The sequence below is a fragment of the Quercus suber genome, unplaced genomic scaffold, assembly GCF_002906115.3.
Source record: "Quercus suber isolate HL8 unplaced genomic scaffold, Cork oak 2.0 scaffold_443, whole genome shotgun sequence".
Taxonomy (NCBI): Eukaryota; Viridiplantae; Streptophyta; class Magnoliopsida; order Fagales; family Fagaceae; genus Quercus; species Quercus suber.
In genome coordinates this window covers 126,463-198,551 of record NW_027069894.1, presented here as the reverse complement: position 1 = coordinate 198,551, position 72,089 = coordinate 126,463, and the positions used below count along the sequence as shown (strand labels likewise).

Genomic DNA, 72,089 nt, shown 5'->3' with positions numbered 1-72,089 from the left:
CATAAAGCCTACAAAGTGCATAAAAACAAACCCTGACAGCTTACAAAAGAAATATGGTTACAAAGCATAAACAGAAACCTTAAAAACTTACAAAGGTATCAAGTACAAACTATAAAGTACTTCCCTTATCATATTAGTCTCCCTATTATGAATCATGAGAGTTGTGATGAACTTGGAACATATATACTTGTAACCTGAGATACTTGCATAAAACATATTAGACCCTCTAGGTAAAACAAGTAATAAACAAACAAGTATAATGTAACAAGTAAAATTGTGATCAAGAACATGATGTGAAACATGTGAGCAACTTGATCAAACACCAAACATCTAGACAGTTTTCTTATTAACACAATGTCTTCTTCCCCTTGGTATATGCATCTCCCCTATGGAATATATCTCCATTTACAAGTGTGCACAAGAAATAGAATTTCTCCCCCTAAGAATGTGTACAAGGGTCATATAGAAATGACAAAAACTCTCCGATATACTCTCTAGAGTATACTCTCCCCCTTTTTGTCAGGAATAGACAAAAGGTCAAGGAAAAACGAGGACAAGAGATGAAATAATGAACAATGATAATGATGCATGAGGGGTGTGAGATGAATGAGAAAATGAAACTCAATCTTAAGACATGACATGCTACGATGAAGAAATAATGTATGAACCAATGCATGACAGGGGTAGCAGGGTGTGTGCAAGAGGTGGCTATGTGCAATGCATAACCAATACATGAAAAATGCACATGTGGGGCAAGGTGTGATAAAGACACAACTAATGAACCAAACATGTTTCTAATGAGGAAACATAAGAAAATCCAAAGTTTGATACTCATCGAAGTCCAAACAAGTGAGAAAATGCTTAAGAGGCATTTTATCAAACACCTAGCATGCACACTATGAACAACAATGCACGAACATTATGAAATCCACCCTTAATACATGATCTTTTTGCCATAATTGGAAAACATCCAAAGAAAATCAACAAAAATAACCAAACCCATACAAAAATTTAACAAAAAAATAAGTTTTCTCAATCCCTATAATGAAAATCCCAACCAAGAATACAAAACTCACCAAAACATAATCTAAGGATCCAAAACAATAGAAAGAGTTTAAAATTACCTTAGAGGTGTTAATGGAATGAAAAACCATTCAAATTGATTGAGTTTTGATATAAAAATATTGAAAGAGGGGTTTAAGAGAGGATGTGAGAGGTTTAAAAAAAGTTTCCCACAAAAAAAAAAAACTCTTTAAAAAGCTAATTCTGGGCATTTGGCGACTAGGCAAGTTGCGAATGAGTCGCCAGTGAGCCGCGAAACCATTCTGCATGAACTTGCGACTGGGCTCGCGACTGAGCAAGTTGCTAAAATGAGTCGCCAAAACTTACAGCTTTGTTTGGTTGGTTACAAGTTGCCAAAACGAGTGGCCAAAAATTCTGACATTTGTTTTTCAACCCAGAACATGTTTGAACACTGAAAAACAATGTAAGCACAAAGCATGAACACAAAGAGTGATAAAAATCACTTCCAAAAACATATAAAATGATCAAAAAAATTTTTGGATTGATCCATATAAAGATGAGTACACACACATTGCATTTAAACAAGTATAATTGAACAAATGAATAATACATTCATTGAACATTAGGCATGTGTGTTATGTGTGTGTATCAAGTGTGGAATAGTCTTTAGTCTAGAATGAAGTTTCAATAATCAATTCTATCAAGTCATAAACAACTAGTGCTTAAACAAATGGTTTATCTTAATTATAGAAATGAACATATATGACCTCCCACAAGACAATGATTACATATCTTTGAAGCTTTTCATTTGGCTTTTTTACAATTCATAACATTTGATCATTTTGAATCAATACATCTCATTTTGAGATCGATGCCTGAAATTTTTGATATTTCAATTTGAAGAACAAGCCTTTAACTTTTGGGCATCATACATTTTCATAAAAGTCACTTTCCCTTTTTCTTAGTCAAATACTAGTATGTGCGACAGGATTTTGTAGCTTAATATCTCTTTTCATTTGGAAATTTATATTTGGTGAACTCTTTAAGCAAAAACAACAAAATAAAGAGTGAGAAGATATATAGACACAAGTCTATGCATGTTTCAAAACCAACAAGACTATTGACTAATTATTTATGACAAGTTTGAAAATCAATTTACAACAATCACACAAAGATATCAAGATTTTTTCCACAAAGATATAAGTGCATACAGAACAAGCTAAGCTCATAAATGCATAAAGCCATTTGTACGAAGGTACAAGGCAAAACTCACATGTGATATGTGCTCAAATACATATGATCAAACTTTTTAAATTTTTCACTTTTTATGTGATTTTAGATTTTTTACTCACAGAAAACTAAAACATAAAAGTAAGATTAAAACAAAAGCAATGCATACAAATAAATGCACAAATGCACAAATGCATGAAGATATGAAACATCTAATGCATGAAGAGTCCTACAAAGATCGAAAGAATTAGATCAATGACCAAAAGAGCAAAATCTCAACCATAGGAACTCTTCCTTATCCAAATGGAACGATTGTTTGGAATGAGTGTCTCAAGAGAAGTGAGACGAGGGTTAGAAGAATGAGAACCAGAGATGCACATAGTCAAGGAGTTAAGAGCATTAAACACTTTCTTTAACAACATGCTATTATCACTCAAATCTGGTTTACCATTTTTAGCACAACTTCCAAGAAGGTCAAGTTTCTCTTTTCTTTTGATTCTTTTAAAAGCATGAAACTTAGAGTATTGAGGTCTTAGATGACCAAAGGCACCACAATGGTGACAAATAATGTGTTTAGGTCTACTAGACTTTTTGGGAAGGGATCTAGCAACATGGTTTTGTTCACTCTTCAACTTATGACATTGAAGTCTTATATGACCAATCACACCACAATGGTGGCAAGTTGGAATAATCTTAGATCCATCCGAACCCTTAAGTTGAGACCTAAATGGAGGCTTTGACTTAACAGCATTTCTCTCCACCTTTTGATTTCTTTTATGTGGAGGAATGTACACCGATTTGTCTTTTGAGGTAGAACACACAATAGGCACAAAATCAGGTACCATAACATGATTGCAACAAATATTTTTATCCTTTTTAACAATAGATTTAGCAATCAAACACTTGGCATATCTTGAGAGATTCATTTTCACATTTTAGCTCATCAACAAGTTTGTTAGACAAAACAAGTTTAGCATCCAAGTTCATATTCAAACATTTAAACTCTTTCAGCTTTTCAAGAGAATTTTCAGCAAGTTTCTTATATTTTTCAACCAATTTGTTGGATTCATTGAGCTTAGCAATCAAATCATCATTTTCACAAAATAACTTGATCAAATCCTTTCGAAACTTCTTAACATTTTTCTTCAAGAGTTTGATGTTAGGAATATCAACAACACCGAAGGATTTATGTAGCATAGCATCACAATCATGAGGATTACCACTCATAGAGACATTTTCACAAACACGTGGCATGCTACATTTATCAACATCCAAAACATGCATAGAGGCATACAAAGCACAATTTATGGCAAACAATACAAGGGGTCAAGGATCACACTTAGGTGTTTAAATCACAAGAAGTGTACCCGCTCTGATACCAATTGAATGTTCAAAATGCGTGTAAAACACCCTTGAACGTTTAGACCCCAAAGTACAAAATATCAATTCAAACTTATTATCAAACAATTAACTTGCAGAATCATAAACATAAGCCAAACATAGAATCAATAAACAATTTAAGCCAATTATAATCACATCCACAATAGAAAATAAATGACAAAGATAAAGGAAGAGAAATGCAAACACAAGGACAATACTCGATGTGTTATCGAAGAGGAAATTGAAGCCCTCAGGGTAAAACTTCTCCACCGCCCTCCAAGCGGTCAATAATCCACTAGAAAATGTAGTTGGGATACATGAACAGCAATAGACCCTCCAAGCCTAATCTACCCAGGTACCTAAGCCCTCCAAGCTTTTTGCTCCAACGAGGTTGCACCGAACCTTTTTCTTTTCTAGCTTACCGGATTCCGCTATAAGCCATAGCATCAATCAATAACCATTGGTCCTTTCTAAACTACTTCCCTTAACACCAAATGTACCTTCTCACAGATGTGGGTGTGATGAGAAAAGGATTTGGTCAAGAACCTCTCAAGGATGTATTAATGGAAAGGAAGAGAGTAGATGAATTTATAAAGTGTCTTAGTGAAGATTGTGGATGAGGCAATCTTGTTTTACTCTAAGGTTTCTCTTATAAAATTCTCTTTGGAAGCTCTTTACATTTCGTGGGTATAAAGGTCTATATATAGTGGTGTGTGTTTGGAATACGAAGAGTCAGTTTTTCCCAAACAAGGCTGGTTGGCGGCTTGGCCTCGCGACTGGTCCAAGTTGCGAGTTCAAGTCGCGAGATAACAGCCTAGCCAGTCTGGGACTTTTGTCTTGTAGTGTGACAGCTGGCGTGACCCTTCACCTCCTCGCATGCTTCTCATGTGCACAGCAGTTGGTGGCTTACAAGCCGCGAGTCAGTCACGAGTTCTAGCCGCAAGTCTCTGCTTCTTGGCACAAAGTTGAGCAATTCTTCACACTCTCTTCACACACTATCCTTACATGAATCTCACCTAAATACAAGGTTACTAAGTGCTAAATTACAAGCAAATTGGCATGGAATAAAGCCAACAAGATGGTTGATAAATTTCAACCTTACAATTTGGTCTATTTTGATTCACTTCAAAGAATAAGAAATTTGAAACTTAAAAATTTTAGTTGTAATTAATTAAATATACCAGAAGAAATTAGAAAAATATAGTGCATAATAACAATATTTAGAAGAATATAGAAAATAAGAATAAGAATAAAATTAATCAAAAACATCAAAATAGAGAGATAAAAATTACTTTTAGAAACTATTTAATTTCTGTGCAGAACAAATTATCTACAAAAGAATTTATAGAATATATATATATATATTTTGAGGATCAAATTTATAGAATACATTATACATTATACTATCTCAAAATAATTATATATTCTCACACATCGTGTGAGTCTACAATTAGTGAATATTAATGAACAATACATATCTAATTTAATGCCAACATTTTTAGTTTTGTTTAATTATTGTTCCGTTTGTGCTCACACCTAAAGAGGGTGGAAAATGTTTTTCCTTTTTTAGTGTCGTCAACCCGGCCCTTAATTTCTTTGTCACAATGTCACCACCGTTCACCACTTCTTTGTTACTACCATTGCACCATTGTTATTACTAGTGCCACACCACCTTTAGTGATCCCGTTGTAGTCAGCACTACTGCCTCTGGCACCACCTTCATGGCATTATCATTACCACCACCACCTTAGACACTATTGCAAATACATGAAATATTAATGATTTTTCATTTTTCATTTGAGTCAAATTAATGAAGAAAAATATTTTTTAGATCATTTTCAAAATTGCAAACACACCCAAGCTTGGATATTGACTAAAATTTCTCAAGTTAGTTACCGATATAAGGTTTTTATTTATTATTTTTTATTTATTTTATATTTATTATTATTTTATATAACTTATAAGAAAATTTTATTTACTGTCAAATAAGTAATTTATTCTACTTGTAAAACAATTTAATGTTTTATTGCTTATCTAGCAATAAATGGAATAACTCTATTCAAAGAAAAACAAGAAACTGTATAATTTCCTATAAAAAATATATAATTTAACAAAATAATTTATTTATAGATACATAAAAATTTAATTGGGTTTTGGAGGCCATAAGTATAAATATTTAATAAAATTATATATATATATATATAATCAATTTCTGTGTAAGAAATTTTAAAATATTCTGGCAGGTCATGGCCCCCTGGCCCTAAAGTGTCTTCATTTGCTTACTACATAAGAGGAGGAAAAAAAAACATTTTGAAGATCATGAGGTTGATTTTTCCAAAAGTAATTTGTTCGTTTTTTAACCATTGAAGGACACACAATTAATTATATATGCCGCTTATACTCCCTTATATATGTAATGCCTCAGTTTAATTTGTTTGTCTAACTTGAATATCTAACATTCTAAGAAAACTATAAACAAAATATAATTTAATACAGTGTTTCTAGATATAAAAAATAAAAAATAAAAAAATTTCAAGCTTTTAATATTTTGTTTGTATATTTAGATTCCTGTAAATTCAGATTGTTTAACCTAATTTATTAATCAAGTTGTTACTTAGGTTTATTATGCAAATCTATGTTAAATAATAACAATCATATTAGAATAGCGGAAAAGTAAAGAAGATAAGCGATATGATGATTTAGGAAAGTCAATGAAACCGTCCAATTTCAAGGTAAAAAACTAGGATTTAACTTAAACAACTCATAAGGCAATAAATTCACTAAATAGAACGGAAGTGTTTACAATAGATTTTTCACCTAAATCTAATGCTACCTCTTGTAGTACTTACTCATATGATCACACACAGCTCTAAATCCACGGACTATTCTATTTGAATTTGTTGCACACAAGCACTATAATTTGTGACTTCGAGATCCCACTCAAAGGTTTAGATTATCAGCAGTAGTTGATCTTGTATGCTGCAACTTATCTCTACCGGTTCAAGTAGTATCAATCTATTCTTATATAGATGTTTGTTGAGTTAAAAAGTTACAGAACCTCTCAGATCTCATAGGAGTGACTCATAAGTCTTTGAAAACGGGTATTAGGCTATACCTAGCAATTTTGGACTAAAACCCTAAATGTTTTGTAAGCTTTCAAGCTTTATTTAAAATCTACAAAAATCATAGTTCGATCAGTAAAAGGGTCGAGCAAGGCTGATTCTGAATTCTTCTTTCTGCAACTTAATTGTTCTTAAATCATGACTTGAATCAACTTGAACAATGTCTAAAATTGTTCTAAGACATAAATATCTTATACTAAATATGTTTTTGTACTCGGTTTGCTAACATACATACAATTAGAACCTAAACATTTAATCTTAAATATTTAGAACCAAACATATTTCATTCAAAATATTTAAACTCAAATAAATAAATAAAGTGACTCGGAGGTAATTATAAATTGTATAAAAGAGGAATGATCTTCTTTTGTTTCTTTTAGACATTTGATCGACGAAGCAAAATTTTTAGCAAAAGCCTTTTTTTTTGTTATTAGATTTTCTTTCGGTGTGAATAGAGTATATTCCTCCACAGTTCATTACTGCAATTCTAGTCGATTTGAATTTTAATTAATGAATTTACAACCTTCTCCTAATCAAAGAAAAAAGAAAAACGTCAACTCAAAAACAAAAGAAAAAGTACTATTGACTTTGTCAGTTAGAAAAGTTAGCAAATAAAATAAAAGAAACAGAGTAAGCAAACACATACAAATTGAAATTCATAGATATTTAGGCATTGTATTTTAGTGATATTGTAGAACTTTCATCTTACGTGAGAATCATAGTTTAAATTTCCATTTTCCTACTTATTTAGACAATTTGATATTCATAATTAATTAATAATACTTGATTGGTACAATTTAGAAGTAAAATAAAATAATACGCGTTTGAACAATGTTAGGGATACAGTTTTTTCTACACTTAATTCCACACTCTGCTTAAGAGTTAATTTGTGGTTGGTGTGTAATTTAATACAACATGATCAAGTATCCCTCGTGAACCCATGTGAAAGTGTTAAAAGAGTAGTACTATGAGCACAACAATTTCACAACAAAACTTAAATGGTAAGTTATTACTAGGTCTCATTTCCATCTACTACTAAGATAACATTTTTGCCTGCTATTAAAACTTTGTCATTTATTGCACCTATAAATTTAGTGGATGCTGTAACTACGGGTTTGCATATAAGCAGAGTGTCAATTTATACATGAATTAGTGTGTATCCAAAGGGGGACTGTGTTTGGGCACAAAGGCTGCAATCATCACGCATGGACCGTGGACCCAAGGATGGCTCCACATTGAAGCTAGGGTGGTCACAAGACCACCCTGACTTGGAAAAAATTATAATTATTATGTATAAATAATTTACGATTTTTTTATGCTTAAAATAAATTTGAGACTACTCCTAAAGCTTTTTAGGCCCAACATAAATTAAACTTGGTTGTAAACTAAATTTAAAACTCCACTTAATTTTTTTTTTGAATTGAATGTGAATTTTGACAAATTCACCATTGGATTACATTTTCTTCTTATATCCTCCATGCTTGCAAAATTTTAATAAGATCAAAGATCAATAACAATGTCATTAATCAAGTGTTTAAATTTCTAGTTTTTGTAATCTAAAATTATATATAAAAATAAGTTAATGGATCAAATAGTAAATAACATTTGATTGGCATGAAATTTGATAAGTGTTTTAAAAACATAAAAAACATACAATTTAATGATTATATTTTCAAAATATGTAGTCATATTAATTTTTTTAATGGGAGTTGTAACTTAAAGCTACAACTAAGTTTGTAGCTAAATTTTGTAATTAAATTTTGATTCCCTTAACAATATATTAGGCCTTTACAAACAATAAATAAAAGTTCGAGAAAATTATTATTGAACTAGAATTCTGAAAGAGATATAGTTTGCAGAATTGATAATTAGACTATCATGTGACAATTTCAAAATAAAAAAACTTATAGAAGGAAATTATAAGATATTATGTATTTGTGTGTATGTATTTATTTATTTTTATTCAATATATAAAGTTCTGTTTTTACTAGATTTTGAATAATTTAAGTTCCATTATGACTACACTAGAAAAAATTCCAAGAGCAGCCACTGCGTGCACCAAGCGAGGAAATCACCTTTCACTCTTTCAATATCGTGGCTTGTCTTCTTCTGCTTCTGTTTCAATCAACGACATTTAGAGACTACGTCGTTATATATTTTCGGATATTATACGAGTTTTCAAAGTGTGTGAAATTGAATAATTATTATGTATAAATAATTTACGATTTTTTTATGCTTAAAATAAATTTGAGACTACTCCTAAAGCTTTTTAGGCCCAACATAAATTAAACTTGGTTGTAAACTAAATTTAAAACTCCACTTAATTTTTTTTGAATTGAATGTGAATTTTGACAAATCCTCCATTGGATTACATTTTCTTCTTATATCCTTCATACTTGCAAAATTTTAACAAGATCAAAGATCAATAACAATGTCATTAATCAAGTGTTTAAATTTCTAGTTTTTGTAATCTAAAATTATATATAAAAATAAGTTAATGGATTAAATAGTAAATAACATTTGATTGGCATGAAATTTGATATGTGTTTTAAAAACATAAAAAACATACAATTTAATGATTATATTTTCAAAATATATAGTCATGTTAATTTGTTTAATGGGAGTTGTAACTTAAAGCTACAACTAAGTTTGTAGCTAAACTTTGTAATTAAATTTTGATTCCCTTAACAATATATTAGGCCTTTACAAACAAAAAATAAAAGTTCGAGAAAATTATTATTGAACTAGAACTCTAAAAGAGATATAGTTTGCAGAATTGATAATTAGACTATCATGTGACAATTTCAAAATAAAAAAACTTATAGAAGGAAATTGTAAGATATTATGTATTTGCGTGTATGTATTTATTTATTTTTATTCAATATATAAAGTTCTGTTTTTACTAGATTTTGAATAATTTAAGTTCCATTATGACTACACTAGAAAAAATTCCAAGAGCAGCCACTGCGTGCACCAAGCGAGGAAATCACCTTTCACTCTTTCAATATCGTGGCTTGTCTTCTTCTGCTTCTGTTTCAATCAACGACATTTAGAGACTACGTCGTTATATATTTTCGGATATTATACGAGTTTTCAAAGTGTGTGAAATTGAAACCCCTTGTCAAGGGACAAATATTGAAGCATGCAAAGTTTAATACATGCGTGTACAACGTGGAAGAAAGGAAATGGTCATAAATTCTTAAACTAATTATTTTTTTCCCTGAATTTTAAACAAATATATTTGGTAACATTATATGTGGTCCCCTTTGTTTTAACCCCGTCGGAATTAATTTACATTTATAATTTTTTTAAAAGACTTGTAGTTTAACAACAATATTATCCATTTCTTTTGGTTAGGAGAGCCCGCGTGGTCATCCGACTTTTAATTTTGTTTTCCGAACTTAGAAAACTGCTTTTTAAAAATTGCATTTTAATTTTGAAACCAGTTCCAAAACATAATTTTGACAGGAGATTTGTTTATGGCTCCTCTTTCTAAAAAATAAATTTTTAAGAAGAGAATACCCAAAAATGTTGTTTTGGTGATATTTTCAGTTTTGAGAAAACGAGTACTTCTTGTGTTTGATTAAAATAGCACAAATTGTGGGTCTCACAATATCCCAATTTATTTACAAGACTGTTACGAATTTAGTCTGAATTTTCGGAAACCGCCTAAAACTTGTTTCCTGGTTTCGTTTTGGACAGTGAAAATTGGATTCAGGTTTTAGAAAACAAATAACTGAAAACTCAGGCCAAACAACTATCATACTAGTCGGGACCACGAGTTTTTGAAGCAAAAAAAAGGAACATGTACCAAAGAGGTTAATATCTCTTTCTCACCATTTTTTNGTGTGCTTCTCTGTGATGGGTTTTTAAGAGGAAATCTTAAAATTGTAATAGATACATTATTTAAGTGTACTACATTAGATTCTTCAATAAATTTAAATACATAACTACATCGATTTTAATTATATTGAAAACAATAATATTGATTCGATTTATTTGTAAATATACCAATTAAGTATTTGTTTTTTTTTTTTTTTTGAGAACAAACACACATGCACACACAAGGGAGAGAGAAAGAGGTTCTAACAGCAATTAAGTATTTGAATGAATTTTAGAAATTTAGTGTATTCACCAAATGAGCTGTACCAAAGTTACTTGTATTTTAAAAACTTCACCAGTCAATAATCTTACCAGTGTTTAATGGTAGTCGAAAGTTTAGACTCTAAACAAAAACAAAAAAAAAAAACAAAAAAAAACAAAAAACAAAAAACAAAAAAAACCCAAAAAACAAAAAAACAAAAAAAAAGTATTTAAAAAAAATTATTAATGATTATTGTTCCATTTACAAGATCATTTCGGTGGAAATAAAGTTTGGTTCAGGAATTTCTAGTACTACAATGCTAAACTCTCCTAACTAGTTTACTGGGTCTTTTATTTAAAAACTAAGATAATGCTCCATATTATTTTTTTTATAGAGTACAGTTTTAAGCAATAACTATAGAGTTGCATCTTTTCTCACAACTTTTGATATGATGAATAGTTAATAATAGATAATAAAAAATTGTTAGGTATCATTAGAAAATAAAATAAAGAAGATGCTAGAGATATAAATTATTATACAATATTTTTTACAAACTATTGATGTGGTTATTTGTTATCGGTAAGTGAAAAAAAAATAATATGTTATTGGTGGACTCAAATGAAAACTATTAGGAATCGGTCATATCAGCAATTTGTAATAATGTTGTAAAATAATTAGTGATGATATCGATACTCATAAAATAAATAAAATTGTTGGGGAAAAATCTATAAAATAAATAAAATTGTTAGCTAAAAGCCCCACACTTTTCTATAAAAACCTATGTGGATATAACAAGTTTCCAGTTAATTTAACTGGAATAAATGGCAGTGGTTTCCTCAATATTAATTTTCCTCCTCTCTGCCATTTTGATTCTCATTCAGGGGTCTGCGCAGCCAGCCTTCCTATATAATTTTTGTTTGAGCGATGATGGTAACTTCACCAGCAACAGTACCTACGAGAAAAACCTCAATCAAGTCCTCTACTCCCTCTACTCCAACACCACAATTGATTATGGTTTCTACTATTCCTCTTATGGCCAAGACTCAGAAACAGCTTGTAGAGGAGATGTTAAGCCAGATGATAGTCGCTGGTGCCTCAAGAACTCTTCCAGTCTTCTCACACAGCTGTGTCCCTATGTATGTTACGTTACTCAAAACAGTTCAATTTTTGGAATCGTGGAAACTAGTCCTTCTATCTCTCTGTTGAACCCGAAGAACGTATCTGCCAATTATGTGCCTCAATTCGATGATGATATCAGTTACTTGTTGAGTAACCTAAGCAATGAAGCTGCAGCAGGTGGTTCTCTGCGTAAGTATGCAGTAGGAAGTGCAATCGCACATTCGCACCAGACTTTACGACATTATATGCACTTGCGCAGTGCACACCTGATTTGTCTCAGAAAGACTGCAATAAATGCTTGCATAACGCTATTTTAGATGCTATTTTAGATAGGTGGGAGAGTACTTCTACCTAGCTGTGATATCAGGTTTGAGATCTCTTCGTTCATTGACTCTACCACAGCTCCACCATTAATGGTTTGTTGTGCTTAGGTTTGTAAATTAATGCTAATTAATTCAGGAACTTATCCCTCAGAATGTTCTAATGCGAATATATTTTCGGTTTATTTTTGCAGGGAATGGGAGCAACACTCCACGGAATGTCATCATTATAGTTGTAGCATCTGTTGCCTTTGTTGTACTAATCGTGCCCATCTGTATCTCCGTCTGTTTAAGAGTGAGGAGGCCAAAGGAGAAACCAGAAAGTAAGTGAAAATTTGGTTTTGTAATAGGTTATTCAAAAAGTTAGCTAGGCGTTGTGTATATCGATCGGCTAGGAAATAACAAATTAAATATGCGTACCTAATTGATCGATGGAAATATTTCCATGGGTCCTAGGAATAATTTTGGGATTACAATTCATTGATACTACTTGGACAACTTCCCACAATTTCCCAAAAAAAGAAAAGAAAAAGGAATGAGGAACATAATCCTAAATTGAAGGTACTGAGCTCCCATCTAGTAACGCTGAATCAAAATTTTCTGTCAAGAATTGACTTCCATTAAAAAAATTGGAAAAAAAAAAAAAAAAAAAACCATTTCTATCATTAGTATGGTACGCGTATGTATTTTAAATAGTCCTTAAATAATGAACTTGATTGATTAATGTAAGTATTGACTTGTTCCTTGTGTAAAGATGTTGATGATGAAATTCGAAGAGTGGAATCCTTGTAATTCGACTTTAGCACTATTAGTGTTGCAACAGATGATTTTCTGAAGCAAATAAGCTTGGAAAAGGTGGATTCGGGCTGTTTACAAGGTAATTATATAGTATAATATCATGGACAAAAAAATGTACCATTACTGGTTAAAAATATCTAATTCCCATATGATTGCAAGAATTTATTCTTATATATATCATCAGGGTATGCTCTATAATGGACAAGTTATCGTGGTAAAAAGGCTATAAACAAATTCTGGACAAAGAGATCTAGAATTTAAAATTGAGGTTCTATTGGTTGTCAAACTTCAGCACCGTAATTTAGTTAGACTCTGGGTTTTGCATGGAGCGGAATGAAAGGCTTTTGATATATGAGTTTGTGCCAAATACAAGCCTTGATCACTTCCTATTAGGTATGTTTGCACTTCTCTTTATCAAGTTGTGTTCATAAATTTTCTTTTAGGATACATGTCTTGTTTGAAAATACATCTGACATATTTTATTTAACTAAATCTATGTTTGATGTGTTACACAGATCCCATCAAGCGTGTACATTTGAATTGGGAAAAGTGATACAAAATCATAGGAGGTATTGCTCGAGGGCTTCTATACCTTCATGAAGATTCTCGGCTACGAATTATTCATCTTGATCTTAAAACTAGCAACATACTTTTAGACAAAGAACTGAATCCCAATATTTCAGACTTTGGCATAGCAAAATTGTTTTTACTAGATCAAACTCAAGAGAACACAAGTAGAATTGTGAGGACGTAGTAAGTATCTTGAGAGCGGAGAGCTAATTTCTATTTTCTTTCTTGGAAATAACATCAACTAATATTATTAATGCTGATCATGTAGTGGATATATGGTTCTAGAATATGCAATGCATAGACAATTTTCAATAAAGTTTAATGTTTTTAGTTTTGATGTGTTAGTATTGAAAATATTGAGTGGACTAAAGAACAATTGTTTTCAAAATGGAGAAAATGTGGAGGACCTTATAAGTTAATCGATTTTAGTACACTTCCCTTTATTTGAGTGTAGTATTAGTACATACACATGAAATTAGAAAAATAAAAGTTGCAATTAAGTGCATTTCCCCTCTTATATATGATGTATTTGAATTGTTTAATTTCCTTAAATTTCAAAACTAAGCAATGTTCCTCCCTTACCCATTTTTTTGTTAGAAACTCCATCAAATTTAATGGAAAAGTCAAATTTTTTTCAAGTAAATGATGGAAGTTTGATTTTTTTTTTTTTTTGGTTAACATTGACAGACTTCCTAATACAATTAATGGATACAACTCTTATAACCAATTTTTCAGTTAGAATATATATTATTATTATTTTTTTCCTCGTAGTTTGGGGGACATTGCAACTACACTACAGTTAAGGGTAAATTGCTCATAGAATAGTTTTCTTTGATTTTACGTCTTCCTATTAATTATATGCAGGCATGGAAAAATTGGAGGACGGAACTGCTTCACATATTATAGACCCCACATTAAGACATTGCCCAATAATTGATATAATGTTTGCTTCCGCATTTGCTCATAGAATAGTTTTCACTGATATAATGTCTGCCCATTGAATTGTATCTTGCAGGCGTGGAAAAATTGGAGGGAGGGCACTGTTTCACATATTAATATTATTGATCCCACATTAAAACATAGCTCAATAACTGAAATAATGAGATGTATCCACATTAGTTTACTATATATGTGTTCAAGAGAGAGCAACTGATAGGCCAACCATGGCTATGACTGTTCTTATGCTTAATAGCTACTCTATCACTCTTCCAGTACCATCACAATTAACCTGCATTCTTTATGCACAGTAACTTTGAATCAGACATCTCAAGGTCCAATCATTCCAAAGGAAGCTATGTCCAACACTCAGCAAATGAGGCTTCAATTACTGAGTTATACCTCGTTAGTGTTTTATAGAAACTAAAATTAAGAAGCCACATTTACACCAATTGGTTAACCAGCAACATGTTGAATGATTTGTTGTATCTAAAGAAAATAAAATTCTTGGTACCACGACTCGAGCCTTTATTTGGTAGCACAATCCAATACAGTTTCAATAATTAAGCTCAGTAGAATTTGATCTTGTTTAATTTTGCTTTTTGGTTGTTTCAGTTTAATTAGTACTGTTTAATAGAATTTGGTTAAATTCGTTGTCTCTATAGGCAATTAGAATTTTTTTTTTTTTGGTTGAATGAAATTTTCTTTTACTTTAATTGAGAGAAAAGTTTAACTGTACATGCCTTGTACATTGGTTTAATTTAAAACCGCAAATTTTCACATAATATTTCAAAATTATCTCGGTATCAATTTCTTAATAATAGTATAATCCAGATGGGAACGGCCGAAAATAATTTGTCAATTCTGTGGTTGAAAAAAAGGCTTTGCATCTAGCATTACTCAAATTCAAAAGATTCTATCAAATTTGGTAGAATTAAATCTTGCGGTACCATAAAATCATCTATTATGAAATAAATCAATTTTCTGGTAAATTTTTATGTAAAAAAAAAATCTAATAAATTCCTAGCCACTAAAGGATATTTCATTTTAATTTTTTTATTTATAGTTTTGAAAATTTATATTTTAAATGGGCAAGACTTATGTATAATACTTATGTGCTATTCTTTAGGTTTCTCTCTTAAAATTCTGTTATGTATCATTTTTTTTATGAAATAAAAGTATTTTTTTAGTTATGTAGCCACATGATAGAATTTTAAAAAAGAAACCTAAGAAATAAAACTTAAGGTAATGTGTAATTGTACACAAGTTTAGCCCACTTTGAATCCTAAAATTTTTCGGTGTAACAAATTGAACCTTATAGTTTTGAACAAATTACTTCTATTAGTTTTGAAAGAAATTAAATATTTAGATTTCAGAAATAATAAATTAACCATTAATATATATATATATATAAATCAAATACAGTATTATTTCACTTAAATAGGCAGAGGTATAATTTGTTTATTGATAAAACCTCATGGTTAAAGGGTTTAATTTGTTACATAAACTCAAATTATAAGGTTTTAACTTTAAGTTACAATTTTTACTCTTCAAATTATTTGCTTATTTAAATTTTTAGGAAACTACGGTTCCAATTAACTTAACAAGTTTAAACTTTTTCTACATTAAAAATCAGTTGGTATGTTGGCCTTATAATAAAGAGTATTCATAAAGTGAACGTCATAAGTTAAAATATTATCATATCTATAAAAGAAAAAAAATTTTAAACCAACATAATTACAAACTCCAAATGTTTTTTTTTTTATAATCTTTTTCAATAAACTCTAAATGTTGAAATATCAAATGTTGGAATAACAAGATCCAATAGTTAATGGGTGGTCATTAACTTAAAAAAGCAATCACTTTTTTGATATATGAGATGTACTATATATATATCCCCTTTCAAATAAATATAGAAACCAAATGAGCTGATCTAATTTCATCCTTGATCAGAGACAATTTAGAATTTAGCAAGTGTTTTTTGAGTTGAAAGTTTTGCTGAACTAGTAATATGTACAATGCTGCAGCCAATGCTACTGCTATTGATGATGTTTGTAGCGCTGATTGCTTTCCCTTTGTTTCTTAGGTTTAAATTTATCAAAAGAATAAATATAGATCTCATGTAAACAGGATTCGCACGTGAAGTAGAGGAAGCTATGCACTGAATAATTTCATCCAAGTTACTTAATTATGTTGCCATTTAATAATAACGCTAGCATGCACGACCAGCGCTCTTAAGTAAGGAAGTCAATGTTCAACAAAAGGAGATCTATTGTCCACAAAGCTTATGGCTTTTATAAATAGTTTTGTTAACAGTTGCTCTTAAGATATTTGTAATGAATATTTTTAGGGAGTATTTAAAGAACTTTTATGAAATATACAAAAAATTGTCAAAAAATCAGTTATTCATTTTTCTTTTTTTTTAAGGTTTTGAAAAATATTTCCTAAACGAATATTCTTATTAGAGCATTTGTTAACAAAATCTTTTATAAGTTGTTCATTTTTTCTAGTCACGTGGCCCAGAATTTCCCGTAAACATGTTATGTCTTATGGATAATCAACCAAAACATAACCATATGATATTCATCAAAAAAATAAACATAAGCATATGTTCATGAAGAAAGCCTTCTTCCATAGTTCGTAGGGCCTATCTTATTGTTATCTGTATCTTGAGCTCAAGTAGTGTACAGTTTTTACTTATTATATATAGTGAACTAATACAAAATAATTCCTCCCATAAAAATAATAATAATAAAAAATTGTACCCAACAGCCATGGCAATTATAGAAGGAAGGCGATGGATTGAAGTTGATGGATCAGAATATTTGAGTCTCAGGAAATAATGAAATAATTGAGATGTTTTATTTATTTTATTATTTGAAAGGGCGTGATTAGATAATGACTCATTAAATTGGACACATGACATTATATTCTGGAGTAGAGAATTATTGGTTATTGTTGATGTGGTCCTTCATGAGGATTGCATAACTTCTCCTCCTTCCCCGCCTCCCTCAAATATAAGATAGTTAAAAAGTTCTCCCATAGTTTAAAAGTTCTCCCGTTGTTTAAAATCAAGCAGTAGTTTTACCTTTAATATTTCACAATAAACCTAGGCGTGTAGCTCTTTCTATCACTCAAAATTTTTTTATTTTATAGAATCCTTTCTATCACTCACTAGTATTAGTTTATTATTAATCAATTTTAAAATTTTAAATTGAAAAAAAAGAGCGTTTGATTTTCAGATTAGAGAAGAGAGAGGAAGGGGAGAAATAGTTATCGGGTTTGATTTTCATAGTTGGGTTTTGGGCAAAGGAGAAGGGTAGAGAAGAGATCAATGCCTTTATTAATGACATCACGCGCTTGTGAAATGCTTCGCCATGCATAAGAACATCGAGGATGGACATTACCTTCAAGTATATTCCCAAACAGAAAATACTTAGTACTAAAAACCTTGAATAGTAGTGTATCCTATTGATGAAGCAACCTCCACACCTGTTTAGCAAGTAAGCATTATTAAATTTTTGTATCTCTCTAAAACCCATACCACCCATGGATTTTGAAGAACAAAGCGTCCTCCATTTAACCCAGTGAATTTTCTTAGCATTACTTTGGCCCCACCAGAACTTTCGGATCATGGCTTAATATCTTTGCATAGACCAACCGAGAGCTTGAATACACTCATAGAATATGTGAGAATAGCTTGAACCACCGCCTTGATCATCACCTCCTTCCCAGCTTGAGACAAAAGCTTTTCCTTCCACCCTTGCATTTTGGCCCAAATTCTTTCCTTAAGTTGGGTAAAACATGCTTTCTTTCCTCACCCCACAAACGAAGGGAGCCCCAAATACTTCTCATAATGTTGTATTGTCGGAACCTGTAGATATAACTTAATAGCTTATTGCATCTGCTCATAGTATTACCACTAAAAAATAAGGTAGTCTTATTTTTGTTGATCATTTGCCCCGAGGAGCTTCATAATAAGACAGAAGTTCTTGTATTTTCTCACACTCCACCAAAGTTGACCTGCAAAACAACAAGCAATCTCTGCAAAGAAAATGTGAGTAATCTTAGGCCCCTTTTTACATAAGGAAAAATCTTGAATTTCCCCCTTCAATGCTGCTCCCCTAATGATGGCATTCAACCCCTCAGCACAAAATAGAAACAAATAGGGTGAAAGGGGATCTCCTTGTCTCAAACCTCTAGAAGGCTTAATCAAACCTTTAGGCTCACCATTCACCAAAATGGAATAGGACATAGTTGTGATACTCCATGATCAAAGCCACCCAAGACTCTTGGAAACCTATCCATAAGAGAATTTGTTCAAGAAACCTCCATTCCACCTTGTCATAGGCCTTACTCATATCTAATTTAAGAGCCATAAAACCTGTTTTCCCCGTATAAGTAGTTTTCATATGATGAAGGGACTCAGAGGCTATAAGAATATTATCAGCAATTAATCTACCAGCAGTAAAAACATTTGGGCTTCTGAAATAATAGAATTCAAAAAAGGCTTCAGATGATTTGCAATCACCTTACTGATAATTTTATAAATCACATTGCACAAGCTTATAGGTTTGAAATCAATCACTCGCTCAGGATTTTGAACCTTAGGAATTAAAGTAATAAATGTATGATTAATGGATTTTAACAAAAACCTAATTTAAACTAGACAAGATGCCTGAGAAATATCCATACCAACCTCACTCCAATATTTTGGTAGAACAACAGGGGCATTACATTTGGACCTGGAGCTTTTAAGGGAGCCATTTCTTTAATTGCAAATTCAACTTCTTCCACTATATACGGTTTAGCTAATTCAACCCTTATGTCTTCGGTCACCACACTTTGGACACCATCCAATACAGGTCTAAATCATGGGGTTAGAGGAAGTAAATAATTCAGCATAGAGGAAGTAAGCAAACCGAAATTTGTCCTCATCTCATGCCAAGTACCCCATGCATCCCTCAATCCCTTATGAAATTCTTTGCTTTCTTTGAGTTGCCAAACCGTGAAAAAACTTTGTGTTTTGATCTCCACATTGCACCACTGAAGCCGAGCCCTCTAATGCCACATTTTCTCTTCTTTTGAACACAAATCAGTCAACTCTAGTTTCAACCTCTTCACCTCATCCACCCTCCCAGATCTGACTGCCTCCTTCTCAACCCTCCAAAGCAACTCCTTAGTCTTCTTTATTTTTTGTAAAACATTCCCAAACGGTCCCTTTCCATGCCTTTAACATCTTCTTACACTTAGCCACTTTCTTGGTAGCCACAGCCATTGGTGAGCCCTCAACATTACAAGCCCATGCCTGGATAAAACCCCATTGCGTTTGGATCAGTCAGCCACATTGCCTCGGAACGAACGGCTTCCTCCTCCTCCTTTGATTTTCACCATTGGAATCTAAAGAAAGAAGAATTGGGCGGTGATCGAAGTGAAAAATTTAGATGCCGAACTCTACTGTAAGAAACCGAGAAAACCACTCATAGTTTGCCACCCCCCGATCCAACCTCTCCCAAATTAGCTCCCCTCGCCGATGACCATGCCATGTAAAATTTGGACCTGAGTACCCCAAGTCCATAAGCCACAATGATCTAAAACATCCCTGAAAGATTGATAAGACTGTGCGCCCTTGGTTGACTGCTCCTCTTTTCCTACACATGAAGTAATTCATTAAAATCACCCATACAACGCCACGATAACTTTGGTTTCAAGCTTAACATCCTCAACATATTCCATCCTTCGTTTCTGATACTTGTATCTGGCTCACATAAAACCTGTAAATCTTCATGCATCTGTAGACCCACCATGAACAATAAATCAATATGATAATTAGAAAAACTATCAACCCATCATTAACATTATTTTTCCATAGCATCGCCAAACCTCCCCCCCCCCCCCCCTTATTCTCATTGGACACAGTAAACAGACCATCATATTTAATCTTATCACGAACCCACTCCATCCTTTTCTCGTCAACTAGGCTCAAACAAGAAAACTATCCAAGGATCTTTTGCTTGGATTAATTCACCAAGCTCTGATCAACTGCACAGTGGTCCAAACCCCCAGCAGTTCCAAGCTAAGAGATCTAATCATTTTATTATTATAATATATAAGTTGAAAAAAAAATCTTAATTAAAAAAAAACAACAATAAAAAAATCTTAAACCCTAATGTTTAATAACAAAAACAAAGGCACGTATAAAAATAGGAAATAGTACCGCTTTTTTTAATTATAATAGAATGATAATTAATGATTAATAATTAGTACATATACGTTTTATTTTTTTAGAAGTAGTACACAACTACATGTTTTAGATTTTTTTTTTTTTTAAATAGGTATAATTTTTTTTTTATCTTCTTCTCCTATAATTATATTACTATATGTAAATAGAAAATAGCCCAAAAAAAAAAAAAAGAATATAATACTACATGTAAAAGAAAATAGCAACCTAACAACAACGAAGCACACTTGATCAAAAAGGTATTTTATAAAATCTATTCAACTAACATTAGACATTTTGTTTATATCAACTTCTTCAATGTGAATATATATATATATATATATAAAATAAATAATCTATAATGTATACCTACAATACAATTCTTTTTCTCTATTCTTCTGCCTACAACCTCTATTTGTCTCTTCTTCTACTTACAACCTTGCAAGTATGTATTTACATATTTTAACTTTTACATTTACATTGCAATACAATATTTGAGTGTGGACCCTAGAAGGTCGAGGTACTGACGTAGTTCAATTATAGCTTAAATTCTATGATTTTTTTATAAAACATTTTAGATAATGCAATTCATCTTTGATTTGGTGTCCTTAATTGATTATGTTGATTATTTCCTCACTTTTGGCAACATCTTTTATATTTACATTCTAGTCTAGAAACTCTAAATACTCATATTTTGTAATTTATGGAATTTGTTTTTGGTATATATGCAAGAAATTTATATATGGTTAGCACTTCTACTACTCTACATGTTAGCAAGTATAATGGAAAGATTTTTAAGTGTCCTAAATAAAACTTGCCATAATATAAAACTTACAATTTTACTACGAAGAGCTTTTAGAAATTAAAACTTGCCATAATTTTTAAAATATTTTTACTATTTTATTTGTTATTAAATTTAATTATATTATAAAAAAATAATTTTTTTTAATTTTTTTTTTATACAAGATAGAATTCTATTCTAGCCTAATCTAAGTGTATATGTGTGTGAAACTCCCTCCTGGAGACTTTAACCCCGGCCCTTGCCCTCCACATCTCATCAGCACTTATACTTGTAGAGTGATTATCGTACCAAGGGTGTGCGGTGATATTATTTTTTAATTTTATTAAGTCATGCATTTCATGAGTATAATACTTATATCAAATAAAAGGAACAGAATAATCACTATTGTCAGTTTTTTTTTTCTTAGGTAATGTAGTAATGTATAAGGCTATAAGCACCGTTGTGTAGCTTGCAAAATATAAGGAAGCCATGGCTCAGTAAAGCTCAATAGCCAATAGAGCTAAAATTAAAAATGAAAGCGTAATTGAATTTTTTTTTTCCTTGCCACACGGCTCATTTTTTTTTCTCGTCAAATAAGTGAGGCACTGAAATTGATTCATATTGCATTGTCATGTGTTCAAGAAGATCCAAATCATAGACCTATAATGTCAAACGTGTTAGGACATATGTGTTTTCACTTGTTAAGAACATATATCACTTATTTATGTAAATTAGCTAATCCTTTGACAAAAATTACTCTACTTGTAATTGGATAGTTCTAGGTGTTTTTAATACTTCAAAAAACAAGGTTTCAAGGTCAAGTGTTGAAGTCATCAAGTCTGTCTAAGAAAAAGCAAGCTGAAGTGCAATTTCATTAAAGCTCGACACCTGCTCGATAGCTACCTCGACACCTGCTATCTGTCGAGATTTAAAAATTAAGATTTTCTGATCTGATTTTCTTGGGATCCGTGAATATGTTTTTGGGCCTTCTTTTCTCCAAACCCTAAACATATAAAATGATTGTTTTAAGAGCCGTCAAGTGTGACACAAGTTGCAAATTCATTGAGCAATCTCTGTTCAAGCAAATTGTGATCAAAAGACGAAATTCTTGACCTAGTTCATCTTCTTTGAAAAAGTTGCTGTGTATTTGCACCATAGGGTTTTGTGACCAAGCATCTTCCTGATCTTCATCGTGTAGGATGAACTAAAGAACTTTGCAGCCAACCTTTCTTCCTTAAGTTGGTGTTCTGAAGTCGCGTACTAGGATCCGCACATTAGTTAGTCACGTACTTGGGAGCCGTGCATCAAATGTGGGAACTATCGCTACAGATCAAGTCCAATTGGGTATTGGGGTAAGGGTTCAACTATAGGTTGGTAAGGTACTTAGGATTCCTTTACTTGTAACCGCTTGATATCAAATAGTGGAGTTTCGGGAGTGGTGACCTAAAAATCACCCGGTGGGGTTTTTGCCGCGAGATTTTTCTCCATTCGTAAACAAATCACCGTGTCATTTATTTTCCGCTGCATATTAGTTATTTGGTAATTTGTTTGTGCTTCCAGGCAATTGCATGATAAATTGATTAATTAATAACTTGGCTAATTAATTAATTGGTTTAATCACAAGAGGTCATTCAGATTGTGGCCTATCAAAGCGGTCATTTCCATGCTTGCAAGCAAATCAATAAGCCTTCCTCAACCGTCAGCACCTCCATTTTCTATAGGTAGATTTATCATTTCTGATCAATCTTAAACAATTGGGACCGGAACAGGATTTGTCATATCTAATTAATTGGAGCATGCTATTCAATAAATGTTTAGTTGAATGTTGTATTGAATACATAACTTACTTGGACTAAGCAGCCAGAATGCATAACCAAGTAGCTTTTGAATTTTGTGTTGAATGTTGTTCTAAGTCATTGTGATATTGAAATGTAATGGTTAACAAATTATGCTATATGTATTTGTGAGAATTGTGTGGTTAACTTATTAAATTTAACATATTCTAACAGCTTAAACTCTTGGAATAATAGATAATGGCAGAATGTTCTGAGTTTGATCCTTATCTATATTTATTTTTGTTTTTCATAAGTTGTTTAAATCTCAAACCTGGTCTTCAGCTACAGCGAGCCTCTGGCACTAATGAATGTAAGAGTGGTGGCCCTGGTGGGGTTATTCCTATCCTAAAATCTTCTCTTTTGTCAAGGTCGCATCAAAATCTAGCAAGAGTTGGGCTGCGCTTGGGCATCTAGTATCTTGGTTTTGATCATAATTTATTTCTCTTCCACACAACTCATATTGTCCATTTTTTCTGCTAAATAAATTGGCTTAGAACTGAACAAATTCTCAAATAAGAATTTTATCAAACAACTAAAGTGCAACAATAATGTCGTTACAAAGGAAGCCCTTGCATCGTACAGAATTTAATCTTACCTTAGGGCTAAACCAGCCAAAACAATAGTCCTAGAGTAACCCATGACAACATGAACATGGTGCAAGCAATGCTCATTAGGCTTTCCTACCACATAACGCTGTGAAAGTCTGGAAAATGAACATTTTAACTACTCTTCAAGCTTAGAAATTTTATAAACAAAAGTCCAACTTGAGAAAATGAGACTGTCTAATGAAAGGTCAAAATTTGGCAATATTCATAAGACTCCCTTAAAAACGAATTAGTCATAAACAGTTATGCCACCAATTTAGTGATGCAAATGCTCACCCTCTAAAAAAACGTAAGAAGAAGAACCAAGCCTTTAATACTTCCTTCTCAAAAAAATAAATAAAAAATAAAAAATAAATAAAAAAAATAAAAAACCCTTTAATACTTCAACAAAATGAACCTTTGAATGACCGAAAACTTAGATATAATAATAATAGTAATAATAATAATAATCCGAGGATGAGAATGTGATGGGAAAGGTGGGCGATCAAATCAAATCATGATCATGAAGAGGAGATGGTGGCCGCGTTGTATGAAGAAATGTATGAAAAGAGAAGTAAAAATAAATAATTAAAAAAATAAAAAAAAAAATAAAAAAAGGGAAGAATTTAGGTTGGATTGATCAAGCTTAGGAATTGTCATTGGGTAATTTGGGAGTGTACTCACGAATTATCCAATAATTTTTTCAGACTTCGAATCGGTTTAGATTTTATGAAGAAATTTCATCTAGTGGCAATAATTTCTCGTTAGAGTCGTCCAAACGAATGCGCGGTCAAATTGAGATACTTTTCAATCCTTGACGGTACAGAATTCAACATCAGTTGGCGCCAAACTAATCTCTATACTCTATACCTCATTCGAATCTGTGCAACTTTTGAATTTCTCAAATTCTGCAGTCATGAAAAGGTGTCATGCATTACGTATACTCCGTATTAACATTTTTTTTTTTTTTTTTTTGGGTTGTTGTTGTTGCTGCTGCTGCTGCTAAATCTAAATTAATTCTATATTGGAAAGATTATTTTCTAGAACTAAAAGAAAATGCCAAAAGACTAATAAATCCAATAACGTTTTATGACTTCTTCACTTGATAATTTTTTTTTTGGGGGGGGGGGGGGGGGGGGGAGGGGGGGGGGGGGGTTGTGTGGTAAATTACAACAACTTACCCTGAGGATTGGGATAATATCAAGCACATTCAAAAGTTTTAAAAAATGACCAATTTAGTCCTTAAACACTAACGTCTATTTGTTTAATCGCTTAAACAAATTTTTTATTTCATTTATATTATCTATTTCTTTCACTCTATTCCTTGCCTAGAACATAAACCCTCTCTCACTCACTCTCAAGCTCAAACCAGTATATCCAAAGGACTTACACAACCATGTAGATGTAGTTAAGAACCATTCAAAAAGAATCTTACTAAACCATTGTATCAATTTTCCAAAACCATAAACAGTCTTATTTGGGGAAAAAAAAATTAAATCATTTAAAAACAAAAATCTCACTACATCAAATGATCAAACCAAGATCAACCAAATAAGATCCAGCATCACACTACACAATCAAGCATATATCAACTCAACCAATCAACCACCAAACATCATGGGGATATTGGGCTTTTGCCCTTATTTTGCAAAAATAACAGCAATATATCATTGTTTTGAAACTATTTAGGTCCGTGTCTTTGTTTTTAAAACTTGATATTCTCAAAATCGAGTTATATGTAAATTTTAAATTGAAACTCGACTTTAGCAATGTCGAATTCACTTAATTTTTATTTTTATTTTTAAATTAAGTGGCAAAATATGCGTACAACTCAACGTTGCTAATGTAGAGTTCCACTTGTAACTCGATTTTTTTTTTTTTAAATCGAGTACTAAAATAGGGACATATACCTAAATAGTTTCAAAACAAGGACATCGTACTAGATTTTTTATAAAATAAGGGCAAAAGCCCAATATCCCCCAAACATCATACCTTAAAAAGACCTAAATAAAAATAAATAAATAATCAAAACAAAACCCATGTAGAGAAGGAAAATTCCCGACCTATCACAAGCTGACACGTCACACTACCAAGTCCACAAAATGCAGCCAATTACAAAGCGCCACATGTTGCTGCTAGGTTTTACTATTACTGTTCAGAAGCTAACAGAAATTTGTCAAGTGTCATGCAAGAACCAATCATGCATCAACTCGTGCAAGCGATGACATAAGCAACCTCGCACGTGCAAGCGATGACATAAGCAGCCAGCACATGTAAGCGATGACACAATCAGGCTAGCACGTGTAAGCGATAACATAAGCAGACCAATCAGACTGTGACATGTGTCACCAATCAGACTCCGCCACGTGTCGCTTATTCACCCAAAAACTCCTATAAATAGAAGCCTTCCTGAAACATTTAGGAGGAGACCAAGCCATTTGAAGCACCCAGAAGTCCAGAAGCTCTGCCGGAACCAAGCTCTAAAGCCTCCAAGAACTTCAAGAACTTCAACTTCGAATACGAAGAACATTCGAAGAGAAATCATCCAAATCATCCGCCTAGATCCAAAAGTTTGTGGGAATCAAGCCTAAAGTGTCCGAAAACATCAACAAATCACAAATCAGTGAAGCTATACGGATCCAAGCTCCTAAAGCCCCGAAGAACTTCCACCATAAACCTTCGAAGACGAAGAACACACGAAGAACACATGAAGAACATGAAGAACGCGAAGAACAAAGGATTTCTAACAAGCTCATAGCTGGAGATTCATTGTAATTCCGTTTCAGCAATCTTCGATCCATCCCTCATGGTTTTTTTTTTTTTAATTTTTTTTTTAATTTTTATTTTGTTTTTTTTTTTTTACAAAAAGGGGGGCTCAGTGTGTAATTCCGTTACAGCAATCTTCAATCCATCCCTCAACCGAATTGAAGGATATTTGGTTGAGGGATGGATTAGCCATGTAGACTTCATATAGGAGTTTTGAAGGATATTTGTTGCTTAGCCATGCAGACTTCATTACTTGCAAAAGTGGTTGAAGATTTTATTTGCAAAAGTGGTTGAAGATTTTATTTTGCTCCACAACCAAGAATCAACTTATGTTCATCATTATTTCAAGGATAGCTAAGCAACATCAACTCCTTGCAGTCTTTATCTTCGACTACAACGATCTTCGATCACCCTACTGAGTAGTTGACTACCTTCAAGTAATGTCTTACTGACCAAAGGGCCTTAAAGCATATTGACAACCATTGCAAAATTTTTCAAGCCAGACTAACAATCCTTCTTCTTCTCATGTGACTGAACTTAGTGACAAGTACCAAGCTACCTACGTACCCCGGAGATGGATCAAGTCATCACGTAGTTCTATATATATATATATATATTTTTTTTTTTTTATTTTTTTTTGATGATTTTTTTTGATATTTTTCTTTTTGGATGATTTCTTTGTTTTTTTTTTTTTCTTTTTCTTTGTTTCTTTTTTTTTCTTTTTTTTTCATAACTTGATAATTTTTTTTTTAGTGCGTGACTGAACTCAGCAAAAGATGCTAAGTTGCCTACGTACCCTCGAGAGGGATCAAGTCATTACGTAGTTCAAATGGTTTTTTTTTTTTAATTTTTTTTTTGTTTTTTGTTTTTTTTTTTACAAAAAGGGGGACTCAGTGTGTAATAGTGGGTATCACCACTAATCGAACCCGAGACCTCTCAAGGGCGACTTGGGCATCCAACCACTACGCCACACTAGCAATTGGTGACATAGAGTGGGATTAATTCCTCTTTATTGGTATGCTTTCAAAGGTAATGGGAAGACATCATGTACCCTTGCAGTATTACAGTGGGCAGTTTAAACTCTTACCAAGGAGCAATCCTCGACTTTCAAGCATAGAAGCGTTTGAGGAACTTCCCATTGATGGGGCCGATCCTTACACCATCATTATCAATCAATTTATAAGCTCCATTGGTGTAGACTTCTTGCACAACATAAGGGCCATCCCATTTTGAAGTGAACTTATTGCCTGTACGATGAGTTGTGATGATAGATCTTCGAACAGCGAGGACTAAGTCACCAACTTGGAATGATCTTGGTTTAACTTTTTTATTGAAAGCGCTTGAAAGACGAGCTTGATAACACTCAAGGCGTTGTTGGGCCTCGAGCCTTTTCTCATCAAGTGCCTCTAATTCTTGCAATCTGAGCTTGGCATTTTCTTCTCCAGTCAATCCTTCTTGAATGGCAATCCGTAATGATGGGATTTGACGTTCCAATGGAAGGACAGCTTCCACTCCATAGACAAGAGAATATGGCGTTGCTTGAGTAGGCGTTCGAAATGTTGTTCGATATACCCATAATGCTTCTCCGATTCGTTCATGCCAATCTCGCTTCATCTTAGAGACCACCTTTTTCAACAAACTGCCAAGCATCTTGTTAAATGCTTCAACTAGTCCATTTGCCGTGGCATTGTACATGGAGGAGTTGTATTGTTTAAACTCAAACTTCTCGCATAGTTCCGTCATCAACCTATTGTAGAACGGTTTCCCATTATCAGTTATGATATAACGAGGGACACCATATCGATAGATTAAATGAGTTCGAATGAAATTAACTACTGTCTCTTTTTTCACTTCCCTGAGGGGTACAACTTCCGCCCACTTCGAGAAGTAATCAGTTGCAACCAAGATGTACAAATGGCCACCAGATGACTTTGGTAATAGTCCTATCGCATCAAGCCCCCATGCATCAAAAGGCCAAGAAGCTACAGTTGGGTGCAGAGGTTCTGGCGGCTAGTAGATAAAGTTTGCGTGATACTGATAAGCTTCGCATTTCTTAGCGCACTCCATGGAATCTTGCACCATTGTAGGCCAATAGTAACCCATTCGTTTGTTCTTGTAATGTAACTTAGGACCCAACTGATGTGCGCCACATATTCCAGAATGAGCCTCCTCTAAGGCTTGTTTAGCCTCCTCTTCTCCTAAGCAACGGAGAAACAATCCATCAAATGAACGGCGGAAGAAAGTGTCTTTATAGTAAATGAATCGAGCAGCCCTCCGCCGAACTTCAGTCTTGTGGTGTTTATCATCTGGGAGTCTTTCATGTTGAAGGTATTCAATGATCGCTTGTCGCCAATCTTTTTTTTCAACAAGGCATACCGAAATGACGTTGGCTTGCTCTTCTTCTTCTTCTTCAATCACGAGAGGTACCACCCACCTCTGGGAAATAGCAACTTTGGTGGTCTCTTCTTGGGATAATGCCAAGGCGGTAGCCAAATTAGCTAAAGCATCAGCCTGTCTATTCTCTTTTCTTGGTATATGCTCCAATGTGATGGCCTCAAAATTTGTTAACAACTTCTTCGCATATTGGCAATAGGGGATGAGGTCTTCCTTCTTGACATCATATTGATCCAAGATTTGGTTGATAACTAATTTGGAGTCCCCAAAGATCTCAAGTTGCGATATGCTCATTTCAATGGCCATTTGTAGACCAATAATCAATGCTTGATATTCAGCTACGTTGTTAGAGCAAAGTTCGCTTAATGAGAACGAGAACAGAAGTATTTGCCGTTGTGGAGAAACAAACACTACACTTGCCCCTGCTCCTTCTCGACGTCCAGCCTCATCAAAAAAACATCATCCATGGTGGCATTACTTCAATGTAAAAAACGTCTTCATCCGGGAAATCATCAGAGAACTCCCAATCAGATGGAACTGGGTGATCAGCCAAGAAATTTGCCAATGCCTGTCCTTTGACAGCTTTTTGTGGGACATATGCGATGTCATATTGTTGTAGCAAAACCACCCATCTAGCAATACGACCCGAAAATTTCGTGATCAAAAGAGTTCACACGTGCCTCCACGCGCCGCTAGAAAATCCGACGGTAACAGCCCCTGTTTCACGCGCTCCCACGTGCCTCCCTCAGTCCTCACACACTCACATGCGCCGGGCTTCTCTCCTACGCGCCACGCGCTGTCACGGGCTTCTCCCCTGGCACGCGCCTCAGTTGCATGACGTCATGGATGACGTCATCTCACCCGGTTTGACCGACCCATAAATATGACCCGTTTGACCAGACCGACCCGAAGATCTGACCCGGTTCGTACTGTCGAAGAAAAAAAAAAAAAAAAAAGGCTTTGACCAAGTTAAATCTTTGACTTTGACCAAAAATTCAAAATTTTCAAGACGGACCTGTCCCACTCAGTTTTTCGAGTACATTCCGATTTTGGGATCCGTTTCTTCATTCGAAGCTTAGAAATTGTGCAAACGACCAATTTCTAAAAAGTTGACTTTTGCGTAAATGTTAACCAAAAGTCAAAATTTTTAAGATGGACCTATCTTGCTCAATTTTTCGTGTACATTCCAATTTTCGAGTTCGTTCCATCATTTGAGACTCAAAAATTGCACAAATAACTCAATTCCAAGCTAGTTGATTTTTGTGTTGAATTCGACCCAAAGTTAAGATTTTCAAGCCAAACTTGTCTTGCTTAGTTTTTTGCGACTTGGAAGTCACCAATCTAACCCACCTCTCCAAAGTACTGACAATGTCCAAAACTTAAACTCCCAAGATCAAGATTTGAGATTCATCCATTTAGTTTGGATCCCCTCAAGGTTATTCTCCAGACTTCATCAAGGCTTCTCTTTCAAAGTACAGATGAACTCTCACAAGTGTGTCTTGAATTTGAAATTACATCAGGTCACCCATCCAACCTACCATTCCCCTTTCGATGCCAAACATTCCAACCTACCATTCCCCTTTCGGTGCCAAACATTCCCACCTACCATTCTTCATCTCTCTCACCTACCATTTTCGTTCCCTACCGGTCTCCATCCTACCATTCTCATCCACCGGTCGCACCAAAAATTCACATCCGCCATTCTCAACTATCCATCCACCATTCTTCGTCTCTTCGCTATAAATAGAAAGGTCGGATTCATCAAGAACTCATCCAGAAAAACACACTGAGTCATAAATGAAGATTTGCTTCTTTCAAATTTTCTAGTCCTCATTCTCACAGCCATTTCTCACTATGGCTTCATCATTCTCAACACTTAGCAACCAATATCGTTTCATAATCAGGTTGAAATCAACCCTCTCATGGTTCGGTAAAAGCCTTCTTCACAGCATCATTGTAGTTTTGAGATCCAAAAAAATTTTGTTTCTCCACCTAATAACCACCTTTGTCCATAAAGTTATTCATAACAGGGCCTGCATCGACCTTCCATGCTTCCGTGGATTTGGTTGGCCAGGAAATCCAAGTCCAGCAGAGACATCGGTTCCTAATCTCAGGTCTCCCGTAGTCTCTTTCCAATTTTTTGGCCATCCAACAGAAGCAGCGGTTCGAAACAAACAGCAACTTGGCTGGTTTTTAGGACCAGAATCACAAGTTAGCTCCATCTTTCATTTTTCTGTAACTTTCCAACAAGTAGCAGCAAGTGAAGATGGTAAAAAATGTTGGGGTATCCTACAAATTGTCTTTCATCCAACACTTGAAACGACCTCCAGGGCACCAGCTCATCAGAGTTCAGCCTTCGGGGTTGGTAAATGGTTGCCAAAGCCATATTCCATGTTCCCATCGGCGTGGGATCCAGAGGTCATCGTTGCTGGTACCTCAAAACACACTTTCTGGAATTACTCCAACTTATATTCAACTTGAAGTATTTCAGAATGAAATTTTCTGAAATTACTTCAACTTAACGTCTGTCAGTATGGTCCCATTACACACGCACTTTCAATGACTTACTGTTAGACCCCATGCAAACATACAGTCTTCCCATTTTCAAAGGTGTATATGCTAGAAACACCTACATCAGAGGGTCCCCGACATACAGGACTAGTACCATGGTGGCGTATGTTTCACCCATTCGCTTTGCTTCATCCCCCTATTCTTCACCACCAACACCATCATCTCCAGAATCCATAAGCTTCTGAAATTACCTCAACTTAACCTGAGTAAACCGATGACACAAGCGCACTCAACCACTTTCCCACATGGCCTCGCCGTAATCCGATGTATACTCTTTTGATATGACTTCACCAGCGGTTCTTAAAAACACGAGGCTATCCCCATGACTCTGTATGTTGTACCCAGCCACCATCCTCACGTCTTCCCCATCTTCTGCACCATGTGATCGCCGCCAACGATCCAGAAACACTCTTCTGAAGTTACTTCAACTTAACCTCTGCTGAGAAAGCTTGGTCATGTAAGTACATTCAAATACTCGCAGACCTCTTTTCAGCCTCATCAAAACCTTTCATATGGGTGGGTCTACTCCTCGAAAATTATCTCATCCTGCTGAAAGCTCTGCCACCTTCAATTACTTCATTTGAAAAGGCAAGAGTAAAAGTCTGTTTTCGAAACTCATTCTCACACCACACTCCGAAATTGTGTGTATGAACGAGTCTTGAGGGGGCATTTGTAGAGAAGAAAAATTTCTGACCTATCACAAGCTGACACGTCACACTACCAAGTCCACAAAATGCAGCCAATTACAAAGTACCATATGTTGCTACTAGGTTTTACTATTACTGTTTCGAAGCCAATAGAAATTTGCCAAGTGTCATGCAAGAACCAATCATGCATCAGCTCGTGCAAGCGATGACATAAGCAACCTCGCACGTGTAAGCGATGACATAAGCAACCTCGCACGTGTAAGTGATGACATAAGCATCTAGCATGTGTAAGCGATGATACAATCAGGCCAGCACGTGTAAGCGATGACATAAGCAGACCAATCAGACTGTGACATGTGTCACCAATCAGACTCCGCCACGTGTCGCTCATTCACCCCAAAACTCCTATAAATAGAAGCCTTCCTGAAACATTTAGGAGGACACCAAGCCATTTGAAGCACTTAGAAGTCCAGAAGCTCTGCCAGAACCAAGCTCTAAAGCCTCCAAGAACTTTAAGAACTTCAACTTCGAATACGAAGAACACTCGAAGAGAAATCATCCAAATCATCCGCCTAGATCCAAAAGTTTCCGGGAATCAAGCCTAAAGTGTCCGAAAACATCAACAAATCACAAGTCAGTGAAGCTCTACGGATCCAAGCTCCTAAAGCCCTGAAGAACTTCCACCATAAACCTTCGAAGACGAAGAACACACGAAGAACGCGAAGAACAAAGGATTTCTAACAAGCTCATAGCTGGAGATTCATTGTAATTCCGTTTCAGCAATCTACAATCGATCCCTCAACCAAATTGAAAGATATTTTGTGTTCAAGTCACAATCACATTACCACAAATCCAAATCAATAAGTCTTGCAAGGAGATCGAATCAGAGGATCACTCTTTTGTAATTGCAGAGAATTGTACCATATATACACGTGCTAGGTTTTACTATTACTGTTCAGAAGCCAACATAAATTTGCCAAGTGTCATGCAAGAATCAATCATGCATCAGCTTGTGCAAGCGATGACATAAGCAACCTCGCACGTGTAAGCGATGATATAAGCAGCCAGCACGTGTAAGCGATGACACAATTAGGCCAGCACGTGTAAGTGATGACACAATTAGGCCAGCATGTGTAAGCGATGACATAAGCAGACCAATCAGACTGTGACATATGTTACCAATCAGACTCCGCCACGTGTCGCTCATTCACCCCAAAACTCCTATAAGTAGAAGCCTTCTTGAAACATTTAGGAGGACACCAAGCCATTTGAAGCACTCAGAAGTCCAGAAGCTCTGCCAGAACCAAGCTCTAAAGCCTCCAAGAACTTCAAGAACTTCAACTTCGAATACGAAGAACATTCGAAGAGAAATCATCCAAATCATCTGCCTAGATCCAAAAGTTTGCGGGAATCAAGCCTAAAGTGTCCGAAAACATCAACAAATCACAAATTAGTGAAGCTCTACGGATCCAAGCACCTAAAGCCCTGAAGAACTTCCACCATAAACCTTCGAACATGAAGAACACACGAAGAACACGAAGAACGCGAAGAACAAAGGATTTCTAACAAGCACATAGCCGGAGATTCATTGTAATTCCGTTTCAGCAATCTTCAATCCATCCCTCAACCAAATTGAAGGATATTTTGTGTTCAAGTCATAACCACATTACCACAAATCCAAATCAATAAGTCTTGCAAGGAGATCAAATCAGAGGATCACTCTTTTGTAATTGCAGAGAATTGTACCACATATACACGTGCTAGGTTTTACTATTACTGTTCAGAAGCCAACAGAAATTTGCCAAGTGTCATGCAAGAACCAATCATGCATCAGTTCGTGCAAGCGATGACATAAGCAATCTCGCACATGCAAGCGATGACATAAGCAACCTCGCACGTGTAAGTGATGACATAAGCAACCAGCACATGTAAGCGATGACACAATCAGGCGAGCATGTGTAAGCGATGACATAAGCAGACCAATCAGACTGTGACATGTGTCACTAATCAGACTCCGCCACGTGTCGCTCATTCACCCCAAAACTCCTATAAATAGAAGCCGTCCTAAAACATTTAGGAGGACACCAAGCCATTTGAACCACTCAGAAGTCTAGAAGCTCTGCCAGAACCAAGCTCTAAAGCCTCCAAGAACTTCAACTTCGAATACGAAGAACATTTGAAGAGAAATCATCCGCCTAGATCCAAAAGTTTGCGGGAATCAAGCCTAAAGTGTCTGAAAACATCAACAAATCACAAATCAATGAAGCTCTACGGATCCAAGCTCCTAAAGCCCCGAAGAACTTCCACCATAAACCTTCGAAGACGAAGAACACACGAAGAACACGAAGAACGCGAAGAACAAAGGATTTCTAACAAGCTCATAGCCGGAGATTCATTGTAATTCCGTTTCAGCAATCTTCAATCCATCCCTCAACCAAATTGAAGGATATTTTATGTTCAAGTCACAATCACATTACCACAAATCCAAATCAATAAGTCTTGCAAGGAGATCGAATCAGAGGATCACTCTTTTGTAATTGCAGAGAATTGTACCACATATATTCAATACAAATTCGCATTTGTGCAACTATTTTACTTGTTTGATTTATTTCAAACTAGAAATTTAGTCGTCTACATATTTTGGCACGCCCGGTGGGACCTCTCTGCCTCTCATCTCTTTCTCCTTCAAAAGAAATTCAACATCATTTTGCTACCAACTTTAATGGCCTCTAGCAAGAATATTCGAAAATCAGTGGCCTCTAGTGCTGATGATTATGTCGGCCCAATCACTCGCAGTTGATCCAAAACTCTTGATCAACTTTAACCTCAACCAACCAAAGAGGGCGAGCTTTCTACTGTCATCTCTCTAGACTTTCTTGCAAAGAGAAAAGCTACCAATAAGGATTCATCTGTCTCGAAAGATTTGGAGAATAGTAATGAATTGTCCCCAACAAGGACCTTTTCTATTAACTCTTCACTTGTGATGAGAAACTTAAGGAATGAAGTACCTTTGACTCATCCTATTTCATCATTTTCTCCATCATATCTAGAGGTCATGCCAGTAATGATGACTATCACCTTTACCATGGAAGAAAAGATGGCTGAAATGGAACAAAAGATCATCCTCCTCACAAAATCACTTAAAGAAAAGGACGTTAAAATTGCAACCCTAATGAACAAGCTGGAGGTAGAAGACTCAAGTGAATCAAGTCATGGCCTTGAGCGCCCACCTGGCTTTACCTTGAAAGGAGAAAATGCTAAGGGTGATAAGGGAAGAGGAGGTGAAGGCACTTCTCAACACGGACATTCTACCTCAATGGCTTCAATATCTATCCAACAATTGCAGGATATGATAACGAATACTATTTGAGCACAATATGGAGGCTCTTCTACAAGTTCTCTCATATATTCGAAACCCTATATAAAGCGCGTCGATAATATGAGGATGCCAAATGGGTATCAACCCCCCAAGTTCTTACAATTTGATGGCAAAGGAAACCCTAAGCAACATGTGGCTCACTTTGTAGAAACATGTGAGAATGCAGGGACTCAAGGAGGCCTCTTGGTAAAGCAGTTTGTTCGTTCACTAAAAGGAAATGCCTTTAATTGGTATACAGACTTAGAACCTGAGTCAATCGATAGCTAGGAACAACTTGAAAGAGAGTTTCTCAACCAATTCTATAGCACACGGCGCACGTGAGCATGATGGAACTTACCAATACCAAACAGTGGAAAGATGAGCCTGTCATTGATTATATCAATCGATGGCGTTCTTTGAGTCTAGATTACAAGGATAGACTTTCTAAAATATCTGTTGTAGAGATGTGCATCCAAGGCATGCATTGGGGACTTCTTTATATCCTTCAAGGGATAAAGCCCCGAACATTTGAGGAGTTAGCAACTCGTGCGCATGACATGGAATTGAGTATCTCTAACTATGGAAATAAAAAACCTCTCGTACCTAAGGAAAGGAAAGAGAAATGGGAAATAAGGAAAAATGACAGGAATTCGAAAAGTAATGTCAAAGACTCAATGAATGTCAACCTTGCCCTAATCAAAATTTCAACGAGAAATGTGAAGGCCAACGAAAAGAGGCCCGAGGTAGGCCAATAACGTGAGACGTGACGCTCATCACTCAAGGAATGGGAACAAAAAGTGTATCCTTTTCTAGATGCCGATATGCCCGGAATGCTAAAACAACTGCTCAAGTTGAAATTAATTGAATTGCTAGAATGCAAACGATTGGAGGAGATGGGAAAAGTTGATAACCCGAACTATTGTAACTATCATCGCATCATAAGCCATCCAAACCAAAAATGCTTTATTCTTAAAGAACTCATCATGAAGCTCGCCAAGGAAAGGAAAATCGACTTGGATTTTAATGATGTTGCTCAGTCAAACCTTGCAACCTTTGCTTGTGGGTTACCTAGTTGCATGTCTCCAACTACTAAGCAGGGGGCAAATACCACTCTCATTCAGTTTGGTTCTCTAGAACCTATTCAAGTTCAGCTCTCACAAAAGGCACCTGATTGTGATTCAAATGATGATAAAAGGTCGACAATGGATGAGGAAGAAGGTTGGACGGTGGTTACTCGCAGGAGATGGAAGAAGAAATGTACATTCCCTCTTCATTTGATCACCCAAGAGTCTAGAAGAGCACAAAACCAGATCCAGCCTTAGTCAAGAAGGAGTGATAAAAGGCAAGAAAAACTGGGAACAAAAATGTTTGAGGATTCAACACGAACCCAAAAACTTCGAAATCTCATCACATTTTAAGAATTCTTCCCCAGAAAATTCTTTTAAAATGCCTCAGCTAAGGCTGTTCACACAGTCTCTCATTGCGAAATTCAGGATGAAAAGGAGGATGTTGGCCATGGTGGTCCAAACAAGACTTTGCCATCTGTAGAGGAACTCCAATCTCGAGTTGATGAAGTTGAGCCCTTGCAATCCTCCATCTCACCAAGAAAGGCACTCACTCAAGCTCTTGAAAAGGCAGAGATATACACTCCTTCTACCAACACGCTTCAACAAACTCAAGAATGTTACGCGTGCTCTCTAGACTTAACTTTCACTGATGAGGATCTGTTGTTAGGCTCTAAGCCCCACAATCGTCCACTTTATGTCTCTAGCTATACTCGTGAACAAAAGATCGATCGTATTCTCATTGACGGAGGTTCAGCTGTTAATATACTACCAAAAATGACAATGAGACGACTTGGTCTGACTATGGAGGAATTATCGCACAGTCGTTTGGTCATTCAAGGTTTTAACCAAGGAGGACAACGTGCAATCGGCATGATACACTTAGAATTAATCATTGGAGAATTGACAAGTAACGTTTTGTTCCATGTCATCGATGCCAAGACAACCTACAACATGTTGTTAGGACGTCCATGGATCCATGGAAATGGAATAGTATCATCAACTTTGCATCAATGTTTCAAGTATCTTCAAGGTGGAATAAAAAAGGTCAATGCTGACTTAAAGTCTTTTGCTGAGACTGAAGCTCATTTTGCTGACGCAAAATTTTATGTAGAAGATAACATTACTGGTGAAGTTCTCCCAGTTGAGATCCTGTCTACGGAAAGTAAGCAGAGTGAAAAGAAGCATGTTAAATTCATCACTGAAAAGAATAATCCTTCCTCAAAGAAAGGTCCAGAATGCGGGAATGATCATTCTAGTGAATCTACCAATAATTCAATAAAAGCTGAAATTTCAACACCTTCCAATAATCCTCCATTCCTCCGTTATGTACTATTATCACACCGCAAGAATGGGCAGTCACCATTTGTGGAATGCCTTTGATCTACAAAAGACATGGAAAAGCCTTCTACAAAACTCATGATGGAAGATGTAGCCATATTGAAAAAAAATCATGTCATGCCTTTAACTTCATCCACAAATCCTTTGCCCTCGAAACCACTAAATGGATTCGTGAGGTCTTCACAAAGTTTGACGGAGCATGGTATTCTACCAAGTGAGCGGACGAAAGAATGGTTCGACCCAAAGGCATATAGGTTGTTAGCCAGAGTAGGCTACAATTTCTCAAAACAAGGAGACTTAAGGAAACTAATTCCAGAAGCTACCAGAGAAAAGATGCATGGCCTTAGCAAAACACAAAGGAAAATGCGGCTTGAAGGGCATAAGATTCCTATCCCAAAGACCGGATTAGGTTATACTCCAGAACAACCAGCTCAGATATGGATCAAGAGGAGAACCAATGCTTCAAGTTCCCAATACATAACAGCGGAGGTCGACGGAAGTTCGAGTCAAAGAAAAGATCACTCTCCATCACGAGTCTCAGTGTTCCAACCTACCATTCCCCTTTCGGTGCCAAACATTCCCACCTACCATTCTTCATCTCTCTCACCTACCATTTTCGTTCCCTACCAGTCTCCAACCTACCATTCTCATCCACCGGTCTCACCAAAAATTCACATTCGCCATTCTCAACTATCCATCCACCATTCTGCGTCTCTTCACTATAAATAGAAGGGCTGGATTCATTAAGAACTCATCCAGAAAAACACACTGAGTCATAAATGAAGATTTACTTCTTTCAAATTTTCAAGTCTTCCTTCTCACAGCCATTTCTCACAATGGCTTCATCATTCTCAACACTTAGCAACCAATATTGCTTCATAATCAGTTTGAAATCAACCTTCTCATGGTTCGGTAAAAGCCTTCTTCACAGCATCATTGTAGTTTTGAGATCCAAACAAATTTTATTTCTCCACTTAATAACCACCTTTGTCCATAAAGTTATTCATAACAGGGCCTGCATCGACCTTCCATGCTTCCGTGGATTTGGTTGGCCAGGAAATCCAAGTCCAGCAGAGACACCGGTTCCTAATCCCAAGTCTCCCGTAGTCTCTTTCCAATTGTTTGGCCTTCCAACAGAAGCAGCGGTTCGGAACAAACAGCAACTTGGCTGGTTTTTAGGACCAGAATCACAAGTTAGCTCCATCTTTCATTTTTATGTGTTTTTCCAACAAGTAGCAGTAAGTGAAGATGGTAAAAAGTGTTGGGGTATCCTACAAATTGTCTTTCATCCAACACTTGAAACGACCTCCAGGGCACCAGCTCATCAGAGTTCAGCCTTCGGGGCTGGTAAATGGTTGCCAAAGCCATATTCCATGTTCCCATCGGCGTGGGATCCAGAGGTCATCGTTGCTGGTACCTCAAAACACACTTTCTGGAATTTGCTCCAACTTAAATTCAACTTGAAGTATTTCAGAATGAACTTTTCTGAAATTGCTTCAACTTAACGTCTGTCAGTATGGTCCCATTACACACGCACATTCAATGACTTACTGTCAGACCCCATGCAAACATACAGTTATCCCATTTTCAAAGGTGTATCTCCTAGAAACACCTACATCAGAGGCTCCCCGACATACAGGACCAGTACCATGGTGGCGTATGTTTGACCCATTCGCTTTGCTTCGTCCTCGTCTTCTTCACCACCAACACCATCATCTCCAGAATCCATAAGCTTCTGAAATTACCTCAACTTAACCTAAGTAAAATGATGACACAAGCGCATTCAACCACTTTCTCACATGGCCTCGCAGTAATCCGAAGTATACTCTTTTGATATGACTTCACCAGCGGTTCTTAAAAACATGAGGCTAGCCCCATGACTCTGTATGTTGTACCCAGCCACCATCCTCGCGTCTTCCCCATCTTCTGCACCATGTGATCGCCGCCAACGATCCAGAAACACTCTTCTGAAATTACTTCAACTTAACCTCTGCTGAGAAAGCTCGGTCATGTAAGTACATTCAAATACTCGCAGACCTCTTTTCAGCCTCATCAAAACCTTTCATATGGGTAGGTCTACTCCTCGAAAATTATCTTATCATGTTGAAAGCTCCGCCACCTTCAATTACTTCATTTGAAGAGCCAAGAGTAAAAACCTGTTTTTGAAACTCATTCTCACACCACACTCCAAAACTGTGTGTGTGAACGAGTCTCAAGGGGGCATTTGTAGAGAAGGAAAATTCTCGACCTATCATAAGCTGACACGTCACACTACCAAGTCCACAAAATGCAGCCAATTACAAAGCGCCACATGTTGCTGCTAGGTTTTACTATTACTGTTCAGAAACCAACAGAAATTTGCCAAGTGTCATACAAAAACCAATCATGCATCAGCTCATGCAAGCGATGACATAAGCAACCTCACACATGCAAATGATGATATAAGCAACCTTGCACATGTAAGCGATGACATAAGCAGCCAGCACGTGTAAGCGATGACACAATCAGACCAGCACGTGTAAGCGATGACATAAGCAGACCAATTAGACTGTGACATGTGTCACCAATCAGACTCCGCCACGTGTCGCTCATTCACCTCAAAACTCCTATAAATAGAAGCCTTCCTGAAACATTTAGGAGGACACCAAGCCATTTGTAGCACTCAGAAGTCTAGAAGCTCTACCAGAACCAAGCTCTAAAGCCTCCAAGAACTTCAAGAACTTTAACTTTGAATACGAAGAACATTTGAAGAGAAATCATCCAAATCATCTGCCTAGATCCAAAAGTTTGTGGGAATCAAGCCTAAAGTGTCCGAAAACATCAACAAATCACAAATCAGTGAAGTTCTACAGATCCAAGCTCCTAAAGCCCTGAAGAACTTCCACCATAAACCTTCGAAGACGAAGAACACACGAAGAACACAAAGAACGCGAGGAACAAAAGATTTCTAACAAGCTCATAGCCGGAGATTCATTGTAATTCCGTTTCAGCAATCTTCAATCCATCCCTCAACCAAATTGAAGGATATTTTGTGTTCAAGTCACAATCACATTACAACAAATCCAAATCAATAAGTCTTGCAAGGAGATCGAATCAGAGGATCACTCTTTTGTAATTGTAGAGAATTGTACCACATATATTCAATACAAATTCGCATTTGTGCAACTATTTTACTTGTTTGATTTATTTCGAAATAGAAATTTAGTCGTCTACAACCCAGACCCCTAATGGCAAGCATTGGGTGATCTAGCAACTGCCATTTACAACAGCACCACCTATCACTGCCCACTCATCCTCCCCAAACCCAAACAGTTCCAAACATCCAACATCACATGATTCACACCTCAAGCCCAAACATCAATTCACACCTACGATGGCAAGTTCCACCTGATTGTGACCTTCCAATTGCCGCCCACCACTTATCATGATCAAGCAACAGTTGTCCACCATTGTCTTAGATTGTGACCCACCCAACCATCATCCTCCTAAATCCAAACCTAGCCACCTAGCTTTCAACAGTGACATATGGCGTGGCTCTTGTAGGTAAATCAATACTAAAACCGTGGTGGTGGAGTTCGTTGTCCTTGCTAAGTCTGAAACCTTATAGCTTTGATCTTAAGCTTGAGGGAGAGAGAGATATTTTTCTGGTGTGAAGAGAGAGAGAGAGAGAGAGAGAGAGAGAGAGAGAGAGAAGCAAATGGTATTTTAAAAAATGAAATAAAATAGTTTAATACACAGTGCGAAAACGGGTTAGTGTTTAAGGACCAAATTGGTCATTTTTTAAAACCTTTGGATGTGTTTGGTATTACCCCAAATCTCAGGATAGGTTGTTGTAATTTACCATTTTTTTTAATAATTTTTTTATTATAAAAGTAGATGTTTTATTCATATTTTAAACATCAGCCATAGACGTGCACTGATGCACATATGTTCACGGTCAAATTTCAGTTGATGCCTAAGAACATTAGCGTCTAGAAGTTTTTGTCTATTTTAAAATAATAATTTATCTTTTCTACTCTACGCAATTATTTTGCAAATGAGCATTGCATTCAATGATTATCTTTTCCATTTTCCAATTCACCGATTAAAAAACAGCAACCACAATGACATTTCATCTACCATATAGCTAAGCAAGTCAAACAAATCAATTCAATTTAATTTATAAATTAATTTCTAATTATTTATTTTAAAAGGTATGTGTTTTTGTTCACATTAAACATTAGTCCCAAGTCATATATAACATAAGAATCTGGTCATGGAAGATTGTCTGTTGAAGCCTAAGAGGCAAAATGTTTTCCCTCCACAACTACAGAGTATTTCTGCTACTATTATTTGCATTCTTAACCCTTACCAGCTCCATTAATTCACAGCCCACTCTCAGACTAAACGATTGTTATGGATCAACTGGAACTGCCAACGCTAAGTTACAATTCCAGCCTCACAGCACTCTTTGAATCTTTATCATCTAAAGCTTCCCAAAACAACAGCTTCTATAACGATAGCTCTAATATTGGCATCTACAGCCTCTACCTATGCCGAGGTGATGTTTCTAATGAATCCTGCAAAAGCTGTGTCAGCTCTGCCACACAAGAAATCATAAATCGGTGTCCATCTAGTACAGAAGCCATCATATGGTACGATGAGTGCACGTTAAGGTACGCCGATGTTAATTTCTTCGGCAAGCCAGATACTCGGCCATGGTTGATCATGAATAATGTGGAGAATACTACTTCACCTGGGCAACCTAATTTTTATGCTCGTGGTTTGTTGGACCAACTGATAGGGCGTGTCAATGAAAAAGACAGGCTGTTCGAGACTGATGAGCAGATAGTGAAGATTGGTGATGAGTCCTTGCCGAGCTATGGGTTGGTGCAGTGTACTAGAGATCTTGATGTTGGTTCGTGCGGAAAGTGCTTAAACGACTTGATGGTTGAAGCACAAATCTGTTGCGAATCCAAAATTGGGTGGCGTATCTCTGGCCCGAGTTGCTCTCTGAGGTAGAACTACTCTTTCACTGAGCCGCCACCAGCACCGCCAGCAACTCCGCCGCCCCAATTGGTGCCGCAAGCACAGCGCCCCCCGCCCCCCGGGATAATGGTAAGACATGTTGATTTGGTATTTTCATTGAAATCCGATCTGCACTTCTTTGCTAGTTTGGGCTTATTAAGTAGTTCATTTACATTGGTCAATTTGGATTTAGGACTGAAAATATTGGAAAACTTTTTTTTTTTTTTTGGGCGTATTGGACTCGGGACTATCACTTGATTTGGCAAGTAAAAATAATCCCAAGATCATGGGAAAGTTAGAAAGTATTTAGAGAACAGACGTAATACTCTGTTTTCTCATATAAATGGTGGATCTATAATTATTATGTTAGATGAGAGAGTACTTTATGGGGTTAAGATTGATAAATTCATTTATTTTGGTCTTGCATATATAAAGGTTGTGGATAAGTACCGGTTCGTCCCTAACTCTCTCTTCCTCCATTTTGCACTGGAAAATTTAGTGACAAAAACGAAGAAGAGGAGGTGAGCTTGTTGGGCCCTGTGGGTGAAAATTGGGTTGTTTTGAAGAATGGAGTGGAAGAGTGTTTCAGCTGGGAGGTTGAAACTTCAAAGTGAAGGCTTGGCTTGGCTTGATTTGTGAATGAAAATTTGGAAAGTTTTGACTTTTGTGGAAAGTTTGGTTTATCAAAAAAAAGAAAGTTTGGTTTATTAAGAATTATTTGGTATACCATTAAAGCCATGTAAAGCGATATGCTAAGAGCATCTGCAGCAGATTCATCAAATTTTTATACTGTTTGAAGAATGAACAATGACTTTTACCTTTATCTACCAACTTTTTCAAATACACATTCTAATAGATTCTCTATTTCATTCTCTATCTCATTTAAATATTATTTTTTCATTCATTATTTATTCTTTTTTTAACAACTACACATCTTTTAACATTTTTTTATACAACACATCATTATTATAATAGAAAAAATGTATTTGAAGAATGAACAGTAGCCCATCAGACTTGATGGGCTACTGGTCATGAGCCAAAAAAAAAATCCATGTTTGCCTAATCTGTTGGAGCATCCACAGTGCAACTCATTCTCCAAATTTTAGCTACTAGAGCCGGATACCCAAACCGCTGGAGATGCTCTAAATGCCTAACTGATAAATTTTTAGCATTTAACGTATTAAACATTAAAAAAAATAATAAAATAAAATAAAAATTCGCCTGTATTGAATGTCTAAAATGTCAAAAAAAAATTGGCATGTGCTACCGTATTCTTCCATTAGAAGGGCACTGTAGCAATGCCACTTACTAAAAATTCATTTTTAATTTAATTTTTTAAGTTTCGCTCTTCTTTTTCATTTATTTGTTTTATGTTGTGCTTTGAGTTAATATAATTTTAATATGTTATATGGAATACTAGAAAATGAGATGTTTTTTTTTTTTTTGGCTGGGGTACTCTGTTATTTTTCTTAAATATTACTCAGATTTTTTTTTAAAGTTCTAATTTAATAAATGAATCAATTTTATTACCATTTGAATGAAATTTTTTATATCTTGCCATATTGGTTGAGATAACTATATATTGTCCAATTCAGACAAGTGTAGCAGTCCTGTGTGCCAAAAGGGTGTATCGTACTAGTGTTAGATGATCATTTAAAAAAAAATGCCAATGATAAAGGCTGTAGTAAGTTTAAAAATTACTGTGTTTCAGAAGAACCTGATTAAAGGGGAAAATTTTTTCTAAAAAGAGGACTAAGGATAATAGAACTTTTACAGAGTAATTGGGATAAAGAAGATAAGTAAAACATCTACTGAAACTACAAACACGAATGTTTACTTCAATACTTGCATATTTCCATTCATCTGGAGAATCAAGTGCCATTCCCAATTTGCTACTAAGAGACTTTGTTAAACGGTTAATCGATTGTCTTAGCCAAATGATAACAATGATTATAATGGTTGCTAATAGATTTGATTTGGCTTATCTGTGACAGTTTGGGCAGCTTATGTGTTTGCATTTCTTGATATATCAATGATTTGTGGTCGTAAGTTAATTTAAGCATTTTTAGGTTATATTATATGATGAGCAACAGGAGGTGGAGGAAAGAAGACAACAAAGATCATAATCATTACTATATCATCAATTGCATCAATTGCAGATTGCAGTAGTTGCAGCTCTCTTAGGTTTCTGGTATTATTCATCCTCTGGCAGGAGGAAACAAGAACGAGGTAAATTTAGTTTAGCCAATCTATTAATAGTGATTCTTTCTAATAAGTTCTATTAAATTTTTGTTTCCAGACAGTAATTAATTTTTTTTTTTTTAAATCTAATTTGTTATAGAGATAGGGAAACAGGCCAAAAAATTCCATTACGAAATAATTTGGCAAGGTCACTTTCAATGCACTTAATGGACAATAGTATGCATGCAAGGGATGATGACGACAGTGGAGAAATGCATTACTTTGATTTAACTACCATATTGACTGCCACTAACAATTTCTCTGATGTGAATAAGCTTGGAGAAGGTGGTTTTGGCCCAGTTTACAAGGTTAAAAGACAAATCAATTATTTTATTTTATGCATTTTTTGGAAATTATTTGATCATTTGCATTTATATAGCAATTACAGGATCAGTGACAACTAAATGAGTATTATGATCATTTGAGTTTAGGAGAATTGAACTTTAAATGAACAACATGTAGCAACCTATGTCTATCAATACTGTGATAAGTTTTCACTGATTAAGTTTAAATTGCTTCTAGGGCAAGTTGATTAATGGAAAGGAAATAGCAGTTAAAAGGCTTTCAATGAAATCTAAACAAGATCTTGAGGAGTTTAAGAACGAAGTGATTTTAATTGCAAAACTTCAGCACAAGAATCTAGTGAGGCTCTTGGGATGTTGCTTAGAAGAAGATGAAAAGCTTCTAGTCTATGAATTCATGGCAAACACTAGTCTTGATGCCTTCTTGTTTGGTATACTCTTTCTATCTCTCACACAAACACAGACTCACATTCACACACTAACATTTAGCACCATTAATTCATGGAAAAACTTTCCTATATAGATAACCAACATCCTTAATATTATAATGTAGATCCAAACAAATGTAAGGATCTAGATTGGGCTAAACGCAAAAAACATTGTCAATGGGATTGCCAAGGGCCTTCAATATCTACATGAGGACTCTTGGCTCAAAATCATCCATAGGGATATGAAAGCAAGTAATGTATTGTTGGATGATGAGATGAATCCTAAGATATCAGATTTTGGCACTGCCAGGATTTTTGGGAGTAATCAAATGGAAGCCAACACTATCAGAATCGTGGGTACATAGTAAGTAATCCCTTCAGTACTGCATCCACATTTCCATTTCTTAAATCATTGATACTGCTTTCCAAAGCAAAAAAAATGTCAAGACATGATAAAACTTAAGTTTGGTCCCCTTGCATGCATGTTTAGGGAGAGTTCTGGTGTAATCTAATTGCGCCTAGTTGTTTTTCAAATAATGTAGCACACATTAAAAATTAGCAATAAAATCAAGCTGAAAATTTTGCAAAATCAATGGTTATTTAAAAATAAAACCGGAACTCCAAGAACAAGGAATTGCAAGTACGAAAGCTCACTTTCCATTAGTTATGGTTATGTCAATGTAACTTTTTCTATTAAGGATAACTCTGCGTCCATTCTCTTTTATTGTAAAAGAAATTGTACTGTATTATGATATGTATTTTTTTTTTTTTTTTTTTCCAATGGTGGATATATGGCTCCAGAATATGCAATGGAGGGGTTATTTTCAATGAAGTCCGATGTTTATAGTTTTGGAATTCTAATGCTGGAAATTGTAAGTGGAAAAAAGAACAATGGCTTCAATCATCCAGACCGTACACAAAGCTTTTTGTCATATGTATGTCTCTCTTATTTGTATCTTGAACTTAAATTAAGTATTCGTTAATGATTATGCACTAAAAGAGAGAGAGAGAGGGAGAGAAAAAAAATAAAATAAAAAATAAAAACCGTGATAGGTATGGCAACTATGGAATGAAGGCAAAGGAGTGGAATTGATAGATCAGACCATAGTTGATATTTGTCCAATAAGTGAGGCTCTGAGATTGATCCATATTGCGTTGTTATGTGTCCAAGATTGCAAGCAAATCGATAAATCTTTCTAAGCCATCAACACCTCCATTTTCTGTTGGTAGATTAATCATATTTGATCAATCTTCAACAATTGGCACTGGAACTGGAACGGGATTTGTCACATCTGATCTATCTTCAACAAGTGCTTCTAACTAGTGAAGAGATTAACCCGATCATGATATTCAACTAGTGTTTCATCTTCGTACAAATGTGGCAGGTTAGGAACAATAGCACTTGTATAAACATACCCTACTTCTATTCTTGTACTAACTAATTCTTAGAATTTAAATATATTTGCATCCACACCGGAATTAGATTGAATTGGCACACATACAGAGATGTAATTTCTACGCGTTTGAATCTTTGAAGACCTTCATCTTGAGTTTGTTGGTCCTGGACCCTAATTCATTATTCAAAATTTTGATGTAGTCAAGGATGATTTAGTGATTTGTTATTAACTTTATTAATTATTATGATTAACATTATTATGTTAGGGTGCAAGAATATTGCAATTTTATAGATTTTAGACTTTGGAGAATTTTGAATTGTGGATTAAGAATGTTGCTGTTGAAAATTTTTAATTGAATTAGGTTATGAGAATCTTGTAATTTTTGTTAGGCTGATCTATCCATTATATTGAATTATGAATAGCATTACGTGTTTGGTTGCTGTGAAAACAGAGGAAAATGAAACTTAGTCATAGTACTATGTCTCGTTATTTCCATGCTTTGAATGTGATAGAGTTGTAACAGTTATTTTGTTTTTTTGATTTGTTAAGTGGAGTACTACGAAAGCATATTTGTCCATAAATTTTAAAAATTTTACATAGTGATTACCATGTTATTATGGAGGAAATTGTGTTTTTATGTTCTTTTGTGATGATGTTAATATTAGTGAACAACATTTATTTTTGAGTGTTCTTGTTTATTAGTTCTCTTATTTGTATTAAATCTAAACAGATGACATTGAGCAAAAGTCTTAGCTCCTAGGTTCGACTGTTTCCAAGCTAGGAAACGAGTGGTACAACATGCTGCTTGTGAGTGCTTTTACGAGAACCCTCCATGATGAGAGATCTGTTTTGCAATGTCTCAGTAAGCTTTAGTCCCAATAGCAATCCAATATTTTTGGCCTTCATCAACCGATTGATTTGGTCTCTCCTTGAAGCTTCGCAAAGCAGACACTCACTCAATAAAATCATGAGTCAGTAGCCCAATGCCTGAAGTTCAATTCTCCTAAAATCAAATTATCGCAATAATGTTTTAGTTGTCACTGTCACCGATCTTAATTAACTGCTTTTATATATTAACTAGCCATGGTGCCGCGCGACGCGCGGATAATTTTATGTGAAAAACTTGTATAGAATATCCAAAATATTTTAAAGTAATAATATAAAGTAATGTTGCAATAACATAAAGAGATTTTTGTAAAATTAATGATGTAATACAAAATTAAGGGGATGTAGAATTTAAACTATAGAGAAGAAGTTACATAAATTAGAAATTAGTTATTATGTGGTGTAATATCTTCTCAAAAAAAAAAAAAAAGTGGTGTAATAAGTTGATTGTTTGTTTAATCATTTATTTTTTTTGCTGAAATTTTTAATCATAATTTTTGTTTCTACATTGGCTTGGATTTAGCATAAAAAATTTGTAATTTCATGTAAATGTTTATTTATTTATTTCAGAAAAATGTCAATGTTTAGGTGGCTTATGGAAATATAATCTAAAATTTATAATGTCATGTTTATGTTATTGAAGTATGATAATAGTAAGTTAAACACTTAGTGAAAATAGTGATATCCTATTAATAGAATTTTATTATAATCCAAATATGTAAAGAAGTTGAGGTGTAGAGCGAAATGAGAAATTACTCTTACAATGTGCCACATGACAAAATCTCCTGGTCTCTCATGTGATGTTTTTTCTTTCTTATATATATATATATATATTTAAAAAACCATATAAAATTCTCTTTTATATATATATATATAATTAGTGCATACTTATAGATAATTAACGTGTATTCACTTTATTGACACATTCAATGAATTAAAAGTTTTACATAAATGTAAATTTTGATAAGATGAAAGCCTAAATGAGAGAAGCTCAACGAATGTGCCACTTGGCAGAAACTCATGCTCTCCCACATGAGGTCTCTGCTTTTATATATATACTAGTAAGTTGTCCATGCAATGCACGGATAATTTTGTAATATTTTATGTAAGATGGTTTTAGATAATATTGTGTATATATATTATAAAAAAAAAGTAAACTAAATTAGAGTAAAGAAACATATACATTTTAAGGTATTAAAAATTAGTTTAATAGCTTCATTGCATATTTGTACCCTTCTTAAGGTACGATTTTTTATTTATTTATTTATTTTTAAATCATGAAACCAAAAATAAATGCAAAAGAGTAACGGGACCATGAAAATTAACAAATTTGTGTTGTGTTCACATATTTCATACCATGAAATGAAAGTTTGTCCAACTCTCTGATCGTCTTCCCCTTATTGATAGTGCGACATTATGACATGGTTTGGACAAATGTGTATGCATGTGTCTTATAGATGATTTAAAATTGAACCATGGTAGAATATGGATTTATATTGTGCACCAAATACTCTCTCTACTTATATACCCAAAACAAACACTATCTAACCAAATTACCCACCCCTAATTTTAAAAAAGAAAAGGAAAAAAAAAAAACCCCCGTAGGGGTTTCAGTGTCTTGATAGTATTGGGTAGCCTGTATAACAAAGGAGGTGACCCTTAGCAACATAGTAGCATAAGTATTGTGAAAATTTATATGTTACAGATTATAGATACCAAAGTCAATATGAAGGATGATTTACAACTTATTTACAGAACACAAACATGGCAGTAAGTACAAGCATATAACAGAGTAAAGATGCAACCATATGATGCCACTTTTTTTTTTTTTTTTGGAGAATCCATATGATGCCACTTTAATTGTGCATTCACCAAATGAAGGTAGTTCTAAGAATGTTGATTTTTTGTGTTGTATGCTTGTATGCAGTAGAGGTGGGTTCAATGAGTTGAAAGCAAAGCTAAGCCAATCAAAATTAAGGTCGAAGTTGAAAAGAGAAATTAACAAAACAAAAAACAAAGGTAAAAATTGAGTTATAGTTATTATAGAATAACTGCTAAAGCTTATAAAAGTAGAGAATGGTAGACTGCTTGTCAGTGCAGCGATATCCTCATGAAGAATATACCAACCTCTTTACATTTAAAAGCGGAGGTTCATCTGGATACTTCTCTGTGTGTGAGAAAATCAAAGCTAGCTCAACTGCATCCGCGTTTTATATAAAAATCCACAACAATTTTGTTTTCTTCAGGGCCTTATCTGGTCAGTTATTACTATTAATCCTTAATTATTATTTTTTTTCTTTTTTTTTAATACTAAAATGGTGGGTGTGCTAAAAGACATGAAGAATAGAGAAAAGTGTCGTGTAAGTTTAGTAAATTAATGAGACATTAATAAGCAAACAGTAAAATAAGTTAATATGAACTTTTGGATAAGAGAAAAAAAAAAAAAGTTAACGAAAGAGGTAAAAAAAAAAATGTTAAATGCAAAATTAGAGCGTTACTTGGCAAGACTTCATGCACTCATACATGAGATATCTGCTTTATATATATTATATATATTTGATGATTATTCCTTTATAACTCCTGAACGGTTTTAGACCCCTTAAAACACACAGATTGCGTAGCCTAGATTAATTAGCCAAGTTGTTACTTAGTCAAATTAAGCAATTCTAGGTTAAAACAATCAAACAATCATATCAAGAATAATAATGCAGCGGAAAATAAATAACACAAGATATGATCACCCAGGAAACCACACGGTAAAAACCTGGGGAGGATTTGACCCACCGATCCTCAAGGCTAACCTGAATTCACTATGAAGAATTGAAGTTCGTACAAAAGGACTACAAGCTCCCCGCTCGACTTCCTAATGCTACCCACCAGTAGAACTTCCTGACACGACCACGCGCAGGCTCCGAATCCACAGACTACTTCTTTCTTGAATTCTTCAATCAGCTAGAAGCTCCCCGCTTGCTTTTCTTTTAAGTTCCAATGGTTGCAACAATAATGATCTTCAAGATGTTGAAATAATCTCCACCATGAAAACCTAAGTTTTGTGTAAAGGAAAGCTCCTCAAGATCTCATACGAGATTCACACAAAACCGCAATGTATGAGCAACAATACAATATGGACAACTTCAAAAACGTGGCTAGGGTTTTATTTATATACCTAGGGTAAAAACATAAAACCCTAAACGTTTAATGAAGTAGGGCTGAGTTGGAAATTCTGCAGAAAATTCAACCTGTGCGATTTTCGATCGATCGAGTCTATTCTTCGATCGATCGAGCCAGGCCGAGAGTCCCAAATACTTCTGCAGCCACTCGATTCCAACTTTACAATATTAAACCAACTTTGAGCAAGTCTAAAGAAGACACCATACAATGTTTTGATCATGGTTTGCCAACATTACAAATTAGAGTTCTAAATACATAAAATCCTAAGACCTTAGAACCTAACAACTCCTAATCACTAATCAGCATGAGTCTAAAAAAACTTTGTGATAAGACTTTATCAAACATACAAAATAAGCATATATTTTTTTATCTTTAAAAAAAAAAAAAGGATATTGCTATTGTGTTCATCCATATAAGAATTTAAGCACAGATTAAATTTTCATTATTTTTGACAATTTTTCTTTGATTCCTTTATAATTTATATATTGTGTTGGTTTAAATGAATTTTTTCTCAAGCTTTCAAAGAATGAACTTTAGATAAGATGTTCAACTTTTATACGCCAAGCATTGACTGTAAATCTTGTTCGTGGAACAAATCAAGATAAGAAATTAAGAATATGGTCCATTTTGGTTGGCTTGATTTGTCTAGACATCAATTTTCTCTCTTGCCAAAAGTCTGACTTTTAGGTGGAAGTTTCTTTGGTTATTACTTGTATACAAAATTCCAAGATCATTAAATTGGAATAGGTCCCTTATTGACCTAACCAATTGGAATAGTATGAAATTTCTTCCCATCCATACTAAACGTTGTGTACACTCCAAATTTTTTTTTGCATCTCATAATGATATGTTGTGGAAATGTGTCATCCAAGTCCAACATGATTGAGAGTTATAGTTGAGACTATAACCCAGAAGCTTTACTATTCAATACTTTGCGAGAAAAACTAAACACTCATTTGATGTAATAGGAGACTATGGAATTCGACATTGTATACACTGGGATTTATTCTTGATGTTGTGAAATTGCTGTAGGTACTAAAAACTATAGGCTGATTAGTTGGCAAGTCATGTTCTTTAAGCGTGAAAAGTCTACGATGGAAAACTTTTATGTTCCTACAATAAATGTTTTGGAGAGAAAATTGTTAGCCCCCTCATCCCATTGGGACCCCCCTATTTATACAAAGGAAAAATGGTCCAATATTCCTGAGTATAACTTAGTTACATGGAATTTTTGTGCAATTGTGCCTACATTTCTTTTAAAAATTTAATTATAATTTTAAACTCTAATTTGGTGATTTTTATATGATTTTTGTGGTTTAATATTTGATTTAGTAAAGACATATTAGCCAAAAGAAACGAAGGTAGAGCTATTAAAGAAATCTATACTTTCAGATTAGCAATTACCGATGGCCAATGCTGCATTGTCATTTGTGGTTGTGGAATGAATAAGCAGTATGTTGTTTGGGCGAGTAATTAAGGCCAAGCAATTAACCATATTAAAAGGGATTAGCAACTTTTTCTTTCTCCTTTGCCATTTATGGTATGTATATGCCTTTTTCACATATGCTCAAGTGAATTACCCATTAGGATTTTCCTTAATTATGATAAATATATTATTTTTTTTTAAGGGAAGTTCTATATTTATTGAATGAGATATATATATATATATATATGTCGAGGCCATGTAGTTGAATTGGCACCTCCCATACACAAAGTGTCTAGGGTTTAAGGGAGAAAATGTTCAAATTGTGGGAGTCAAGAGAAAAGGTTTAAGTTTGGGGTTAGCATAGATATGTAATTATTTCTAATAATAAAATATATATATATATATATATATTGTTTTCCTTAGCTAAAGCAGTTGCGATGGATGTGTGGAGTGGATGGTTTTTTTTTTTTTTTTTTTAGTCCTTGAGTATTTTGGGTTGTTTCAAATGAGTAATGGCTCCTCTTAGGCTCCTAAAATTTTTGGTTTGTTGATTTTGCTATCTATANTATTGTGTTGGTTTAAATGAATTTTTTCTCAAGCTTTCAAAGAATGAACTTTAGATAAGATGTTCAACTTTTATACGCCAAGCATTGACTGTAAATCTTGTTCGTGGAACAAATCAAGATAAGAAATTAAGAATATGGTCCATTTTGGTTGGCTTGATTTGTCTAGACATCAATTTTCTCTCTTGCCAAAAGTCTGACTTTTAGGTGGAAGTTTCTTTGGTTATTACTTGTATACAAAATTCCAAGATCATTAAATTGGAATAGGTCCCTTATTGACCTAACCAATTGGAATAGTATGAAATTTCTTCCCATCCATACTAAACGTTGTGTACACTCCAAATTTTTTTTGCATCTCATAATGATATGTTGTGGAAATGTGTCATCCAAGTCCAACATGATTGAGAGTTATAGTTGAGACTATAACCCAGAAGCTTTACTATTCAATACTTTGCGAGAAAAACTAAACACTCATTTGATGTAATAGGAGACTATGGAATTCGACATTGTATACACTGGGATTTATTCTTGATGTTGTGAAATTGCTGTAGGTACTAAAAACTATAGGCTGATTAGTTGGCAAGTCATGTTCTTTAAGCGTGAAAAGTCTACGATGGAAAACTTTTATGTTCCTACAATAAATGTTTTGGAGAGAAAATTGTTAGCCCCCTCATCCCATTGGGACCCCCCTATTTATACAAAGGAAAAATGGTCCAATATTCCTGAGTATAACTTAGTTACATGGAATTTTTGTGCAATTGTGCCTACATTTCTTTTAAAAATTTAATTATAATTTTAAACTCTAATTTGGTGATTTTTATATGATTTTTGTGTTTAATATTTGATTTAGTAAAGACATATTAGCCAAAAGAAACGAAGGTAGAGCTATTAAAGAAATCTATACTTTCAGATTAGCAATTACCGATGGCCAATGCTGCATTGTCATTTGTGGTTGTGGAATGAATAAGCAGTATGTTGTTTGGGCGAGTAATTAAGGCCAAGCAATTAACCATATTAAAAGGGATTAGCAACTTTTTCTTTCTCCTTTGCCATTTATGGTATGTATATGCCTTTTTCACATATGCTCAAGTGAATTACCCATTAGGATTTTCCTTAATTATGATAAATATATTATTTTTTTAAGGGAAGTTCTATATTTATTGAATGAGAATATATATATATATATATGTCGATGGCCATGTAGTTGAATTGGCACCTCCCCATACACAAAGTGTCTAGGGTTTAAGGAGAAAATGTTCAAATTGTGGGAGTCAAGGAGAAAAGGTTTAAGTTGTGGGGTTAGCATAGATACTGTAATTATTTCTAGATAATAAAATATATATATATAATATATATATTGTTTTCCTTAAGCTAAAGCAATTGCGATGGATGTGTGGAGTGGATGGTTTTTTTTTTTTAAGTCCTTGAGTATTTTGGGTTGTTTCAAATGAGTAATGGCTCCTCTTAGGCTCCTAAAATTTTTGGTTTGTTGATTTGCTATCTATAACTCGATTCTTCTTTACCTAATAAAGTTTGGAATTTTTTTGTAAGTATATTTTTTCTTCAAGAAAATGAATAGAAATCTACCTTCAAGTTCATGCTCATGTTAATGTTCATATTTGTAAACCTAAATCATATTTAAGCCCTTAATTTTAAAAAGAAAAAGAAAAAAAAAAAAAAAAAAAACCCGTAGGGGTTTTGGTGTCTTGATGGTAGTAGGTGGCCTGTATAACAAAGGTGGTGACCCCTTAGATTCCTCTTTCTCTCTCTTTCAAATGTTTTGTCAGTCTTAGATTTTTTTATTTTGGTAAGGTATAGTGAAACAGTGCATTTTATATAACAATCCACAACATTTTTGTGTCTCTTTATCTTTCTTCAAGGCGTTATCTGGTTAGTTATTATTATTAGTCCTTAATTATTATTTTTTTGCTTTTTTAAAATACTAAAATGGTGGGTGTACTAAAAGACATGAAGAATATATACATATATATATATATGTCGAGGCCATGTAGTTGAATTGGCACCTCCCCATACACAAAGTGTCTAGGGTTTAAGGGAGAAAATTTTCAAATTGTGGGAGTGAAGGAGAAAAGGTTTAAGTTGTGGGGTTAGCATAGATACTGTAATTATTTCTAAATATTAAAAAAAAAAATAATATATATATATATATATTGTTTTCCTTGAGTTAAAGCAGTTGCAATGGATGTGTGGAGTGGATGGTTTTTTTTTTTTTTTTTTTTTTTTTTTAGTCCTTGAGTATTTTAGGTTGTTTCAAATGAGTAATGGCTCCTCTTAGGCTCCTAAAATTTTTGGTTTGTTGATTTTGCTATCTATAATTCGATTCTTCTTTACCTAATAAAGTTTGGAATTTTTTTTGTAAGTATATTTTTTCTTCAAGAAAATGAATAGAAATCTACCTTCATGTTCATGCTCATGTTAATGTTCATATTTGTAAACCTAAATCATATTTAAGCCCTTAATTTTAAAAAGAAAAAGGAAAAAAAAAAAAAAAAAAAAACCCGTAGGGGTTTCGGTGTCTTGATGGTAGTAGGTGGCCTGTATAACAAAGGTGGTGACCCCTTAGATTCCTCTTTCTCTCTCTTTCAAATGTTTTGTCAGTCTTAGATTTTTTTTTTTTTTTTTGGTAATGTATAGTAAACAGTGCATTTTATATAACAATCCACAATATTTTTGTGTCTCTTTATCTTTCTTCAAGGCCTTAGCTGGTTAGTTATTATTATTAGTCCTTAATTATTATTGCTTTTTTCAAAATACTAAAATGGGGGGTGTACTAAAAGACGTGAAGAATAGAGAAAGGTGTGGTGTAAGTTTAGTAAATTAATGAGACATTAATAAGCTAACAGTAAAATAAGTTAATATGAACTTTTGGATAATAGTAAAAATACTTAATGAAAGAGGTAAAAAAAAAAAAAAACACAAAGCAAAATTAGAGTACCACTTGCCAAGACCTCATGCATTCCCGCATATGGTCTCTGCTTTTATATATATATTGATTGATTTCAAAAGCATATGCATTTTTTTTTTTTTAAATTACTTGTCTTTTAACTTTGTAAATTGGATTGCAAATTATTTGCCTCATGACATATTTTTCACTTTATTTTCCACCAATCATTAAAATGGGAAATACTTTTCTCTCCCAAAAAAAAAAAAAGTATATAGATCTTCGCTATCCATGGAATTAAAGTATAGAGTAATTGTTAATTCACACACCTTGTTGCACACCATACCTACATTTATATATTTTTTTGAATAGACGTATGTATGTTGTGCCCTGAAGTATAGAATCGTTTGGGCCGCAAAGGAAGTAATTGTCGTGCATGAACTTATCCTTTGGTATCATGGCTTGTCCTTCCTCCTCTTTTGGCCATCAATTAGGATTGTTTATATTGAGAAAATTTCTATATAAATGTGAATAAATTTCAGGAAATATAATGGAAGCACAATTACACTAGAACACACATATTTACATAAAATACTTTTTCTTTTTAAAGGAAAAAATTACGAAACAAACTCTAAATAATTTCACTATATTAAATAGAAATTACAATACTTAGAAATACAACTTAAGCAAAGAAATTTTTTTTTTTTTTTTTTTTTTCACTCATTGCTCTCTTATCCTTACCTGTGTATCTCTCACAATTATCTATTGTTCTTTGTGTTTTTTCTTCTCTTTTGCTTGCTCTCCCTCACACAATTCTTCAAGATTGTACTGTTCTCAGTCTCACATTCTGAGGCTTCTCTTACTCACTGGCCAAATGGCCCCTTTTATTTCTTCATTAGCTTTTCTTTCTTTTCTTCCTCCAACGTGTCTCACATGATTAACACCACTTCTTTATAAATGCAAGCCAACTTAATTTCCTTGACTTTTTTGTACATAAAAATATGACTTCAATTATTCTCTTTAGAGCACCCACAGTAGATGTGGGATATGTGCCAAATGCTAAATATTTGGCACATATCCCACACCAACCACAAAAAACAGCCCCCCATCAGATATTGCATATGTTGTAAAATTATACCATTTGTGTCCGTACCGTTGCAAATTTGCAACGGTACGGACAGATGTGATAAACCAAAAATTATTATTTTATTCGACTTTTCTCTCTCCTCTCATTTCTTTATTTGATTTTCTCTCTCTCTTCTCAGAATCTGTCTCTCTCTCTCTCTCCCAATTTCCAAACCCGTTCTTCCTCTTCTCACAATCGGACGCGAGCAAGAAGAAGGTGTCATAGAAGAAGGCGGCAGCGGCGGCCAATCATCGTCATCCTCCACAACCACCACCTCAGCCAACCACAACCACCACCTCAGCAACAAAACCCAAATCCAAAAAAACCCAACAAATCCACCACGGCACCACCATATCTTAACCCATAACCAACAGAATCCACCACTCCATCGGAACCCACAACCACCCCCACTACAAATCAAACTCAGCCCACAGATCCATTACTTGAGACCACAACCACAAACCAAAACCATAAACTACCGTAGACCCACACTCTGTGGAGACCATCGCCGACCATCGCCAACCACCGCAGAGACAATCGCCAACCATCGCCTTCAAGAACGTCGCTACGGCGTTAGGCTCAGTGGAGATGGGTTTAGCCGGTGATAGGTTTGGGTTTGGCAGGTGATCTCACCCCGAGGCCGCCGTCGATCTCACCCTCTTCCCTCTCCTCTCTGTCCACCTTTCACTCTACCTCTCTCTGGTTGTGGGTCTTTTTTTTTTTTTTTTTGCTGCAATTTGGGTTGATCTGATATTGGTGAGTAATTGTGGTGGTTAATTTGCAGTAGATGTGTTATTGTAGCAGTGGATATTGGTGGCCGGTGGTTGTGCCATTAATGGTGTGGCTGTTGTTGATGATAATGGGAATGAGATAATATATTATTTTAATGTATAGAATTGAATGATAAAACATCTGATAAATGGAATGTTGTAAAATGATGTGGTAAAATAATAAAGTAGGTCTTTGATGTGGTAAAATGACATAATTTTTGCAACATTTGCTACGGATGCTCTTAGGCAACTTCTCAAGCAAATCCATTTAAACTTGCTTACTTCTGAGCAACTTGTCCAATAAACTCATTTAATGGGTTAAGCCGAACTGTGGGCTGGACCTACGTCGTGTAATGCTCCCAAAAGTTTGATACGCTGATATTACACATTCTTGTTTCGGGCCTATCTACTGCACTTAAATTGAGTTATTTTCCAATCTTTCATTTTTTTTTTTAAACGCTTTGTTTGGAAATGGAAGAGAAAAGAAAAAGAAATTGTTCAGACATGACAATTTCTCTCGTTTAGTTAGCATTATAGGAAAGAAATGAGGAGAAAGTGGAAGAAGTGAGCATCCATCCGGTCCCACTTTTCTCATTTGGGCAGAAATGAGGAGAGAAAGGCAAGTAATAAGGCAGCAATTTTTGGGAGCCTACCACTAATAACTTCTAAAATTTCAATTTTGTCCATCACCAAAAAAAAAAAAAAAAAGATTTTTATTCGAGGTATTCAAATAAAATCATATATCTAAATTAAATATGTTATTTTCTTTTCTTTTCTCTTCCCCCACTCTTTCCAAACATGTAAAAAGGAAGTATTATCTTTGATAGACCAAAAACGTATTGATCCCTTGTAATGAATTAATTGATTAATTAGCCAAGTTTAATTAATTAATCAAATTAACATGCAAACGCGTGATAGCACAAACAAATCACCAATTAAACTAAGTATGCAGCGGAAAATAAATTGACACAGTGATTCGTTTACGAAGGGGAAAACCTACATGGCAAAAACCCCACCGGGTGATTTTAAGGTCACCACTCTCGAGAATCTACTATTATCACAACAAGCGGTTACAAGTAAAAGAATTTCAGTACCTTATACTAACCTACAATTGAACCCTTACCTCAATACCCAATTGGACTTCAAACACCAACTAGAGACTGCAAATTTCTTCAGTTCATCCAGACGATGAAGATCAAGAAGATGCTTGGTCACAAAACCCTACGGTGCACAAACACAGCAGCTTCTTCACAAGAATGATGAACTAGGGCAAATTTTGTCTCCGGTCACAATTTGCTTGAATAAACTTTGCTCAGCACTTGTGCAACTTATGTCCACTTTGACGGTCCTTAAAATAATCATTTTATATGTCTAGGGTTGTGAGAAAAGAAGGCACAAACACATAATCACGAATTGGAAGAAAACAGAACAGAAGAATCTGTTTTTCTTAAATCTCGATAGATAGCAACTTGTCGAGCTGCTGTTGAGCCACGAGAATGGAAAGCTCTTCAAGCTCGATAGATGCTAGTTATTGAGCTAGCTATCGAGCTTTAATGACAAGCACTTCCTTGGCTTGAATCTTGGACAGACTTGCATGGTTTTAACACTTGATCTTGAAACAAGGTTTCTTGAAGTATTAAACACATCCTAATTTTACCCAAATACAAGTAAAGTGCATTTTGTTAAAGGATTAGTCAATTACATAAAATAGTAACATATGTTCCTAACAAGTGAATCACATATGTCCTAACAATCTCCTCATTTGTCAATCCATGGCAAAACCACAACAAACAAATGAGATATGAAAGAAGTCATAAATCACTCAACTCATACTCACTTGTTGAATACAAAAAAATCTATCCTAACACAAACTCTTGAAAAACTTTGCAAGAAGAGAGTTTATGGCAAGTAGACTTTGACAACCTGTATTTCTAAAACACTTTAAACAAAACTCATCAAGGCATCTTTGTGTGAAACAAAAATAATAGATTGCATACAAGTAATAAGAAGCATGTGCGTAAAGAGAGAAAAGAAACAACACATGCAAGGGTAGGTGAAAGAAACATACATCAATATATTAAGAAAATAAGTACAATATATGTCAATAATGGTCACAAGACCTATGTACAAGATATAAATGTATCTAAAATAGAGGAAAGAAAAAGATACAAGTAATCCTCACTACATCCCTCAAAAATCAACACTCCCCCCAACAAAATGATCCTATACTAACTCTCCCCCTAACCATAACTACTCTCATATCAAAACTACTCCTCATTTTTGTCACGAGTGACAAAGGGTAAGAGTGTCAAGTAAACATATCATCTGTACCAGAAGAGCTAGCAACTCCATCATCATCATCCTCAGAAGCAATAGCATCATTATCACCATCGTCCTCATCCTCAGAAGCCTCTGGAAAAGGTGGAAGGGAAGTCTTAGAAATGAAGCCACCCATGACTGCTTGCCATCGTGCAATACGGCCAACATGAATGTTCACCTTATACAACTTAGTAGAGAGTGTATCAAGCCGAGCATCCATGTGCTGAAGCTGCGCCATGATGTCTCCGAGAGTCACATCGCTCGTAGAAGAGGAGGGAGCTAATGTGGATAGAGCAGATGTGGATGGAGCCAAATGGGAGGGAGGAGCTATTGACCTAGACTGCCTCAACCGAAACTATGGCTCGTACCGTTTAACAGTAACGGCGTCTATGGCACACATGTAAGAAAAATGGTCGGACACTGGAAAGGGAACAGAAAAGTGACGTAAGATCCTCGTGATAGCCGAAGGAAAGATGAGTTTATCATGGGATGCCGAATCCCTATGAACATCTATGATAGAAAGGATAAAGTGAGAAAGAAAATCTATGGTAAGATGCTCAAGAAGGGATAACAAAAATCAAGCATGAGGCTCTGTGATAAAGTTATAGTGAAAGAGAGGGTGAAGAACAAAAGTCATGACCATGTTCAAAAACCGAGAGCCTTTAGCAAAGCCCGTATAGTAAGTGAACTAACGCTCACCCCACTCAGAAGGGTGCTCACCAAAAGCAGATTTAAGCTCGTCTTTAGACACAGTCTTAAGACGATCACAACTAGGGTGGTCAGGAAACTCTACCCTAAGGACACTGAGCACATCCGCAACAATCTGTGGTGTGACAACAATGCGCGTACCTCGAACGCGAGTGATCAAATGAGGTACTGAATAATCAAATCCATACATGTTAGAGTAAAACTCCTAGATCAGCACGGATGGACAAGTGACTAGGATGTCACACAGTGACTCCCAACCTCGACTGTGAATGACATCGGGTTAGTCAGTATCGGCAAAGTCCACTAGGATGACTTGGCATTTAGAATGAATGCCTCGTCGAGAAAAGTTCTTCGAGAAGGCCTTTCGGGCATTTTCATCACAAAACTGAACAGATGAAGGAGTAGGATCAGAAGAAGTGGATGCCCCAGAACGAAGAGGGTTCTTGGACGGAGTAGACTTGCGTTTAGGTGCCATAGACATAGACTAACGCAAACAGAAGAGAGAGGGAGAGAGAGAGAGACAATCAGAAAAGTCCCTAAAAAAATTCAAATATATCAAGATATATTGAAGAGTAAGAACGTATGCATGGGAATGCATGAACATGTGACATGCAATATAAAAAGCATCATGGGCTCAGCCCAATCCAATCCAACCAGCACAAAATCAATTACACACATCTAAAATGCATGATAATACTGTTGTAATGCAAATGTGATGCAATGCATGAGGTTTAAAGATCATTTAAATAAATATCCATCCCAAAGTTTCAACAAAAACTCAACAATTTTGAAAAACCCTAAAACCTAGGTCTAAATGCATGAAATGCATGAATAATGAGAGAAATGGAGAACATACCAAGTGATTTGAAGCAAGGAAAGGACGAAAATCGTGTGGGTTAAAGGTTTGGAGAGAGAAGAGAGTGTTTGGGAGGTGATGGGTCGAATCTATCGAGAGAGAGATCGAGAAAAGTGAAAGAGAAATCGTGAACAACACTTAAATAGGAACCTCATAAAGTTCGATCAATCGAGATGTGTCGAGGAGGTGTCAAGGTTTAAAAGTGTGTCCTAGCTATCGAGCCATCCATCGAGGTTCTGTCGAGGATCAATTCAACAGAAAAGTTTACCAAAAAGCTCGATCGATCCACCTAGCTGTCAAGAAGCTATCGAGGGGTCAGAAACTTTGTCGATCGATCCACCTAACTGTCGAGAGGTATCAAGATTGCAATAAAAATCAGCTGAAGATCTCGATAGATAAGCCAAGTGTCAAGGAGGTGTCGAGAATCTGTCGAGATTGCTTAAAAGCAAATTTTCAAGAAGAGAAAAACATAGATATGAATGCAATCAAGTATGCAACTCAACCAAAGATCCAATCAACATTTTAAACTCTCAAAATCATCTCTTAACAACAATTTTAAGCACATAGATCCCAAAAACACACACACACACTAAACAAGTCTAACCAATTTTATATTTTAAAAACAAGTCAAGAGAATTTAGTGAACATACACGAACACATGTAAAACCTTGTGATGGCCAAATCACATTGTACCTACACATGTATCAAGAGTTGCAAAGAATATTGCGTGTTGTGTGTGAAAAATATCGCAAGATTGCATAAGTATATACATGTTATGACAATTTGAGATATGAGAAAAACACTTTAACTCACACACAATCATAACTGTTTGTAGATCAAAATACCAAACTTTTTCCTATTTGAATGATAGAATATGAAAGAAAATTCAGGACTGGAAAGGACAGTTACTATCCAGAGCAGGCAAGGAAGTCCTCATTAAAGCGGTGGCTCAATCTAATCCTACTTACACCATGGGTGTTTTCCAATTACCGGTGAAGCTTTGTAATGATTTAAATGCTATGTACGCTAGATTTTGGTAGGGGTAGGTTAACAATGAAAGGAAGATACATTGGAGGAGCTGGAGTGTGTTATCCCAATCTAAGGAAGAGGGTGCAATGGGATTTTAGGATATAAGATGTTTTAACTTGGCTTTGTTAGCAAAACAAAGATGGAGGCTATTACAGGATCATGGTTCTTTGCTTTATGAGTGCTTCAAAGCCAGGTATTTTCCTAGTGGTACCTTCTTAGATGCCACTGATGTTCCTAACAGTTCATATGTTTGGAAGAGCTTAGTTGCTGCTCAACCAATTCTAAAGAGAAGTTGCTATTGGCGGGTAGGGGATGGTGTGAATATTTGGGCTTTACATGATAGATGGATACTGAATTATCCAACAAACAAAGCTCTTCACTCACCATCTGATGAGGATTGGGAATGTCATGTATCGGATCTTGTTGACTGGAATCATAGTGTTATTGCTGCAAAATTTCATCATGAGGACATGAAAGCTATGATTCGGATCCCATTGAGTAGACAACATGCGTTTGATGTGTTAATGTGGCTTCGTAACAAAAAGGGGAATTTTTCAGTGCGATCGGGATATCATATAGCTAGAGTGATAGCTAAGGAGAGGTGTGGATTGATGGAGAGCTCGGGGGGAATGGAAAAGGTTTGGTTTGGTTGAAACTATGGAGGTGTCATTTGCTGGATAAAATAAAAATGTTTTCTTGGAGGGTCTATCAAGACATTCTGCCAAAGAGGGAGAATCTGTTTCGCTGAAAAATTGGGGAGGACCGAGTCTGTGAGTTGTGCAAGCAGGGTAATGAATCAGTGCTTCATGTGTTGTGGGAATGTGGAGTTGCACAGGACGTGTGGGCTGGTGGCAAGGTATGTTTGCAGAAATGTACGACTAACAAAGATGATTTCCTTCAGCTAGTTGAGGAACTAATGAATCGGCTCACCGTGGAGGACTTGGAGCTCTTTTTCGTTCAGTGCTGGGTTCTCTGGAATCATAGAAACTCAATAATACATGGTGGCAACATACAAGACCCTGCTCGTTTGGTGTAGCATGCAAAGGACTTGTTACAGGACTTTCGGGAGGCGCAGAACCACAACTCTGTTCAATCTGCTAATGGTTCGATGCAACAGCAAATGGCATGGAAGCCACCTTCAGGTTCGGCCTACAAGCTCAATGTGGATGCAGCAGTGTTTACCGGGATGGATGCATCAAGATTTGGAGCTGTGGTTCGTAATGAGAAGGGAGAAGTAATGGCAGCTTTGGCGGGGAAACGACCTCAGGTACAAGACAGCGAGGAAGCAGAGGCTTTAGCATGCTGGAGAGCCGTGAGTTTGCTATGGAAGCTGGGTTTAGAAAGATCATTTTAGAAGGTGATAATGTTAATGTCATTAAGTCTATTTTGAGTCCAAGGTCTGATAGAGCTAGGTTGGGATATGTATATGAAGATATTTGATGTATGGGAAGGGAGTTTAGATCCTTTTTTGTTCTATGTGTTAGGAGGAGTGCCAACTCAATGGCACATTCATTGGCTAAGTTTGCCAGACAATTAGATGGGGAACTGGTGTGGCTGGAAGAAAATCATCCACCTACTATTGAGGCCTTGTACTTTGATATTAGCAATTCTATTAATGAATGATTTTGGTTTTGCCTTCAAAAAAAAAAAATCAAAATCAGTACACAATCCCACTACATTCGTGCCCTTTAGCCAAAACAAAAACGCCCGTCTCCAATTTCATGCCCTAAAACAGCAAACCAAACTATCAACTCTTCATTTCACACAATCAATAAATTTTTTTTCAAACTCAGCAATATCTCTACCTGCGCGCAATACCCCATAAAATCAAATACCCCCCCCAACCCCAACCCCAACCCAAATATATATATATGGCCCAACATCTAATGCCACCCTCGGGAGAGAGAGAGAGAGAGAGAGAGAGAGAGAGAGAGACCTCGGGAGCAAGGAGAGAGAGAGAGAGAGAGAGAGAGAGAGAGTAAAAAATAAAATAAATGGGAAGTGAAAAAAAGGGATTTATTCATGGCTTCCTTAAGGAAAAAATAATAATGTTATTGAAAATGACTTATTTATAATAAACCTGGGACATGCCTTGTACATGACATCCTAAGGTTTTGAAAATTCAAATAGTAAGTTGTCAATTTGTACTAAACCAAACCCTAATAAGAGATGTTTTTGCTTTTCAAACTTAATTAGTAATTTCTGTAAAATATGTTGCATTAATTTAACATCCTTTTATATTGGACTCAACAAGTGTAAAATTATCCCAATGTAGGAGTTTGCATGGGTTTGGAAGGTTTTTCCAACCTGAAGGGTTGAGAAATTCTCAACCTTTTACTTGTGTCAAATTAGATTGGATTAGGTTGAGTTGGTGGGTTGGGTTGTCATATATTTTGTACATTACAAAAAAGATAGACTTTTGCCCACTATTTAGATTCTTACTTTTTCTATCAATAAATTATTAAAATTAACAAAATATGCTTAAATTATATTCAGAAAATTTAAATTCATTAAAACTAAAATTTAAAATTCCAAAATAAATACTATATAATAGATCAGAATTTAGTTGGTACTTGTCTAAGTGAGGCTCAGAATTGATCCTTATAGGGTTCTCCAAAAAAAAAAAAAAGAATTGATCCTTATAGCCTGTTGCTGTAGTGTATTCAAGAAGATCCTAATAATATGCCTACCAAGCACCACGTCAAATGTCGTGGTCAATGCTTGGAAGCGTAGGGAATTGAGAAACCTTCCACAACCATTGGCACCTCCGTTCTCTTTGGGTAAACTTATTGTGTCTTATCACTCAACAACTACTGGGACCTGGACAGGATTTCCAACATCTTTTTCAAACTTCAACAACTCCTGGCTACTTTTTTTTTTTTTTTTTTGAGAAGCCAGATCAAAGACCTGGGAACTTTATTCCACAAAACAAAACTTAATGAACATCACGCAACAGCAACGGGGCAACATCTGTATGATTGCTCTCTCTAATATATACACTCTTTCTTCTATTTTCTTATAAAGTTAGATGGTTTTATTCATATTAAACATCGGTCATTCCATAAGCATATATGTTCATAGATGAATATCTGTTGAAGCCTTTAAATGTTTTCCCTCTGCCACAGCACCGCAGCCTTTCTTTTCCTATTATTTACAGTTTAAGTATACCAATTACTTCTAAAATTGTAAGAAAAATTACTTGTTTATTATGGATATATATATTCAGATATAAGCTAAGCATATGTTCATCGATCGACGAATTTCCTGTAGAAGAGCTAGTAAGTATAATCTATTACTTTCCCCTGCAAAATTCCATTGCCTTTCTTTTGCTAATACTCGCAGTCTTTGCACTTACCAGCTCCATTAATTCCCAGCCAATTATAATTGATTGCTTTTGTTTAGATAAGTTTAGCTAGCGTTTGTTTTGTTGTGTCGTGCTTTTAAATGTAATACACATTAATATAATTTAATATTAAATTTTTATGTTTATTTTATTTTTTTAACATTATTATAATCTCAAATTTTACAAAATATGTTATATCACTTTAATTTTATCATATTTTTAAACAATATAATATTATATTTTTATATTAAAATTACATTAATTTAAAATTATAATAACATAATATCACGATATAACGTTACACCAACGCCAATTACATATAACATATCCAACTTCTATTGGATTCTTTACCCTCTAAAGCTTTCCAAAACTACAGCTTCTACAACGAAAAGTAAAAGTACACGTCAAAAAAGCTACCAACTCCAATTGCGTTTTGAAAATTTTTTATTATAAAGTAGATGTTTTGTTCATATTAAACATCAGCCATAGACATACGCGTATGTTCATGGAAGAATTTCCATAGAAGCCTAAAGAGTTAAAATGTTTTCCCTTCAATACAACATAACCTTTCTGTCACTTTTATTTGCAGTCTTTTCCATTATGAGCTCCGTTAGTTCCCAGCCTTCCTACATTAAACACTATTGTAATCCGAAAACTGAAACCTCCAATCCAACAAACGAAGCTGCGAACGCCACTTACCAATCCAGTCTCACAGTCCTGTTGAATTCTTTATCATCTAAAGCTTCCCAAAACTTCAGCTTCTACAACGATAGCTCTAATATTGGCATCTACAGTCTCTACCTGTGCAGAGGTGATGTTTCTAATAGTACCTGCCAAACCTGTATAAGCTTTGCGACCCAAGATATCACAACTCGATGTCCATCTTACAAAAGTGCCATCATATGGTACGATCAGTGCATGTTACGCTACTCCGATGTTAATTTCTTAGGTGTGGCATCAAAGGAGCCACAGCACACCTGGTGGAATACTGACCGGAATATTTCAGCACCTGACCAACTAGCTCTCAACGCACTTAGTCTATTATACGATCTAATAGCTAATGTCGAGACAATAGATCTGTTGTACGAGACTGGTGTTAAGGAAGTGACATTGAGTACTGGGCCTACGAATAGTTCTGGGTTGGTGCAGTGTACTAGAGATATCAATGTTAGTTCATGCCGCCAGTGCTTAAGCGGGTTGATGGATGAAGCCAAGAAATGTTGCGAATCCAAAATAGGGTGGCGAGTATTAGCCCCAAGTTGCAATCTGAGGTATGAGAACTACTCTTTCACTGCGCAACCACCAGTAACCCCGCTGCCACCACCACTGCCCCAATCCGTGCCTGCAGCACCGCAGCCGTCGACGGCGCGTGATAATGGTAAGTCATTCTGTGTTTCAGCTGTTCATTTATTAAAGGATAAATTCCACGAACCTACCTGAGGTTTGTGATAATACAGGTCCAAAACAATTTAAAACCTACCAATTTGATCCTCTAAAAGACCATTTTGTCCCTAATTTTTATTATCTCTTCTTTCTCTCCTGTCTCGTTACTCTCCCTCTCTCTCTAACCGGTGAAACCCATGAGTTTTGGTCGCCGGGGTTCCCGATTCCCACCGCAGGTTTGAGTCGTTTGACGCCATCAGTGCTGTTTAACGGACCTCGTCCCTCTCAGATCGGAATCCACGCGGTGGTGCTGGTGCTTCGATCTGGATCTTGACAACAACAGACTCTCTCATCCACTTTGCGGCGGCGTCGTTGATCGTGGCATGGCTTTTGGATTTCGGATTTGGGTAGTCTTTCTTCAGGAGACGATGAAGATCGGCGATGAAGCCGATGGTGTGTTTTTTTAGTTTTCATTTATGAGGTTGGTAGTTGGGGTTGTGTTGATTTTCTATGTTGTTTGGCTGAGATTTTTGCTGGTTTTTTTTTGGGTTATTAGAAGATTTCATTGGGAATTTACCAAGAGATTTATGTGTGTTGTTTGACTTGGATTTTTGTTGGTTTTTCTTTGGGTTTCTATTGGTTTGAAGGGGATTTTTTTTTTTTTTGTGATTTTTGCTGGTGTGTTTTTGGTTGTGTCTCGCAAGGCAGAGCCTAGATGGAGCACTCTTGAAAGATATCTAAAATGAAGTCTTTTGATCGGCTTCAGATATTTGCTGGCAAGGTGTATTTTAAGGCAAGAGCTGGAGGTGTATTTTAAAATGGATAACGCTTGTTTTTTGTCATCTGCAAATATCTGAAGCTGAGAGAGAAGAGAGAGGTTTGAGAGTGAGAGAGATGAGAGAGAATAGAGAGTTTGTATGATTAGGGGCAAATTTGTCTTTTGAGGATTAAATTGGTGGATTTTAAAATGTTTTAAACCTAACTGATATTATCACAAACCTCAGGCGGCACGTCTGTGGAATTTACCCTTTATTAAATATTACTCAGATTTTTACCTATATTAGGATTAGATGATCATGTTTTTGCTTAAACTTTTTCTCCTAAAAAAAAAAAAAAGATGATCACACTTAAAAAATAAATAAATCAAATGATAAAAACATTATTAACTTAAAAATTTATTTAAGAGGGACCTGATTGGAAGGGGCAAAAAATTCTAAATAGAGAATTAAATATAATACTCTTTCTATCCTAAATTGTTTGGTCTGCATGAAAAACTCAACTATTTAGGAAAATATCATTAAATGTTTTTTTTTTTTCTTTTTTAAGTTAAATTGCTCCTAAACAAATTTATTAAAAATTACTATGCATATAAAATATATAAAAAAATTTATGGTGTTCAATTTTCAAAGTTATCTTAGATTACAAACTCTATTGTTTCACTACTCCTACCATTAAAAACTTAGCCGTTTTAGATTACAAACTTAATTTCAAATTTAAATTCTATATTAGCCAAGCCTCACCAAAATTCAATTTGAATCTTCTAATCAAATTTTAATACAAGTATTGATAAATTATATGAGGGCATAATGAGAATGTTAATTGTAGGGACTAGGTTTGAGCACTTCTACTGTTGAGTGAGTGGACTCGAGTTCAGCTAGCCCGATACAATAAATTTGTAAATAATGGGTTCAAGAACTAGGCCTTAGCACATGGACAACGGTCGAGATGGTTGTCACTACAATCAGATAGAGATGAACTAAGATTATCTAAGAAAGTTTGTCCTCGGCACAATTCAAAGAGCTTTGTTGTGATAACTATTGGATGTCAATGGCTACCTGAATCCCCCCCCCCCCTTCTATGATCTATTCTATCTATTATATAGTCCTCTTTGGACGATCTTTACCTTCCACTTGTTGATCATCCAAGCTTATACCTGACCACTTGTCCCGTCAGCCGCCTCACCAATCCTCCTATTAGTTGCAGCAACCAAGGCAGCACTGTTTAGGGTTCACTTCCCCATTAATGCGGCCAGAATGCCAGTGGTGGGTATTTATTATGGAGGTGACAATTTTTCCTTGAACTACTCCTTCATCGTGCTTCCATGGCTGACTCTTTGTACTTGTCTTTTTCTTGGGATGCATAAGGAGGCCGCATTCGGTGGCGTGCTGCTCTTCTTTCTATGATCTTGGCCAGCCGAGGACAAAGTCGTCCTCGGCGATGTTTCTTGGCAACTTGGGCCTTTTACGTTCATCCTCGGACGTTTCTTCATCCTCGGCGTGGGCCTTGGGCCAGATATAAAATGGGCCAGGGTTGCCAGATTATTAGGCCCTACAATAGCCCCTTGAAATCCTGCTGTCCGGCTCCTCGGACGGGGAGGAAGATTTTGATGTCCTCGGACCTTTGTCGTGGCTTGTCAAGTCTTGTCCTCTGCTAGTGCCAGAGTCTCTTCACCTGTCCAAGGCACGTTTCTGGCGCTTCGGTACACAAAGTGTGCTCTCATTAAATTCTGGCAGCTCTGTGCTCCCCACATTTGACGGTGTGATGGTAATCTAACAGTGGGGGTTTTTTCACCTTTATGGGCAGGAAACCCGCGTGGTTAGTTTTAATTAGGGGTATAAATACCCATTTGAACCGATTTGCCTCTTCACTTTTATATTCAAGAGTTCTTGCGCACATACCCTGAATTTGGTCAAGTCTCCAACTGAACTCGCGCCCCTTTCAGCATAAAAAGCCTGTCCGACGGGCATTTCTTCATTTTCGTAAGTTTCCTTCTCTCCCTAACTCATATTTTCTTCCCTTTAAGTTTCTTTTCTTCTCTCGCTTTTCCCTGAGTCTTTTAGCCGCTTCTAGGGATGGGTAGATTAAAGAAGTTGATTGAGTCTGAAGAAGCAATGGAGAAGTTCATTGCCGACTATAAGATACCCAGTAATGTGGGTTTAAGGTACTGTGAAGAAAAGGAGTTTCTTATTAGGAAGGAGGAGGGTGAAGTGGTGATTCCCATAATCTCCTTCCTAGAAGGTGGTATGAGAATCCCTATGGGACTAGTGATAAGGGACTACCTTAGGCACTTCCGATTAGCCCTTATCTAGTGCGCCACCAACATGTTTAGGATTTTGGGTTGCGTGGACACTTTAAACGAGAAAATGGGGTTGAGGTTAACCAACCACGACGTGAACTGGTGCTACAACCTCCAACACCTAAAGGGAAAATCCTATTATATGAAGACGATGGATGATAAGGTCTGGCTTATTCAGTGCCTCCCCGAGTCCAGCAAGGGGCTAAACAAGGACTTTCTCATCGTGTCCGGAGAGTGGCACGACGACCTTCATTGCCCGACAGAGGAGGGGACTCCAGGTAGGGTATTTAGAGTAGGGAAGGGCTTGGTTTTCTGTGTTATCATAGTTTGCACCGCCTAGTTGCTAACCAGAATATGCTTTCTTTTTTGCAGATCCACGTGCTTTTGATCGACACTTTCATTTGGTCAACAAGGAGGATTTCGAAACCGTACTCAGGGCAGAGATCTTTGTGAACGAAGGTGACAATCAAGTTAGGGCCGCTCACAAGATCCTCGGATACGATCCGACCCAGAAGTCATTCTCGGCTCCAAAATACTGATGGTTATAAAGATAAATGCAGCGGAAAATAAGTTTTAAACGGATCTACTTCATTCAATATTGATAACATGCACAAAGTAAATTTCAGAATTAGAGAACAAGAGATCGTACCTTGAAGCGGTGAATTTCAAAATCGAAGATTGAAGCACTTGGGACTACTTTTAATCTTCACTCCAATTCCACTAACGTCCAAGATGTGTGGTCTCTCAATTGGTAACCAAGGGATAACTTGTGAGTGACAAAAACTCACATCCACACCATTTTCATGATGTTTTCCTCACATATATTTTTCTGTACGTTTTTCCCTTTGTATCTAACCAATTTATCTAATTGGGCCGGCCTTTTGGGCCTTACCAATTGGGCTTAAGTGTGTGGCTTGGAGTGGGACCAAAAGGAACCAATAAGACACTAGCTCCAATGGGCCTTGGGCTTTTTCTGTCAACTCTTGACAAGTCCAAAGTTACCATTAACTATTT

The 72,089-nt window shown here is 35.4% G+C and overlaps 3 protein-coding genes and 1 pseudogene across 3 annotated transcripts in view; all 4 read left to right on the top strand.

Moving 5' to 3' along the window:
- The first annotated feature begins 11,660 nt into the window (after nt 1-11,660).
- Nucleotides 11,661-15,002, top strand: LOC111993970 (cysteine-rich receptor-like protein kinase 44; annotated as a pseudogene).
- A 27,402-nt stretch (nt 15,003-42,404) lies between these two features.
- LOC112029764 (G-type lectin S-receptor-like serine/threonine-protein kinase At4g11900) lies at nt 42,405-47,633 on the top strand. Its single transcript, XM_065762132.1, is given in 6 exon segments — nt 42,405-43,240; nt 45,220-45,379; nt 45,492-45,699; nt 45,914-46,124; nt 46,247-46,290; nt 46,292-47,633. Coding segments are annotated over 4 exon segments (600 nt in total). The 5' UTR covers nt 42,405-43,240; nt 45,220-45,379; nt 45,492-45,549; the 3' UTR covers nt 46,487-47,633.
- Nucleotides 42,539-43,144, top strand: LOC111993968 (cysteine-rich repeat secretory protein 38-like). The gene has a single exon (XM_065762121.1). It carries the CDS (start codon nt 42,539-42,541, stop codon nt 43,142-43,144), a length of 606 nt encoding a protein of 201 aa, XP_065618193.1.
- A 19,317-nt stretch (nt 47,634-66,950) lies between the features above and the next one.
- Nucleotides 66,951-72,089, top strand: part of LOC111993967 (cysteine-rich receptor-like protein kinase 10) — a 54,021-nt gene continuing 48,882 nt past the window's right edge. The window contains exon 1 of the mRNA XM_065762120.1: nt 66,951-67,994. Coding sequence (XP_065618192.1) covers nt 67,157-67,994 — 838 coding nt within the window. The 5' untranslated portion in view covers nt 66,951-67,156. The remainder of the gene's footprint in view (nt 67,995-72,089) is intronic.

Excerpts from the sequence above, each read along its gene's own strand:
- LOC111993968 (XM_065762121.1), top strand. The coding sequence starts at position 42,539 with ATGGATCAACTGGAACTGCCAACGCTAAGTTACAATTCCAGCCTCACA.